Source organism: Lampetra planeri, chromosome 41, assembly GCF_965212315.1.
Source record: "Lampetra planeri chromosome 41, kcLamPlan1.2.h2, whole genome shotgun sequence".
In the NCBI taxonomy this organism is placed as follows: domain Eukaryota; kingdom Metazoa; phylum Chordata; class Hyperoartia; order Petromyzontiformes; family Petromyzontidae; genus Lampetra; species Lampetra planeri.
In genome coordinates, this window is record NC_136147.1 from 2,818,808 (window position 1) to 2,890,207 (window position 71,400).

The 71,400-nt window shown below is 54.4% G+C and overlaps 1 protein-coding gene across 1 annotated transcript; it reads right to left on the reverse strand.

Moving 5' to 3' along the window:
* Window positions 1-42,174: 42,174 nt before the first annotated feature.
* On the reverse strand, window positions 42,175-55,178 carry LOC144732010 (growth/differentiation factor 10-like). The gene is made up of 3 exons (XM_078613191.1): window positions 55,091-55,178; window positions 50,376-51,478; window positions 42,175-42,394 (listed from the first exon to the last, which is right to left on the reverse strand). The coding sequence occupies exons 1-3, from the start codon at window positions 55,176-55,178 to the stop codon at window positions 42,203-42,205; spliced, it is 1,383 nt and encodes a 460-aa protein (XP_078469317.1). The 3' UTR covers window positions 42,175-42,202.
* Window positions 55,179-71,400: the final 16,222 nt, after the last annotated feature.

Genomic DNA, 71,400 nt, shown 5'->3' on the forward strand with positions numbered 1-71,400 from the left:
GGGTGTAGTTATGGTGTAGTTAGAATGTATCTAACTCACCGTGACACGTCCTCTGGTCGGGCAGCAGTGAGAACCCGGCTGGACACGTGCACTGGAAGGATCCGGGGAGGTTCTCACATCCCAGGGTGCAGCCGTGGTTCCACAGGGCGCACTCATTCACGTCTGTGGGGGGGGGGGGGGGGTACAGAACATTGGGGGGCCCGCATTGGTCCAATTTCGACTTGCACGCCATCATCGTCATCATCGTCGTCATCTTCGGCAGTATCGCTTTCTGCAGCGGTAACGTCATCATCGCTGTTATCCATACTCTTTGGTTCTTTCGGTAAGGTCACGTGGTTAGAAATTAAATAAAAACGAATCGCGACGTTTCGATCGCAACACAAGCGGCCGTCATCAGGCAAAGGAGTCAGCCTCTAAAGGTGAACTGTTCGTAAAGGTTTGGGGATGGGCGTAGCCCCCCAAGTGTATCAGCAGCACCAGGAGCATGGGCGGTGCACGAGTGCCAATGCAGCAGCAATGCCAATGCAGCAGCAATGCCAATGCAGCAACACTGTTATCATCACTGTTATCATCATTGTCATCATCATCATCATCCTCAACAGTGGCAGCAGCATTGCTGTAATGATCATCATCATCATCAGCAGCATCGTCACCATGGGTAGTAGCAGCATTTTGTTTCCAATTGTTTATCCAGGAATGCCTCGCTGAGTCTCAAGACTCTTAGTCAGGAGGGTCCTGCCAAGTCTGCGGCTGCTTCGCGTGATTCCAATCGAGTAATTCGCGGGAACATTTTCGGCATCGTGTGTGTTGGTGTGCGAGTGTGTTTTGTTAGATGTGGGAGGACGCGGAGGAGAAAGCAAGCAGAGGCATGGGGAGAACGTACATGGTGAGTACGTGCATGGTGAGTACGTACATGGTGAGTACGTACATGGGGAGAACGTACATGGAAGATCGTACATGGGGACTACAATCTCCACGCAGAGAGGAAACCCGAGGATGGCGTCCAACCCAGAGGCTTGCTGACCTCAGGCACGAGTGTTACCACCGGCTCCACCCGCCTGTCTGTGACCACGCTGTGTGACCTTCGGCTCGAGGCATTTGAGAACGAGGTTTAATCAGAGTTCAGTCTACGTGAGTCAATGGGTCTCTGTGTGAGTTTATGTGAGTCTATGGGTCTCTATGTGAGTCTATGAGTGTATATGAGAGTACATGGGTCTCTGTGTGACGAGTCTATGGGTCTCTATGTGAGTCTAAAGGTCTCTGTGTAATGAGTCTGTATGTCGCTGTGATGAGTTTATTGGTCATTGTGTGAGTCTATATGTCACTGTGTTTGTCTATGGGTTTCTATGTGATGAGTCTATGGATCTATGTATGATTAGTCAATGGGTCTCTATGTGTTGAGTCTATGGGGCTCTGTGTGATGAAACTATGAGTTTTCATGTGAGTCTATGGGTCTCTATGTGAGTCCATGGCTCTCTATGTGAATCTGTGGGTCTCTGTGTGATTACTCTGTGGGTCTCTGTGTGATGAGTCTATGGGTCTCTGTGTGACGAGTCTATGGCTCTCTATGTGAGTCTATGGGTCTATGTGTGAGTATATGGCTCTCTTTGTGAGTCTATGTGCCTCTCTGTTAGTAAATGGGTCATTTTGTGAGTCTATGGGTCTCTGTGTGATTCTATGGGTCTCTGTGTAACGAGTGTATGGCTCTCTATGTGAGTCTATGGGTCTCTGTGTGAGTCTATGGCTCTCTATGTGAGTCTATGGGTCTCTATGTGAGTCTATGGATCTTCATGTGAGTCTGTGGGTCTCTATGTGAGTTTATGGGTCTCTATATGAGTCTATGGGTCTCTGTGTGACGAGTCCATGGCTCTCTATGCGAGTCTATGGGTCTCTGTGTGACGAGTCTGTGGGTCTCTATGTGAGTCTATGGGTCTCTGTGTGACGAGTCTATGGATCTTCATGTGAGTCTGTGGGTCTCTATGTGAGTTTATGGGTCTCTATGTGAGTCTATGGGTCTCTGTGTGACGAGTCCATGGCTCTCTATGCGAGTCTATGGGTCTCTGTGTGACGAGTCTATGGCTCTCTATATGAGTCTATGGGTCTCTGTGTGACGAGTCTATGGATCTTCATGTGAGTCTATGGGTCTCTATGTGAGTCTATGGGTCTCTGTGTGTCGAGGCTACGGTGACCGGGCTGATACTATCAACTCGCTGCACGTGAGATCCCGGATGAAGCTCAGGCTGTGTCTGAAACCCGGGCTGGAACCCAGCCTCCTCCCCAGCGGTGCCCGCTCAAGTGCTCTGACATCCTCTGCCAGGGTTAGTGCTTAGCGCTGGGTTACAATTAACGTTTAGGGGTTAATGGTTCGAGCGGAGTAAACGGTTAGGGCCGGGTTAGGGTTATTGGTTAGGGTGGAGTTAACGGTTAGGGTTAACGGTTAGGGTTAACGGTTAGGGTTAATGGTTAGGGTTAATGGTAAGGGTGGGGTTTACGGTTAGGGTTAATAGTTAGAGCGAAGTACAGTAAATGGTTAGGGCCAGGTAAGGGTTATTGGTTAGGGCTGGATTAGTGTTAATGGTAAGGGCGGGATTTACGGTTAGGGTTAACGGTTAGGGTTAACGGTTAGGGTTAACGGCTACGTCTCTGTGTCTCTGGGCCTACCGAGCGCTATGTCTGTGGAGCGGCGATAGCGCCCCGCCGGCTGTCCGCGCTGACCTGACCTCGCCTGACCTCGCCCGACCTCGCCCTACCTCGCCTGACCTCGCCTGACCTCGCCCGACCTCGCCTGACCTCGCCTGACCTCGCCTGACCTCGCCCGACCTCGCCTGACCTCGCCTGACCTCACCTTACCTCGCCTTACCTTGGCACCGCGTCCCCCCGGACTCGGCCTCGAACCCCTGCGGGCAGGGGGAGCAGGAGGGGTCCTCCTCGCCGCAAGCGGAGCGCCCTTCGCGCCACGCCACCCGCACCACGCGGCACACCGCAAGAGACACACAGACAAAGATACCCCCCATCCCCCGGATAGCCTTTCACAGACTGTTGGGGCAAGTGCCGGCGGCGAGTAGCAGCACCTAAGAAGGCCGGCACGGCGCACGAGGGGGTGGGTTGCCAGCGAGACACCCACGGCCGCCTTTGTCTCTCCAGTGCTGATGTGTTTTTACAGCACACGAGGTACTCGTTAGAGGCCGAATTGACCCCATTGGGGAGGCCCAGGACCGGTTCAGATAGTCGTCACTGTTATTCGTCGTGAACGGGAATCGAACTCGGGTAGCGCAGAGCGCTAACCACTGCACTGCCGCTCCATATTCAACGCTTTTGCATTGTCCTGTGTACACGCACGGCAGCGGTATACACGCACATGGACCCTCACACACACACACACGTGTGAGAGTACGTCTCGTTATAAGGAGAGAGATGCGCGGAGCTGCATGATGATGGTGGTGATTGTGTTGAGATGATCTCGTAATGATGATGATGATTGTGTTGAGATGATTTGATGATGATGATGATTGTGTTGAGATGATTTCAAGATGATGATGATGATGAGATTGCGTTGAGATGATCTCACCATGATGATGATGATTGTGTTGAGATAATTTCAAGATGACGATGATGGTGATTGTGTTGAGATGATTTGATGATGATGATGGTGATTGTGTTGAGATGATCTCACCATGATGATGATGATTGTGTTGAGATGATTTTATGATGATGATGGTGATTGTGTTGAGATGATTTGATGAGATTGTGTTGAGATGATCTCGTGATGATGATGATTGTGTTGAGATGATTTGATGATGATGATGATGATTGTGTTCCGATGATTTCAAGATGATGATGATGAGATTGTGTTGAGATGATCTCGTGATGATGATGATGATTGTGTTGAGATGATTTGATGATGATGATTGTGTTCAGATGATTTCAAGATGATGATGATGAGATTGTGTTGAGATGATCTCGTGATGATGATGATTGTGTTGAGATGATTTGATGATGATGATGGTGATTGTGTTAAGATCATCTCATGATGATGATGATGACGATCATGTTGATCGTGTTTAGCTGCTGCTGCTGTTTTGCTCCACGTCCATACAAACCGCAATGTTCATGACTTAGCAGCGCGCTGGACTTACGATCCAGATACCGACGGTTCGATTCGATGTGGTCGAGTTTTATGTTTAAACCTCTCCACCATCTCTCCATTCAGCAATGTCATTATGATCATTATCATTTTCTTGGCTCTTTCGGTAAAGTCACGTAGAAGGGAAATCATAAAATAATAAAAATAAACATAATAAAATAATTCTCACGACGTTTCGGCCACAATGCAAGCAGCCGTCCTCAGGTGAAGAACAGGGCTGTTGGAAAGACAGCGTCTGAATGAACACCACCAGGCTTGGCAGCGTATATTTAAGCTGGGTTGGAGGGGGAAGAGCGCCTTGACAAAGGAATTTACATATCAAGAGGAATTTAGAGATAAATAAATAACACGCTCAGGATCGACTTTTTTGGGAATGTAACCGCGATTCGACTTTTGACGACAGACCTGTTCTTCACCTGAGGACGGCTGCTTGCGTTGTGGCCGAAACGTCGTGAGAATTATTTTATTATGTTTCATTTTCATTATTTTATGATTTCCCTTCTACGTGACTTTACCGAAAGAACCAAGAAGATGAATCCGTGCAGTCACGAAAGCTTTAAATCGAAAAATAAAATCATCATTGTTGTTGTATATACGGGTAAGAGTAAGACACTCGCTTTTCTACGTGCACGAATCGTACAAGGCGTCAGCGTGCTTCGCATTAAGCTCAAGTTAGGCACTGTCATGCTGAACTTTTGTCGCACCGTACGCAGCCAACCGAGCCTGTCTTAAAAAAACTAAGAGCAGGTGAGTCTTAAGACGCGATTTAAAACAAGAAGAATAAGTGTAACAGACTCGCATTCCCGAACGGACCGAGGCGAGAATGTGGAGCTCCACAGTCGAGGAGCCTGCCTGCAAACACAAACCCACAACCCACAGCTCCGTCCTCCCAGAGAACACTCCGCTCGCTTGGAGGGCCTGACGCCAACAGTAGCTTGGGCAAGGGCATTGCAGGGTTGCGCCTTAACCTCTCCCCGTGTCTGTCTGCACGCCGAGATGAATCGCCCGCTGTGACTCCCCTCCACACACACACCCCCTCGCGCTTGGCTTAAATCATTCAGGCTGCGCGCTCCGAGTCTCTGTAGCTTATCACCCTACACTCTGTCTTACTTTTATATAACAATAATCATTAACATCATCGACAACATTGTCAGCAGCAGCAGCGGCAGCGGCGGCGGCGGTGGCATCATCAGCCGCGCACAATCCGCGTGGTGGTGGTGGTGATGGTGGCTGTCCACGTGGGCTGCCGTGACCCAGCGCTGTCGAGGGAGCAAGGGTTGGTGGATCACCACACGGATGTTTTGAAACGCTCATCCCGTGGGTGTCGAGCAGGAGGAGGAGCCGTAACCCGTGGCTCGACAGCAGAAGGCTCTGTCTGTACGGGATAGAGTGTTTCCCCCTCGCACGCGTGGCGTTAGTCCGGGTGCTCCGGTGTTTGCCCCCCGGGCCCCGGCACGCAAACACTCTCCAAATTCGCTGATAACACCTTGATATATAGAGAACCGCAGAGCCGATAACCCCTTGATATATAGAGGACCGCAGATCCGATAACATCTTGATATATAGAGGACCGCAGATCCGATAACATCTTGATATATAGAGGACCGCAGAGCCGATAACATCTTGATATATAGAGGACCGCAGAGCTGATAACACCTTGATATATAGAGGATCGCAGAGCTGATAACCCCTTGATATATAGAGGATCGCAGAGCTGATAACCCCTTGATATATAGAGTACCGCAGAGCTGATAACCCCTTGATATATAGAGGATCGCAGAGATTGGGGAAATAGTTGGCGCCGGCTCAACACGCGCGTCCTCCTTCCGCGCGTGTCTGATCTCTCTACGAACGAATGCTGCGCGGCGCGTTTCAATTTGACATGACGTTACTTGATTCTTTATACACCGCTGGATGAAGGCCTCTCTTCAAGTAGTAGCAGCAGCAGCAGCAACAGGAGCCAACGCTACCACCTCTCACCATCCCGGCGATCAGAATCGGATTATTTAATTGTCCTGGGGGAATCCGATTGAGCTATGAAGCCCATTTTTCACGGATTGTAGCAAGCGATCCACCCCAGGACACACTCTGCCCACGCACGAGAAGCTGATTCCGTCGCTCCGTCTCCTCGGTGGTGACCCAGGTCACTCTCGAGAACGAGGCTCTATGCCGGGTCATCTGAAGCTCACGCCCCGTTCAACAACATCAACTCGGACGCGATCCATCCCCCTGGCTGCCACTCCGTGCTTAGACTCGACCATAGACCGTCGACTCTTCTGACCCTGACGCCTTTCTGCCCAAGTCCCCCACTCGCTCACATTAGCACAGTCGTCTGCGTGCGGTGCGAAAGAAGTTCAATGTGGACTTGGACGATGCCTTTGAACCTTTCGTGTGATCTCGACTCCACGTGCTCCCCCCTCTCTCTCTGTCTCGCGGTGTTCATCGCAACATTGATTACACTGGTCAACAAAAACAAACACAAAAATTTGGCCTGGACTTTTGTAGCTGTTCTAGACTAATTTCAGGGTGCTGATTCTAAATCTGATCTCAGATTTGCTCTATCACATCTCATTTTTATGCTATCGGCATACCCCATTTTCATTGATTTTACCCGAAATTAACTCTGTCACTTATGATTGCAAGTTGTTGCGAGTCAGTGACTGCTTTATTGTTAAAATATGGTGCTGTATTTTTAGGATAGTGTGTTTATAATATCATTTTATGCAGATATCCACATTTATTTAATATGTTTCTTCTGCAGTTTTTATTGAACTTGCAATATTTGATATCTCAAAAACCTGATGTGATAGACAACAACTGATTCCAGATTTGGAATCAGCAACCCAAAATTACATTCAAACCGTTGGAATACCTTATGCCAGAACAAGTGTGTTGACCAGTGTTATCGACGCTTCTGTGTGTACTTTCCAGTCTTCTGTTGGGTATGTTTCCGTTCATGACCCCACGTCTGATGCACGTGTCACATGCAAGTCGGGCACGCGCCGATTGAACCATTACTTTAGGCCACCGCGTGGACTTAAAATAAAAACAGATATAATAGGCGACGTTTCGGGCAATTGCCCTTCTTCATAGCAAATATAAAAAAGCAAGTGACTCTACCTCTCTGGCCTCTCTATATGCCCTGAATAAGGACCATTGCCTGAAACGTCGGCAATTAACGTCGCCTATTATTTTACCAGGCAAGGCCCACTTAGCTGTGTAATTCATCTTGAGTAGCCAACCTGGCCACAAATGATAGCTCAACGAAGTGGCTTATCACGTGGAAATGTATAGCAGCCAAACGCGTGATGTGGATTCTAAACGTGGAGGGGAAAACCGGAGGACCCGGAGAAGAAATCCACGCGACCACGGGGAGAGATACACCGCAAAACTTCAAATATACAGCAGCAGGCGTCAGAGTTGGGATCGAACGCACGACATCCTGTATACCAGGCGATGTAGTCAACATCCCGCCACCGTGATGATGAGAGGGAGACACGCAAACTCAAAATATACAGCAGCAGGCGTCAGGGTTGAGATTGAACGCACGACCTCCTGTATACCAGGCGATGTAGTCAACATCCCGCCACCGTGGCACGCCACGGTTATCCATTGGCACAGCCTATAGCGAGTGTACAGGCGGTGCAACTGCGCCGAAATCCCACGGGCTGGAGGGGCCCAGAAGCTGGGCTAGGGGACGGGAATTTTAACGTCCACTTGTGATCGGCCCTTTTCCACTGTGCAACTCCAAAGCTTTGGAACGGTTTGCCGTTGAGTGGGTGAGTGAATGGGTGAGAGGGTGAATGAGTGGGTGAGTGGGTTAGTAAGTGAGTGAGTGTGTAAGTGGGTGAGTGGGTGAGTGAGTAAGTGGGTGAGTGTGTAAGTGAGTGAGTGATCGGGCCTTTGTCACTGTGCAACTCCCAGGCTTTGGAACGGTTTGCCGTTGAGTGGGTGAGTGGGTGGGTGAGTGGGTGAGTGAGTGAGTGAGTGGGTGAGTGAGTGGGTCAGTGGGTGAGTGAGTGGGTGAGTGGGTGAGTAAGTGGGTGAGTGAGTGAGTGAGTGGGTGAATGGGTGAGTGAGTGAGTGGGTGAAAGGGTGAGTGAGTGAGTGAGTGGGTGAGTGGGTGAGTTGATGAGTGAGTGAGTGAGTGGGTGAGTGAATGGGTGAGTGAATGGGTGAGTGGGTGAGTGAGTGGGTGAGTGAGTGGGTGAGTGAGTGGGTGAGTGAGTGAGTGAGTGGTTGAGTGAGTTGGTGAGTAAGTGAGCGAGTGAGTGAGTGGGTGAGTGAGTGAGTGGCTGAGTGGCTGAGTGAGTGGGTGAGTGAGTGAGTGAGTGGTTGAGTGAGTTGGTGAGTAAGTGAGCGAGTGAGTGAGTGGGTGAGTGAGTGAGTGGCTGAGTGGCTGAGTGAGTGGGTGAGTGAGTGAGTGAGTGGTTGAGTGAGTTGGTGAGTAAGTGAGCGAGTGAGTGAGTGGGTGAGTGAGTGAGTGGCTGAGTGGCTGAGTGAGTGGGTGAGTGAGTGAGTGAGTGGTTGAGTGAGTTGGTGAGTAAGTGAGCGAGTGAGTGAGTGGGTGAGTGAGTGAGTGGCTGAGTGGCTGAGTGAGTGGGTGAGTGAGTGAGTGGTTGAGTGGCTGAGTGAGTGGGTGAGTGATCAGGGCTGTTGCCCCAGTGCAGCTCCAGACTGTGGAACAACGCTCTTCATTTGCTAATAAGACAATCGGAGTCGTTAGAGCCGTTATTTAAGTCTGTCTTGAAAACTCACCTCTCTAAACTGGCCTATACCCCTCCGCCTAGCTCTGGCTATTGTACCCCTGCAGGTTCTGATTATTTCCCGGATTTCCACACGTGGTGGTGGCGCGTGGTGGGATCTGCTGATGAAATGCGCCACTTTACAAATGTAAATTATCATGATTCTTGTGAGTGAAGGAGACGGAACGTAGTAGTATTTTCATGGATTTTTTTTGGTTTTGCACTCAACAGTAATGACGAGGACGGCCTCCTAGATTCGAACCGTGAACCTCTGCAACGTGCTATCGCTAGGCCGCGTTACCTCCCTGATCACCGCCCAAGTGTATTACAATAAAGATAACAATAATATAATAATATTAATAACAATAGAGCAACCCTGGGTATATCTTGGGCGTTCAGTGGCCCTCAGTGTGTCTCGCGCTCGCCCGCACGTGGTTGCGATTAGAGGCCGCGTGGTAGAGAGACGCGGAGAGACGCGAAATGAAGACGTCGTGATTGATGTCTCAAGTGAAAGGGGTCGCCAGGGGTTTAAGGCGAGGTGGGGAGGGGTGGACGGGAGGGGTGGGTGGGTGGGGGGGGTCTGTGGGTGCAATGGGCTTCACCCCCACCCACCCACCCCACCACCATCCCCCCCCCACCCACCAACGTCTCTCACTCACTCACTGCACCACTGTCTCTCTCTCACCGTCTCGTCTCACGCTATCACCAGAGGTGTGAGAACTCGTGGGCAGATGCGCGTGCTGGCTGACCAAAGAAAATGGAACATCGTCGCACGGGTGACGTTTGTGGTTTGGTGGTGCTGCTGCTGGTGGTGGTGGTGGTGATGGTGGTGGTGATGGTGGTGGTGATGGTGGTGGTGATGGTGGTGGTGGTGGTGGTGGTGGTGGTGATGGTGGTGGTGATGGTGGTGGTGATGGTGGTGGTGGTGATGGTGGTGGTGATGGTGGTGATGGTGGTGATGGTGATGGTGGTGGTGGTGGTGGTGATGGTGGTGGTGGTGATGATGGTGATGGTGGTGATGGTGGTGGTGATGGTGGTGATGGTGGTGGTGGTGGTGATGGTGGTGGTGGTGGTGGTGATGGTGGTGGTGGTGATGATGGTGATGGTGGTGATGGTGGTGGTGATGGTGGTGATGGTGGTGGTGGTGGTGATGGTGGTGGTGGTGGTGATGGTGGTGGTGGTGATGGTGGTGGTGGTGGTGGTGGTGATGGTGGTGGTGGTGATGATGGTGATGGTGGTGATGGTGGTGGTGATGGTGGTGATGGTGGTGGTGGTGGTGATGGTGGTGGTGATGGTGATGGTGGTGGTGGTGGTGGTGATGGTGGTGGTGGTGATGATGGTGATGGTGGTGATGGTGGTGGTGATGGTGGTGATGGTGGTGGTGGTGGTGATGGTGGTGGTGGTGGTGATGGTGGTGGTGGTGATGGTGGTGGTGGTGGTGGTGATGGTGGTGGTGGTGATGATGGTGATGGTGGTGATGGTGGTGGTGATGGTGGTGATGGTGGTGGTGGTGGTGATGGTGGTGGTGGTGATGGTGGTGGTGGTGGTGGTGATGGTGGTGGTGATGGTGGTGGTGGTGGTGGTGGTGATGGTGGTGGTGGTGATGATGGTGATGGTGGTGATGGTGGTGGTGATGGTGGTGATGGTGGTGGTGCTGCTGCTGCTGCTGGTGGTGATGGTGGTGGTGGTGGTGATGGTGGTGGTGGTGATGATGGTGATGGTGGTGATGGTGGTGGTGATGGTGGTGATGGTGGTGGTGGTGGTGATGGTGGTGATGGTGGTGGTGGTGATGGTGGTGGTGATGGTGGTGATGGTGGTGGTGGTGGTGATGGTGGTGGTGGTGATGATGGTGATGGTGGTGATGGTGGTGGTGATGGTGGTGATGGTGGTGGTGGTGGTGGTGGTGGTGCTCATGGTGGTGATGGTGGTGGTGGTGCTTGTGGTGGTGATGGTGGTGATGGTGGTGGTGGTGGTGGTGGTGGTGATGGTGGTGGTGGTGGTGGTGGTGATGGTGGTGGTGCTCATGGTGGTGATGGTGGTGATGGTAGTGGTGATGGTGGTGGTGGTGATGGTGGTGATGGTGGTGGTGATGGTGGTGGTGGTGATGGTGGTGATGGTGATGGTGGTGATGGTGGTGGTGGTGATGGTGATGGTGGTGATGGTGGTGATGGTGGTGGTGGTGGTGGTGCTCGTGGTGGTGATGGTGGTGGTGGTGCTTGTGGTGGTGATGGTGGTGATGGTGGTGGTGGTGGTGGTGGTGATGGTGGTGGTGGTGGTGATGGTGGTGGTGGTGGTGGTGGTGGTGGTGATGGTGGTGGTGGTGGTGGTGATGGTGGTGGTGGTGGTGATGGTGGTGATGGTGGTGGTGATGGTGGTGGTGATGGTGGTGGTGGTGATGGTGGTGGTGGTGGTGATGGTGGTGGTGGTGATGGTGATGGTGGTGGTGGTGCTTGTGGTGGTGATGGTGGTGGTGATGGTGGTGATGGTGGTGGTGATGGTGGTGATGGTGGTGGTGGTGGTGATGGTGGTGGTGGTGCTCGTGGTGGTGGTGGTGATGGTGATGGTGGTGGTGGTGGTGGTGTTGATGGTGGTGGTGGTGGTGGTGATGGTGGTGGTGGTGGTGTTGATGGTGGTGGTGGTGGTGGTGATGGTGGTGGTGGTGGTGGTGATGGTGGTGGTGATGGTGGTGGTGGTGATGGTGGTGGTGGTGATGGTGGTGGTGCTCATGGTGATGATGGTGGTGGTGGTGGTGGTGGTGATGGTGGTGGTGATGGTGGTGGTGATGGTGGTGGTGGTGGTGATGGTGGTGGTGGTGGTGGTGGTGGTGATGGTGGTGGTGGTGGTGATGGTGGTGGTGATGGTGGTGATGGTGGTGGTGATGGTGGTGATGGTGGTGGTGGTGGTGCTCATGGTGATGATGGTGGTGGTGGTGATGGTGGTGGTGATGGTGGTGGTGATGGTGGTGGTGGTGGTGATGGTGGTGGTGATGGTGGTGATGGTGGTGGTGGTGATGGTGGTGGTGATGGTGGTGGTGGTGATGGTGGTGGTGCTCATGGTGATGATGGTGGTGGTGGTGATGGTGGTGGTGATGGTGGTGGTGATGGTGGTGGTGATGGTGGTGGTGATGGTGGTGATGGTGGTGGTGGTGATGGTGGTGGTGCTCGTGGTGGTGATGGTGGTGGTGGTGGTGATGGTGGTGGTGGTGATGGTGGTGGTGGTGGTGGTGGTGATGGTGGTGGTGGTGGTGGTGATGGTGGTGGTGGTGATGGTGGTGGTGGTGGTGGTGATGGTGGTGGTGGTGGTGATGGTGGTGGTGATGGTGGTGATGGTGGTGGTGATGGTGGTGATGGTGGTGGTGGTGATGGTGGTGGTGGTGCTCGTGGTGGTGATGGTGGTGGTGATGGTGGTGATGGTGGTGGTGATGGTGGTGATGGTGGTGGTGGTGGTGTTGATGGTGGTGGTGGTGGTGGTGATGGTGGTGGTGGTGGTGGTGATGGTGGTGGTGATGGTGGTGGTGGTGATGGTGGTGGTGGTGATGGTGGTGGTGCTCATGGTGATGATGGTGGTGGTGGTGATGGTGGTGGTGATGGTGGTGGTGATGGTGGTGGTGGTGGTGATGGTGGTGGTGATGGTGGTGGTGCTCGTGGTGGTGATGGTGGTGGTGGTGGTGATGGTGGTGGTGGTGATGGTGGTGGTGGTGATGGTGGTGATGGTGGTGGTGGTGATGGCGTGGGGAACGGTTGGTGTAGTGCTTGGCACGCCCCGGCAAGACGAGTTCGATTCCCGTTCACGGCCACCAACACCACCAGTGACGATTATCTGAACCGGTCATGGCCCTCCCCTAGGTCGACTCTGCCTCAAATGAGCACCTGGTTCGGTGTGCTAACATCGCCGCTAGGGAGACAAAGGCGGCCAATATTAAAATGGGACACACACGTTCGCCAAAATTAGATACGCATGCAAAACTTCAAATATGGAACGAATAACGCGGAATGGGAGGGAAACAACGTTAACGCTCGTTCAGCCTGTGCTTGCTTCACGAACGACGGTGTCGTACCCCCCCCCCCGCTCGTCCGCCTTTGTATCTCCAGTGTTGACGCTTACAATTCAACAGCTTTTGTTACAGACACGGTGGGGGCAAGTGTATTGTTCGCGAGTAGAACCTACGAATGCCGCTAATGGGCACGAGGGGGCTGGCTGGTCAACGCCACTCCCGGCCGCCTTTGTCTCTCCATTGGCCAACGACTCCACACCGCTACCCGGGCGCTCGCGTGAGGTTGAGTCGACCGAGGTGGAGGTTGCAGGATCGTCCTTGTGGACGTAATTCGCCACTTGTCGATCGGGTCCAGAGATCACCAGCCACTGGGAATCGAGCCGTGGGTCCGAGTTCACAGCGCAACGCCCTATAACGACGCTGCCACAGAGGTGTTCATCATGATACTGTACATTTACGCACAATGTAAAGATCCCCCGTATAGCCCGCCTCGACTGTTGGGGCAAGTGCTGTTAGCGAGGTCCTATGAAGGCCGGCGCGGCACACGAGGGGGTGGGTGGCCAGAACCACGCCCGGCCGCCTTTGTCTCCCATATGTGTCGATATTTACACACCGCACCAGGTACTCATTTGAGGCTTAGTCGATCTAGGGGAGACCCAGGACCGGTTCAGATAATCGTCACTGGTGTTGGCCCTGAGCGGGATATCGAACCTGGGACGCCAGGTTCGTAGCGCAGCGCGCCAACCACTGCACCACCGCTCCCCCGCATTCTCTACACCAAAATCGTCTCAAGACCTCCCGTAAGCCACGTGACACCCGTGTGGCCACTCCCACTCTGAACCCCGCCCACCCTGGAAACAGACGCCGCTCCCCCTCCGTGCAGCAGCAGCAGCGTCGATGCCCTGACGCAGATTCCAATTCTCCTCCCGATCCTCACCCCCTGTGCTCCCACTTCTCCGTTCCGTCTCCTCTCATCTCCCATCCTCTGTCCTGCTCCCCCCACCCCCCATCTCTCTCTCGCTCTTTGTCGCACGAAACGATTCCCTGCTTGACTCGACGGCTGCCACGGGTACAACAGTCGCTGCTGGTATGAAACCAAAACCAAATAAAGCAACAGACTTCAGTCTGCACCCCCCCACTCCCACCACCACCACCCCCCTCCCCAGGTACCCTCCCCCCACCCCACACAGGGCGAACGTCATTCCCAGCTCATTAAGCTGATCGCCGTTAGCCGATACGCGTTGTGCAAGTGCCGGGAGGAAATTGGGTGACGCGGGGAATCGCGCCCGGGGCGAGACGAGGTCTGGAGGAGGAGGGGGAGGAGGGGGGAGGGAGGGAGGGGGGAGGGGGGTGGGGGTAGCGGGGAGGGGGTGAGCGCCTAATCCAGTGCCGGATTATCCTCGTAGCAAAAGTAGCTACATCATATGTAGTATGATGATATGATGTAGCTACTACATCTGTGGTAGCTTCTACACGTGTAGTAGCTACTACTAGTAGCTACTACATATGTAGCTACTACAGATGTAGTAGCTACATATGCTGTAGCTACGGGCCCCGCACTTTCACGGGCCCCGCGCTAAATGCTTTCAAGCGATCAATTCCAGTTCAGTGATTCTGCACTTGCTCTATTACTATAGTGCTATACCGCCTTCAACTTTTATGAACGACCGGGTGTTTAAGGTTAGCGGTTTGTCGTATTATCTGTCTGTAAAGCAGATGAAAAAATGCAAATACTTTACTATGCAAGCTTAAAAAAATGTGTTTTAATATGTACGTGTTTTTTTTTATATTTCGGGCCCCTTTATGACATCATATGCTACAGGCCCCGCATGAGCTTTGTCCGGCACCGGCTGGACCCTCCCCCCCATTCCTCCTGGCGGGTGGTAGACGCGTGGATTGTGGGGATGGGGGGAGGGGCGGTGATTGCGTCTTTGAGTCGGGGTCGCGACACGAGGAGGGGGGTTAATTAGCGCCAGAGTCGAGCGTCATCACGCGCGCCGCATCCGTGAATCGCTTCCCCCAGACAGCCACCACCACCATCACCACCATCATCATCATCGTCGTCGGCGTTGCTGTTGCCGCATTCTCCGCGATGGAAGATGATCCCCGAAAGTTAAACGCACCCCAACGCTTCTATCCGGTCTTCTTGTAAGGCGATTTACTCTGAGTTCTTTCGGTAAAGTCACGTGGGTAAAAAAAATGAAATTAAAATTAATAAAAATAAAATAATAAAATCACGACGTTTCGGGGGCAACACAAGTCTCCGTCATCAGGTGGGACCGTCACAGCCAGATTTGCTGCATCAAGTTCTTGTAATGTGATTTACTCATCTGTTCAAAAACAAAAGTCGATGATCGTCCACCACCCTCTCCGTATCGCCTCGAACAGGCGGTCGGGGTGCCGTGCTGTGAGCGAGCAGCAATGCAGGACGACACGGCGCACGAAGGGAGTGGGTGACCAGCACCACGCCCGGCCGCCTTTGTCTTCCCCAGGACTCGATGTTCTACACATCGCATCAAGTGCCCGCTGAAGGCCGAGTCGACTCAGTTGGTCGCACACAAAGACAAAGATCCCCCGTGTAGCCTTAACAGACTGTAGGGGCAAGTGCTGTTAGCGAGCACCTATGAAGGCCGGCACGGCACACGAGGGGGGTGGGTGGCCAACACCACGCCCGGTCGCCTTTCTTTCCCCAGTGGCGATGTTTACACACCGCACCAGGTACTCGTTTGAGGCTGAGTCGATCTAAGGGAGGTCCAGGACCGGTTCAGATAATCGTCACCGGTGTTGGCTGTGAGCGGGAATCGAACTCGGGTCGCCAGGCTCGTAGCGCAGCGCGCTAACAGTCACACACACACAGACAGACACACAGACAGACACACACACAGACAGACACACACAGACAGAGAAACACAGACAGACAGACACACACAGACACATACATGGCACTATTTGTGAGTCTATTGGTCTCTGTGTGAGTCTATGGGTCACTTTGTGAGTCTATGGGTCTCTGTTTGAGTCTATGGGTCTCTGTGTGAGTCTATGGCTCTCTGTGTGAGTCTATTGGTCTCTGTGGCTCTCTGTGTGAGTCTATGAGTCTCTGTGTGAGTCTATGGCTCTCTGTGTGAGTGTACGGGTCTCTGTGGCTCTCTGCGTGAGTCTATGAGTCTCTGTGTGAATCTATGGCTCTCTGTGCGAGTCTATGGGTCTCTGTGGCTCTCTGCGTGAGTCTATGGCTCTCTGTGTGAGTCTATGGCTCTCTGTGTGAGTCTACGGCTCTCTGTGCGAGTCTATGGTGCCCGGGCTGGGACCATCACCACGCTGCACTCGGGAACCCGGTTGAACCACACACACTGGCGGTGAGACCGAAACCCCGATTGGAGCCCAGGCCCCCAGCGGTACCGCCTCGGAGCCTGTGGCCCCCCCGGGCCGCCCCCCCCCCCCAATCCCTCTAGCTCCCCACGTGGGGGCCGGGGGTGGAGTTCGTGCGTGGCCGGGGGGGGGGCAGTTGACGCAAATCCACGCGCGCGGAACCCACGGGGCGCGCGCACTCGGCGTGACGCGTGACGCTCATCGCATGGCGGATTCCCCCGTCGGTGGTCGATGGTGGTGGTGGTTGTGGTGGTGGTTGTGGTGGTGCTGTTATTGGTGGTACTGATGGTGGTGGTGGTGATGATGATTCTGGTGGTGGTGGTTGTGGTGGTGGTCGTGGTGGTAATGATGGTGGATGTGGTGGTGGTGGTGATGATGATGGTTCTGGTGGTGGTGGTGGTTCTGGTGGTGCTGTTATTGGTGGTAATGATGGTGGTTGTGGTGGTGGTGGTGATGATGATGGTTCTGGTGGTGGTGGTGGTTCTGGTGGTGGTCGTGGTGGTAATGATGGTGAATGTGGTGGTGGTGGTGATGATGATGGTTCTGGTGGTGGTGGTTCTGGTGGTGCTGTTATTGGTGGTACTGATGGTGGTGGTGATGGTTCTGGTGGTGGTGGTGGTGGTGGTTCTGGTGGTGCTGTTATTGGTGGTACTGATGGTGGTGGTGGTGGTGGTGATGATGGTTCTGGTGGTGGTGGTTCTGGTGGTTCTGGTGGTGCTGTTATTGGTGGTAATAATGGTGGTGGTGGTGGTGGTGATGATGGTTCTGGTGGTGGTGGTTGTGGTGGTGGTCGTGGTGGTGATGGGGCCATTGCCGCATTTTGTCCAACATTTTCGGACGAAAAATAAACACTTTACCTTGAAGCACGAACGCAGTTAAATATCCCTAATCTACCCCTACCCCTACCCCAGCTCTACCCCTAACCCAGCTCTACCCCTACCCCTACCCCAGCTCTACCCCTACCCCTAACCCAGCTCTACCCCAACCGGTTGGAATTAAACCCTGACCCATCTCTGACCTGAACCCCACCCCCGTGACCCCACCTCTGACCCTAACCTACCCCATTCACTTCACCGGGTCCCCTTTCCGCTGTTGTTATCACATTTTACGCCCGAACTCCGATCCACTCGTCGCCGTGTGAAGGTACAGACGCAGCCCTGCAATAGCCCACCGCATGCCACTGCTGGCGGAAGGGACCTCCACTAGATGGAGCTATAGAAAGTTCCCTCTCGACCGGCATGCTTTGGACAACACTTAAGACGTAAGATATGGGGCAGTACCCACACTTTAACCCACTGAAGGCGAACGGCCGATCAACTTCATTGCGATGTCGTGAACCCACGTGGTGTGTAGTGAACCCACGTGGTGTGTAGTAGTGAACCCACGTGGTGTGTAGTGAACCCACCTGGTGTGTAGTAGTGAACCCACGTGGTCTAGTAGTTAACTCACGTGGTGTGTAGTAAACCCACGTGGTGTGTAGTGAACCCACGTGGTTTAGTAGTGAACCCACGTGGTGTGTAGTGAACCCACGTGGTGTGTAGTAAACCCACGTGGTATAAAACAAACAACAACAACAACAACAGTAACAACAAACGTCCACATTGCTTAAACTCCCGCGCCGGGAGATCGCATCGAAGCAGTGACCTCTGTACGAGCGAGTCCAGTGCGCTGACCAATGCACCGCGCCCACTGTCCATCATCATCACCAGCTGATGATGATGGAACTCACCCCCAGGCGAGGGGACGTGTTCAAGGCCGATTCGTCAAGACGATGACCCCTAGTATCCCCAGCGATACAGGGGACTGACCTCCACCCCCCCCCCCCCCCCTGATTGAGGGGGGCCCCAGACCCCCTCCCGGTACCTGGGGTGGTCACGGCGCGCCGCTCCCTGGCCCCCGCGCCTCGTAACCCGAGACGAGTCGCCATCACACCTCGTAGCCCGTCGGCAACCTGGAAAACAGGGGCCCATGGACACGCATCTCATACCGCGACCAGCACGCCGACTCCCTCTCCCACCCCTCCCACCCACCTGCCCACACCGTGACAACGCGAAGCCCGCGTGACGCACACCGTCGGCTGGCACGCTCGTGAACGTGGATAGAAAAGGCGCAGCCCCTGCAATTGCCCGCTCACGCCACTGCTGTTGGAAGCGCCCTCCCCGCTCGTGGGAGCTCTCGGTATGGTGGAGAGTAAGCACGGAGTGGCAGAGGTGGGACAAAGTCATTGTTATGCAAGTCCAAGTCGAGTCGCAAGTCATCAAATTCATGACTCGAGTCTGACTCGAGTCCAAGTCACATGACTCGAGTCCACATCTCATAGGTGGGACAAAGTCATTGTTATGCAAGTCCAAGTCGAGTCGCAAGTCATCAAATTCATGACTCGAGTCTGACTCGAGTCCAAGTCACATGACTCGAGTCCACACCTCTGCGGAGTGGCAACCCTGCCTGGACACTCCCCGGATCCCGTGGAACGCGTCCGAGAGGGTGACCACCGAGGGGAGATGGAGCGATGGAATCGCCTCCTCGTGATGTTCGTAGAGCGGGCGCTGGGTGGATCACTGCGTCGCAGGATCGCGAGAGGTGGTGGCGGCGGCTTGGGGAGGCCTTCATCCAGCAGTGGATTGACCACGGCTGATGCTGATGATGATGATGATGATTGCGAGTCGTTGAGTCTCTGTGTGAGTGTCTGGGTCTCTGTGCAAGTGCATGAGTGTCTACGTAAGTCTGTGGGTCTCTGTGAAAGTAGACGAATATCTATGTGAGTTTGTGGGTCTCTGTGCAAGTACACGAGTGTCTACGTGAGTCTTTGGGTCTCTCTGTAAGCGCATGAGTCTCTATGTGCGTCGATGGGTCTCTGTGTGAGTTTATGGGTCTCTGTGCGAGTCTATGGATCTGTATGTGAGTCTATGGGTCTCTCTGTCAGTGCATGCGTCTCTATGTGAGTCTATGGGTCTCTGTGCGAGTCTATGGATCTGCATGTGAGTCTATGGGTTTCTCTGTAAGCGCATGAGTCTCTATGTGAGTCTACGGGTCTCTCTGTAAGTGCATGAGTCTCTGTGTGAGTCTACGGGTCTCTCTGTCAGTGTGTGAGTCTCTATGTGAGTCTATGGGCCTCAATGCAAGTGCATGAGTCTCTGTGTGAGTCTACGTGTCTCTCTGTCAGTGCATGAGTCTCTATGTGAGTCTACGGGTCTCTCTGTCAGTGCATGAGTCTCTATGTGAGTCTACGGGTCTCAATGTAAGTGCATGAGTCTCTATGTGAGTCTACGGGTTTCTCTGTCAGTGCATGAGTCTCTATGTGAGTCTACGGGTCTCAATGTAAGTGCATGGGTGTATGAGTCTATGGGCCTCTCTGTAAGTGCATGAGTCTTTATGTGACTCTACGGGTCTCTATGTAAGTGCATGAGTCTCTATGTGAGTCTACGTGTCTCCCTGTCAGTGCGTGAGTCTCTGTGTGAGTCTACGGGTGTCTCTGTCAGTGCGTGAGTGTGTGAGTGTACGGGCCTCTCTGTCAGTGCGTGAGTCTCTGTGTGAGTCTATGGGTTTCTCTGTCAGTGCGTGAGTGTGTGAGTCTCTATGTGAGTCTACGGGTCTCTCTGTCAGTGCGTGAGTCTCTGTGTGAGTCTACGGGTCTCTCTGTAAGTGCGTGAGTGTGTGAGTCTATGGGTCTCTCTGTAGGTGCGTGAGTCTCTGTGTGAGTCTACGGGTCTCTCTGTCAGTGCGTGAGTCTCTGTGTGAGTCTACGTGTCTCTCTGTCAGTGCGTGAGTCTCTGTGTGAGTCTACGTGTCTCTCTGTCAGTGCGTGAGTCTCTGTGTGAGTCTACGTGTCTCTCTGTCAGTGCATGCGTCTTTATGTGAGTCTACGGGTCTCTCTGTAGGTGCGTGAGTCTCTGTGTGAGTCTACGTGTCTCTCTGTCAGTGCATGCGTCTTTATGTGAGTCTACGGGTCTCTCTGTAGGTGCGTGAGTCTCTGTGTGAGTCTACGTGTCTCTCTGTCAGTGCATGCGTCTTTATGTGAGTCTATGGGTCTCTCTGTAGGTGCGTGAGTCTCTGTGTGAGTCTACGGGTCTCTCTGTCGGTGCGTGAGTCTCTGTGTGAGTCTATGGGTCTCTCTGTAGGTGCGTGAGTCTCTGTGTGAGTCTACGTGTCTCTCTGTCAGTGCGTGAGTCTCTGTGTGAGTCTACGTGTCTCTCTGTCAGTGCGTGAGTCTCTGTGTGAGTCTACGTGTCTCTCTGTCAGTGCGTGAGTTTCTGTGTGAGTCTACGGGTCTCTCTGTAGGTGCGTGAGTCTCTGTGTGAGTCTACGTGTCTCTCTGTCAGTGCGTGAGTCTCTGTGTGAGTCTACGGGTCTCTCTGTCAGTGCGTGAGTCTCTGTGTGAGTCTACGTGTCTCTCTGTAGGTGCGTGAGTCTCTGTGTGAGTCTACGTGTCTCTCTGTCAGTGCGTGAGTCTCTGTGTGAGTCTACGGGTCTCTCTGTCAGTGCGTGAGTGTGTGAGTCTATGGGTCTCTCTGTAGGTGCGTGAGTCTCTGTGTGAGTCTACGGGTCTCTCTGTAGGTGCGTGAGTGTGTGAGTCTATGGGTCTCTCTGTAGGTGCGTGAGTCTCTGTGTGAGTCTACGGGTCTCTCTGTAGGTGCGTGAGTGTGTGAGTCTATGGGTCTCTCTGTAGGTGCGTGAGTCTCTGTGTGAGTCTACGGGTCTCTCTGTCGGTGCGTGAGTCTCTGTGTGAGTCTACGTGTCTCTCTGTCAGTGCGTGAGTCTCTGTGTGGGTCTACGTGTCTCTCTGTCAGTGCGTGAGTCTCTGTGTGAGTCTACGTGTCTCTCTGTCAGTGCGTGAGTCTCTGTGTGAGTCTACGTGTCTTTCTGTCAGTGCATGCGTCTTTATGTGAGTCTACGGGTCTCTCTGTAGGTGCGTGAGTGTGTGAGTCTATGGGTCTCTCTGTCGGTGCGTGAGTCTCTGTGTGAGTCTACGGGTCTCTCTGTAGGTGCGTGAGTGTGTGAGTCTATGGGTCTCTCTGTCGGTGCGTGAGTCTCTGTGTGAGTCTACGGGTCTCTCTGTAGGTGCGTGAGTGTGTGAGTCTATGGGTCTCTCTGTAGGTGCGTGAGTCTCTGTGTGAGTCTACGGGTCTCTCTGTAGGTGCGTGAGTCTCTGTGTGAGTCTACGTGTCTCTCTGTCAGTGCGTGAGTCTCTGTGTGAGTCTACGGGTCTCTCTGTCAGTGCGTGAGTCTCTGTGTGAGTCTACGTGTCTCTCTGTAGGTGCGTGAGTCTCTGTGTGAGTCTACGTGTCTCTCTGTCAGTGCGTGAGTCTCTGTGTGAGTCTACGGGTCTCTCTGTCAGTGCGTGAGTCTCTGTGTGAGTCTACGGGTCTCTCTGTAGGTGCGTGAGTGTGTGAGTCTATGGGTCTCTCTGTAGGTGCGTGAGTCTCTGTGTGAGTCTACGGGTCTCTCTGTAGGTGCGTGAGTGTGTGAGTCTATGGGTCTCTCTGTAGGTGCGTGAGTCTCTGTGTGAGTCTACGGGTCTCTCTGTCGGTGCGTGAGTCTCTGTGTGAGTCTACGTGTCTCTCTGTCAGTGCGTGAGTCTCTGTGTGGGTCTACGTGTCTCTCTGTCAGTGCGTGAGTCTCTGTGTGAGTCTACGTGTCTCTCTGTCAGTGCGTGAGTCTCTGTGTGAGTCTACGTGTCTTTCTGTCAGTGCATGCGTCTTTATGTGAGTCTACGGATCTCTCTGTAGGTGCGTGAGTGTGTGAGTCTATGGGTCTCTCTGTCGGTGCGTGAGTCTCTGTGTGAGTCTACGGGTCTCTCTGTAGGTGCGTGAGTGTGTGAGTCTATGGGTCTCTCTGTAGGTGCGTGAGTCTCTGTGTGAGTCTACGGGTCTCTCTGTAGGTGCGTGAGTGTGTGAGTCTATGGGTCTCTCTGTAGGTGCGTGAGTCTCTGTGTGAGTCTACGGGTCTCTCTGTAGGTGCGTGAGTATGTGAGTCTATGGGTCTCTCTGTAGGTGCGTGAGTCTCTGTGTGAGTCTACGGGTCTCTCTGTCGGTGCGTGAGTCTCTGTGTGAGTCTACGTGTCTCTCTGTCAGTGCGTGAGTCTCTGTGTGGGTCTACGTGTCTCTCTGTCAGTGCGTGAGTCTCTGTGTGAGTCTACGGGTCTCTCTGTCAGTGCGTGAGTCTCTGTGTGAGTCTACGTGTCTCTCTGTCAGTGCGTGAGTCTCTGTGTGAGTCTACGGGTCTCTCTGTCAGTGCGTGAGTCTCTGTGTGAGTCTACGGGTCTCTCTGTAGGTGCGTGAGTGTGTGAGTCTACGTGTCTCTCTGTCAGTGCGTGAGTCTCTGTGTGAGTCTACGTGTCTTTCTGTCAGTGCATGCGTCTTTATGTGAGTCTACGGGTCTCTCTGTAGGTGCGTGAGTGTGTGAGTCTACGGGTCTCTCTGTCGGTGCGTGAGTCTCTGTGTGAGTCTACGAGTTTCTCTGTCAGTGCGTGAGTCTCTGTGTGAGTCTACGGGTCTCTCTGTCAGTGCGTGAGTCTCTGTGTGAGTCTACGGGTCTCTCTGTCGGTGCGTGAGTCTCTGTGTGAGTCTACGTGTCTCTCTGTCAGTGCGTGAGTGTGTGAGTCTACGTGTCTCTCTGTCAGTGCGTGAGTCTCTGTGTGAGTCTACGTGTCTCTCTGTCAGTGCGTGAGTGTGTGAGTCTACGTGTCTCTCTGTCAGTGCGTGAGTCTCTGTGTGAGTCTACGTGTCTCTCTGTCAGTGCGTGAGTGTGTGAGTCTACGTGTCTCTCTGTCAGTGCGTGAGTCTCTGTGTGAGTCTACGGGTCTCTCTGTCGGTGCGTGAGTCTCTGTGTGAGTCTACGTGTCTCTCTGTCAGTGCGTGAGTGTGTGAGTCTACGTGTCTCTCTGTCAGTGCGTGAGTCTCTGTGTGAGTCTACGGGTCTCTCTGTCAGTGCGTGAGTCTCTGTGTGAGTCTACGTGTCTCTCTGTCAGTGCGTGAGTCTCTGTGTGAGTCTACGGGTCTCTCTGTCAGTGCGTGAGTCTCTGTGTGAGTCTACGGGTCTCTCTGTCAGTGCGTGAGTCTCTGTGTGAGTCTACGTGTCTCTCTGTCAGTGCGTGAGTCTCTGTGTGAGTCTATGAGTTTCTCTGTCAGTGCGTGCGTCTTTATGTGAGTCTACGGGTCTCTCTGTAGGTGCGTGAGTCTCTGTGTGAGTCTATGAGTTTCTCTGTCAGTGCGTGAGTGCGTGAGTCTCTGTGTGAGTCTACGGGTCTCTCTGTAGGTGCGTGAGTCTCTGTGTGAGTCTACGGGTCTCTCTGTCAGTGCGTGAGTCTCTGTGTGAGTCTATGGGTCTCTCTGTCGGTGTGTGAGTCTCTGTGTGAGTCTATGGGTCTCTCTGTAGGTGCGTGAGTCTCTGTGTGAGTCTACGGGTCTCTCTGTCAGTGCGTGAGTCTCTGTGTGAGTCTACGGGTCTCTCTGTCAGTGCGTGAGTCTCTGTGTGAGTCTATGGGTCTCTCTGTCAGTGCGTGAGTCTCTGTGTGAGTCTACGTGTCTCTCTGTCAGTGCGTGAGTCTCTGTGTGAGTCTACGGGTCTCTCTGTCAGTGCGTGAGTCTCTGTGTGAGTCTACGTGTCTCTCTGTCAGTGCGTGAGTCTCTGTGTGAGTCTACGTGTCTTTCTGTCAGTGCATGCGTCTTTATGTGAGTCTACGGATCTCTCTGTAGGTGCGTGAGTGTGTGAGTCTATGGGTCTCTCTGTCGGTGCGTGAGTCTCTGTGTGAGTCTACGGGTCTCTCTGTAGGTGCGTGAGTGTGTGAGTCTATGGGTCTCTCTGTAGGTGCGTGAGTCTCTGTGTGAGTCTACGGGTCTCTCTGTAGGTGCGTGAGTGTGTGAGTCTATGGGTCTCTCTGTAGGTGCGTGAGTCTCTGTGTGAGTCTACGGGTCTCTCTGTAGGTGCGTGAGTATGTGAGTCTATGGGTCTCTCTGTAGGTGCGTGAGTCTCTGTGTGAGTCTACGGGTCTCTCTGTCGGTGCGTGAGTCTCTGTGTGAGTCTACGTGTCTCTCTGTCAGTGCGTGAGTCTCTGTGTGGGTCTACGTGTCTCTCTGTCAGTGCGTGAGTCTCTGTGTGAGTCTACGGGTCTCTCTGTCAGTGCGTGAGTCTCTGTGTGAGTCTACGTGTCTCTCTGTCAGTGCGTGAGTCTCTGTGTGAGTCTACGGGTCTCTCTGTCAGTGCGTGAGTCTCTGTGTGAGTCTACGGGTCTCTCTGTAGGTGCGTGAGTGTGTGAGTCTACGTGTCTCTCTGTCAGTGCGTGAGTCTCTGTGTGAGTCTACGTGTCTTTCTGTCAGTGCATGCGTCTTTATGTGAGTCTACGGGTCTCTCTGTAGGTGCGTGAGTGTGTGAGTCTACGGGTCTCTCTGTCGGTGCGTGAGTCTCTGTGTGAGTCTACGAGTTTCTCTGTCAGTGCGTGAGTCTCTGTGTGAGTCTACGGGTCTCTCTGTCAGTGCGTGAGTCTCTGTGTGAGTCTACGGGTCTCTCTGTCGGTGCGTGAGTCTCTGTGTGAGTCTACGTGTCTCTCTGTCAGTGCGTGAGTGTGTGAGTCTACGTGTCTCTCTGTCAGTGCGTGAGTCTCTGTGTGAGTCTACGTGTCTCTCTGTCAGTGCGTGAGTGTGTGAGTCTACGTGTCTCTCTGTCAGTGCGTGAGTCTCTGTGTGAGTCTACGTGTCTCTCTGTCAGTGCGTGAGTGTGTGAGTCTACGTGTCTCTCTGTCAGTGCGTGAGTCTCTGTGTGAGTCTACGGGTCTCTCTGTCGGTGCGTGAGTCTCTGTGTGAGTCTACGTGTCTCTCTGTCAGTGCGTGAGTGTGTGAGTCTACGTGTCTCTCTGTCAGTGCGTGAGTCTCTGTGTGAGTCTACGGGTCTCTCTGTCAGTGCGTGAGTCTCTGTGTGAGTCTACGTGTCTCTCTGTCAGTGCGTGAGTCTCTGTGTGAGTCTACGGGTCTCTCTGTCAGTGCGTGAGTCTCTGTGTGAGTCTACGGGTCTCTCTGTCAGTGCGTGAGTCTCTGTGTGAGTCTACGTGTCTCTCTGTCAGTGCGTGAGTCTCTGTGTGAGTCTATGAGTTTCTCTGTCAGTGCGTGCGTCTTTATGTGAGTCTACGGGTCTCTCTGTAGGTGCGTGAGTCTCTGTGTGAGTCTATGAGTTTCTCTGTCAGTGCGTGAGTGCGTGAGTCTCTGTGTGAGTCTACGGGTCTCTCTGTAGGTGCGTGAGTCTCTGTGTGAGTCTACGGGTCTCTCTGTCAGTGCGTGAGTCTCTGTGTGAGTCTATGGGTCTCTCTGTCGGTGTGTGAGTCTCTGTGTGAGTCTATGGGTCTCTCTGTAGGTGCGTGAGTCTCTGTGTGAGTCTACGGGTCTCTCTGTCAGTGCGTGAGTCTCTGTGTGAGTCTACGGGTCTCTCTGTCAGTGCGTGAGTCTCTGTGTGAGTCTATGGGTCTCTCTGTCAGTGCGTGAGTCTCTGTGTGAGTCTACGTGTCTCTCTGTCAGTGCGTGAGTCTCTGTGTGAGTCTACGGGTCTCTCTGTCAGTGCGTGAGTCTCTGTGTGAGTCTACGGGTCTCTCTGTCGGTGCGTGAGTCTCTGTGTGAGTCTACGTGTCTCTCTGTCAGTGCGTGAGTCTCTGTGTGAGTCTACGTGTCTCTCTGTCAGTGCGTGAGTCTCTGTGTGAGTCTACGGGTCTCTCTGTCAGTGCGTGAGTCTCTGTGTGAGTCTACGGGTCTCTCTGTCAGTGCGTGAGTCTCTGTGTGAGTCTACGGGTCTCTCTGTCAGTGCGTGAGTCTCTGTGTGAGTCTACGGGTCTCTCTGTCAGTGCGTGAGTCTCTGTGTGAGTCTACGGGTCTCTCTGTCGGTGCGTGAGTCTCTGTGTGAGTCTACGTGTCTCTCTGTCAGTGCGTGAGTCTCTGTGTGAGTCTACGGGTCTCTCTGTCAGTGCGTGAGTCTCTGTGTGAGTCTACGTGTCTCTCTGTCAGTGCGTGATTCTCTGTTTGAGTCTACGGGTCTCTCTGTCAGTGCGTGAGTCTCTGTGTGAGTCTACGTGTCTCTCTGTCAGTGCGTGAGTCTCTGTGTGAGTCTACGTGTCTCTCTGTCAGTGCGTGAGTCTCTGTGTGAGTCTACGTGTCTCTCTGTCAGTGCGTGAGTCTCTGTGTGAGTCTACGGGTCTCTCTGTCAGTGCTTGAGTCTCTGCGTGAGTCTACGGGTCTCTCTGTCAGTGCGTGAGTCTCTGTGTGAGTCTACGGGTCTCTCTGTAGGTGCGTGAGTGTGTGAGTCTACGTGTCTCTCTGTCAGTGCGTGAGTCTCTGTGTGAGTCTACGTGTCTTTCTGTCAGTGCATGCGTCTTTATGTGAGTCTACGGGTCTCTCTGTAGGTGCGTGAGTGTGTGAGTCTACGGGTCTCTCTGTCGGTGCGTGAGTCTCTGTGTGAGTCTACGAGTTTCTCTGTCAGTGCGTGAGTCTCTGTGTGAGTCTACGTGTCTCTCTGTCAGTGCGTGAGTCTCTGTGTGAGTCTACGGGTCTCTCTGTCAGTGCGTGAGTCTCTGTGTGAGTCTACGGGTCTCTCTGTCAGTGCGTGAGTCTCTGTGTGAGTCTACGAGTTTCTCTGTCAGTGCGTGAGTCTCTGTGTGAGTCTATGGGTCTCTCTGTCAGTGCGTGAGTGTGTGAGTCTATGGGTCTCTCTGTCAGTGCGTGAGTCTCTGTGTGAGTCTACGGGTCTCTCTGTAGGTGCGTGAGTGTGTGAGTCTACGGGTCTCTCTGTCGGTGCGTGAGTCTCTGTGTGAGTCTACGAGTTTCTCTGTCAGTGCGTGAGTCTCTGTGTGAGTCTACGGGTCTCTCTGTCAGTGCGTGAGTCTCTGTGTGAGTCTACGTGTCTCTCTGTCAGTGCGTGAGTCTCTGTGTGAGTCTACGAGTTTCTCTGTCAGTGCGTGAGTCTCTGTGTGAGTCTATGGGTCTCTCTGTCAGTGCGTGAGTGTGTGAGTCTATGGGTCTCTCTGTCAGTGCGTGAGTCTCTGTGTGAGTCTACGGGTCTCTCTGTCAGTGCGTGAGTCTCTGTGTGAGTCTACGTGTCTCTCTGTCAGTGCGTGAGTCTCTGTGTGAGTCTACGGGTCTCTCTGTCGGTGCGTGAGTCTCTGTGTGAGTCTACGAGTTTCTCTGTCAGTGCGTGAGTCTCTGTGTGAGTCTACGGGTCTCTCTGTCAGTGCGTGAGTCTCTGTGTGAGTCTACGGGTCTCTCTGTAGGTGCGTGAGTCTCTGTGTGAGTCTACGGGTCTCTCTGTAGGTGCGTGAGTGTGTGAGTCTACGGGTCTCTCTGTCGGTGCGTGAGTCTCTGTGTGAGTCTACGGGTCTCTCTGTCAGTGCGTGAGTCTCTGTGTGAGTCTACGTGTCTCTCTGTCAGTGCGTGAGTCTCTGTGTGAGTCTATGAGTTTCTCTGTCAGTGCGTGAGTGCGTGAGTCTCTGTGTGAGTCTACGTGTCTCTCTGTCAGTGCGTGAGTCTCTGTGTGAGTCTACGGCGGTCTGTGTGCGAGTACACGAGCATCGACGTGAGACTCGTGTTCCTCCGTGAGTGTGAGCGGTGCCGGCAACCGCCTCTCCGTCTCCGTGACCCCAGGGACACCCCGCGCCGCCTCGAGGTCTGACGCCGCCTAACGAATGACTTCCACGTCCCCCTCTCATCTCGCCGCCGGCCTGACCCTCGGGGTCAACTCGAAGCGGCACGGAGCCGCGGTTACAGCGGAGCTCTCGTCTCACTCGTCAGTAGCACCTGGGGTGGCACTACCACCCTCATCAGCATCATCGTCAGCAGCAGCAGCAGCAGCGGTGACAGCAGCAGAAGTAGCAGCAGCAGAAGCAGCTTTGGGCTATCAACTGCTGCATGAAGCCCTTTCGCGAGCAGCAGTCGTTATCTCTCCACGTGCTTGCGTTGCAATTAATCATCTTGCAATTAATCACGTTGCAGCCACGGAGTTGAACGATGGTCGGAGAGATGCCCCCCCCGACCCCTCGCCCGCCCCCGGAGTCGATGAGACGGTGAGATGTGTGTGCGATGAACTTCTTTCGCGCCGTACGTAGCCGTGCGCGCCGATCGGAGATGTGTGCGCAGGCTGCAGGGTGAGTCGTCGCAAGAGGTGGAGACGGCTCCGGGAATGAGTTCCACGTCCAGCAGAGGATTGATTGTGGCTAATGATGGTGGTGGTGGTGATGATGGTGATGAATCTATCTCGCCGATGTACTCGCTCGCTCACGAGCCGTCAGTCGCCTCCTTATCACTCTTCTATCGCGACCGCTATATCATTGTTAATCTGTCCCGTGAACTTCACTCTTTGATTTCTCCACCCGTGTTGACGAATGGGTAAAATTAGACACTCGCTCTGTCACTCACCACACTGCAGATGACAACCACACACTCACCCAGTCACTCACCTCACACTCACTCACCCAGCCACTCACCACACTGCAAATCACAACCACACACTCAGTCACTCACCACACACTCACTCACCCAGCCACTCACCACACTGCAAATCACAACCACACACTCACCCAGTCACTCACCACACTGCAGATCACAACCATCACTCACTCAGTCACTCACCACACACTCACTCACCCAGCCACTCACCACACTGCAGATCAGAACCACTCACTCACTCACCCAGCCACTCACCACACACTCACTCACCCAGCCACTCACCACACACTCACTCACCCAGTCACTCACCACAATACAGATCACAACATCACTTCTCTCTCGCTCTGCTCGTGTTTCTCGCGGTCATTACACGGTTGGTTACGTACGGTGCGAAATAAGTTCAACATACACACGTACACACACACACACGTACAAACATACACACATACACACGTATACACGGACACACATACACACGTACACAAACACGTACACACACACACGCACACACGTACACACGCACACACACGTACACACACAAATACACACGTACACACACACGCACACATACACACGTACATACACACGTACACACACACGTACACACACAAGTACACACGTACACGTACACACACGTACACACGCACACACATACACGTACACACACACACGCACACACACACACGTACACACGCACACACATACACACGTACACACACACACACGCACACACACACACGTACACACACACACACACGTACACACACACACACGTACACACACACACACACGTACACACACACACGCACACACACACGCACACACACACACACGCACACACGTCCTCAACGTACGTCTGGAGCTGGGCTGGCGCGTGCCGTCTGCGATGAAGACCCCTGCGAGGGATCCAGGGGGTCCCCTCCTTCCCTCCAGGGCCCCCGCTCCTCGCCTCTCCCCGGTCCCCCTGCACGCAGTCACGTGATCAATTATGACCCCCCCCCCCGACCTAAGAGTTCCATGACCCCAGTGACCCCTGCAGGGCCCACACAGAGGCCACCACGCGCCCAGTGGGGGTCACCCTTACCGGGAAACCCCGAAATTTGAAGCACCCCCCTCCCCCCAACTCCTTCTTCATGAGCCCCATCGACCCCAGCACCCGGAATGAAGGGTCAAGGTTCGAGTCGGATCAGGGTTAGGACTCGGGTCAGAGATTTGTACTGGGGTCAGAGTCATGGTTCGAGTTTGGTGCTCGGGTCAGGCTCAGAGGTTTGAACTTGAGTCAGGGTCATAAGTTAGGCTGGAGTCAGGGTTAGGGGTTAGGAGTGGAGTCAGGGTCAGGGGTTAAGGGTTAGGGCTAGAGTCAGGGTCAGGGGTTAGCACTGGAGTCAGGGTCAGGGGTTAGGGCTGGAGTCAGGGTCAGGGGTTAGGGCTGTAGTCAGGGTCAGGGTTAGGGGTTATGACTGGAGTCAGGGTGAGAGTCAGGGTCGTTTAAAAGATGTCAAATCAGTATCGGTTCCTATCGCGAACGCCACTGACTGGGCGGGGTTTACTCTGCAGCGGTAGAACCAGGGCCTCGCAGTCGGAAGGTCGCGAGTTCAACTCCAGGATGGGGGGTTGACTCAGCCCATCGTCTCTCTGGGGTCGATACAATAAATACCACTTTGTGGGGAAGTCAACAACGGTTGTCCTATGGGTAGACTCGCTCCTGCCATAGCAATGTGGAATTTCCACCGCTGGCTCTGCAGGGGTGTAATCAGGAGATGAGCACCGATCCCTCGATGCTCTTTTGAGCTGAAGAGCCCTCTGACTAAACGTCGTGTTCTTTTAATATGTTTTCTATCTACGTGACTTTGCCGAAGGAACCAGAGAGCAAGCACTCTGACTTTGAACAATGCCGAAGCTCCAACAAATTCTCATCACGATGAATGATCATCCTCGTTGTGGTGCAATTATGATCATCATCATCATCCTCGCAATCATCAACATATCATATTCACCATCATTACCATCAGCATCTTTGTAATCACAAGATCATCATAATCGTCGGCATATCTTCAGCCATCTCCTAAACCTGTCCATAGGATTACAGGAGTATAGGTCTGCCTTGTAACTCTCGTGGTACATTGCATTCGGCTAATTGTATCCGTCACAGATTTTAAAATGTTGTGTAGGTGTCGCTACGTATTGCCTTTGTATGGCCGTGCAAGCGTACGTGTGTGTAGCGGTTAGCGCGCTGCGCTACGAACCCGGTGACACGGGTTCGATTCCCGCTCACGGCCAATACCAGTGACGATTATCTGAACCGGTCCCGGGCCTCCCCTAGGTCGACTCAGCCTCAAATGAGTCACCTGGTGCGATGTGCAAACATCGCGACTAGGGAGACAAAGGCGGTCGGACGTGGTGCTGGCAACACACCCCCTCGTGTACCGTTCCGGCCTTCATAGGTGCTCGCTAACAGCACTTGCCCCTACAGTCTGTTAAGGCTATACGGGGGATCCTTGTCTTTGTAGTGTACCTAGCATGGCACAAAGCGCCGTGGTGACGTCACGGCGGTGCAGTGGTTAGCGCAGTGCCCTACGAACCCAGCGGGGTCGCAAGTTCGATCCCCCCTCGCGGCCAACTCCGCAGACAAAACACACTCGAACCGGTCGTGAGCCTCCGCCTAGGTCGACTCAGCCTTAAATGATACAGCGTGTAAACATCGCCACGCGGTGTTGGTGTACGGTGCCTTTGCTGCAATATTTTGCTGTCTTTTCTTGGATGTTCTGTTTGCACATAGTCACTTTAAGATGTTTTCTTGTTTATGTTTTTGTTTTTTTGTTTGTTGCGGTTGCACCCGATTCAAGAGCCGAATGGCTCACAGGGCTATACCTAATAAATGAAACTTGAAACTTGACAAAGGCGGCCCTGGCTCGGTGCTAGCCGCGCCGTCTCTTCGGTTTGCTCGCTAAAAACGACTTTCCCCAACAATCCGTTGAGGCTACAGAGCGGACCCTTTGTATATCCGTCGTGTGTGGGTGAGTGTGTGCGCATGTCTGCTTGTATTTGGGGAGCGGCAGTGTAGGGGATAACGCGCTGCGTCACGAACCCGGCGACCCGAGTTCGATTCCCGCTCACGGCCACCGCCAACAGCAGAAACGGTCGTGGGCCTCCGCTAGGTTGACTCAGCCTCGAATGAATACGGTCCCTGGTGCGATATGCACTCAGCCCAAAGCTCTGCTCAGGCTACACGGGGGACCTCTGTGTGCATGTAGAGTGCACGTGCGCGCTACGCAAATGCCATCTGCAGCGTGAACATCAAGGCCACAACACTGCAGGTGACACATCTAATGCGCTATCTTCTTGGTTCTTTCGGTAAAGTCACGTAGAAGGGAAGTAATAAAATAATAAAAATAAAACATAATAAAATAATTCACTATTCATTTTTTTTATTTAATTATTACTATTTTTATTATTCTATTTATTTTTATTATTTCATTACTTCCCTTCTACGTGACTCTACCGAAAGAACCAAGAAGATGAATCCCTGCAGTCACGAAATCGAATGCGTCGTTCAATAAAGCCCCTAGCTGCTCACCTGTGCGGTTTCCTCCTCCTCCACCTCCTCCTCCACCTCCACCTGGCGCGCTCATCCCAGCTCCCAGGTGAGATGCCCCGCGGGGTTCCGCGTCGCTCCACGACGCCGCCAGCGCGACCAGAAGCAGCAGCGGCAGCAGCAGCGGCGGCGGCGCCAGGGGTCCTTGAAGGGTCCCCATGGCTCCCGTTAATCCCCTCGGTCCGGGTCGAGACCCGGTCTCTCGAGCTCCGTCTCCCGCGCCACCATGGCCGGCGGCTCGCGGCGAGGGGATCGGCGGTCGCTTGGGGTCCCCGAGAGGGGGGAGGTGGTGGGGTTAGGTGAAGGGGATACGAGGGAAGGGGGGGGGGTGTCAGAAGAGAGGCGGGGGGGGGGGGGCGGTGTGGTCGTGAATCGCAGGGGATTAGGAGAAAGGTACAAAAGGGGGTTCGGAAAAAAGGGGGGGAGGGTGGATGGGGGGGGGGTATATGTCTGGGTCCCCTCGCCCTCGAGTCAGAAGAGGGACACAGCAGGGGGGGCTCTGGGTCACAGAAAGGGGAGACACGGAGCAAGGGACTTGACGAGACGACACCCACCGCCGCCGTCACCGCGCCGAGTATTTGGAGACAAATTCAGAAATGCCTGCAGCCCAGCCGATGAATGTAGCACCCGGGCGCTCCGGCCAATGGGACCCCCGTGCCCCTTGTCCCTACCCCCACCGCACCCCTCCTCCCTCGTTGCCCCCCAACCCCTATCCCCCCCACGTCTCCCACGTCTCTCACTCCCGGCTCGCTCTCACCCCCCGTCTCCAACTCCGTCGATTCTCTCTCCACGTCTCCCACCCCCCACGTCTCCCCCCCCCCACGTCTCCCACCCCCTCCCCCACGTCTCCTTCCCCCACGTCTCCCTCCCCACGTCTCCCACCCCCACGTCTCCCCCCCCACGTCTCCCCCCATGTCTCTCCCCCACGTTTCCCCCCCCCCCCACGCATCCCACCCCCCGTCTCCCACCCCCACGCCTCCCTCCCCACGTCTCCCTCCCCACGTCTCCCTCCCCCACGTCTCCCACCCCCCACGTCTCCCACCCCCCCCCCACGTCTCCCACCCCCACGTCTCCCACCCCACGTCTCCCTCCCCCACGTCTCCCTCCCCACGTCTCCCACCCCCCCCCCCACGTCTCCCACCCCCCCCCCACGTCTCCCCCTCCCCACGCCTCCTTCCCCCACGTCTCCCTCCCCACGTCTCCCACCCCCACGTCTCCCCCCCCACGTCTCCCCCCCACGTCTCCCCCCCACGTCTCCCACCCACGTATCCCACCCCACGTCTCCCTCCCCACGTCTCCCTCCCCCACGTCTCCCACCCCCCCCCCCCCCACGTCTCCCACCCCATGTCTCCCACCCCCACGTATCCCACCCCCACCCCACGTCTCCCTCCCCCACGTCTCCCTCCCCACGTCTCCCCCTCCCCCACGTCTTCCCCCCACGTCTCCCGCCCCACGTCTCCCACCCCACGTCTCCCCCCCACGTCTCCCCCCCCACGTCTCCCTCCCCACGTCTCCCCCCCCCCCACGTCTCCCCCCCCACGTCTCCCGCCCCACGTCTCCCACCCCACGTCTCCCCCCCACGTCTCCCCCCCCACGTATCCACCCCCCACGTCTCCCACTCCACGTCTCCCCCCCACGTCTCCCCCCCCACGTCTCCCCCCCACGTCTCCCACCCCACGTCTCCACCCCCCACGTCTCCCACCCCACGTCTCCACCCCCCACGTCTCCCACCCCACGTCTCCCCCCCACGTCTCCCCCCCCCACGTCTCCCCCCCCACGTCTCCACCCCCACGTCTCCACCCCCCACGTCTCCCACCCCACGTCTCCCCCCCACGTCTCCCCCCCCACGTCTCCACCCCACGTCTCCCACCCCACGTCTCCCCCCCACGTCTCCCCCCCCACGTCTCCCACCCCACGTCTCCCCCCCACGTCTCCCCCCCCACGTCTCCCCCCCACATCTCCCACCCCACGTCTCCACCCCCACGTCTCCACCCCCCACGTCTCCCACCCCACGTCTCCCCCCCACGTCTCCCCCCCCACGTCTCCCCCCCACATCTCCCACCCCACTTCTCCACCCCCACGTCTCCACCCCCCACGTCTCCCCCCCCCCCACGTCTCCCCCCCCCATGTCTCCCACCCCACGTCTCCTATCCCACGTCTCCCCCCCCCCCACATCTACCCCCCACGTCTCCCTCCCCACGTCTCCCCCCCCCCGCCCCGCGATGCCTGGTTCAGTTCGGCACCTGTGCAGCTGCACGGAATGATTATGAGGTGATGACGATGATGTTGATGATCATTCCGACCGCAGGTATTGTGGTCAATGCAAACATGACTCCTTGTAAAAAAAGGTGTCAGTTTTGTTGCCAGATAAAAGGGTAAAAAACAATTATCATATTTTGCTACTGGCAAAGGAGGTTCCAATGGAACGTCATCACCGTCATCATAATTTTCACACCCAAATCGCCCCAGTGTCACCGAGCCATGTGGCTCGGGTTACGAGTTCCATTGCAAGGTTATGTGGGGGTTGACCCAGCCCGTGCATCATCTTCTCCCACTGGGGGTCGCTAAAATGAGAACCGCTTCGTGGAATGTCCACCCACTGCCTATGCAGATCATCCGTGTAACAATTAAACACCAGCTATTTTATTTAAAGCGTTCGTGACTGCAGGGATTCATATCCTTAGTTCTTTTGGTAAAGTCACGTAGGAGGGAAATAATAAAAATATAAAACAATTAAAAGTATCACGACGTTTCTCCTTGGGGTTGCGTAACCTCAACCCCTCCCCCGCTCCCCCCCGCCCCTCCATCCCCCGCTCCCCCCCGCCCCTCCTTCCCCCGCTCCCCCCGCCCCTCGCTTCCCACACAGCCCCAGGTAGACACATCCGGACACACGTTGATTGACAGATTAACTCTGGGCGCCTGCCGCGTAGTTGAATGCGTCATTAAGTTGAGTGATGACATCGTCACATTGGTCAAAGCGAGGCTCCAGCAGAGCGCGTGGATTTAGCATTATCGAGATATGCAATTAATTAGTTAACGGACCTAATCATGCATATGAGATTGTGTCTCGATTTAAAGCTTTCGTGACTGCAGGGATTCATCTTCTTGGTTCTTTCGGTAAAGTCACGTAGAATGGAAATAATAAAATGATAAAAATACAACATAATAAAATAATTATCACAATTATTTTATTATGTTTTATTTGTATTATTTTATTCTTTTATAATTCTCACAATGATTTTATTATGTTTTATTTGTATTATTTTATTATTTCCATTCTACGTGACTTTACCGAAAGAACCAAGAAGAGATTGTGTCTGTATCTGTGCGCGCGTGTCGGTGTGGGGAGCGGTAGCGCAGTGGTTAGCGCACTGAGCCGCGAACCCTGCGGAATCGAGTTCCATTCCGGTTCACGGCTCAATGTCACTGTGCGAGTACCTGGTGCGGTGTGTAGTAGACATCGCCACTGGGGAGACAAAGGCGGCCGGGCGTGGTGCTGGCCATTCTGGCCTTCATTAGAGGCTCGCTAACAGCACTTGCCCCAACAGCTGTAACGTTTATACGTGGGGTCTTTATCTTGTGTGTGTGTAATGGATACGGTATTATATATCCATGCATGTATCTATATACAGTATATAAAAGGGAAATTTGTGAATATGTGTGTCTGTTCAAAATGTTTAGCGTACTTCCCGACATGCAACAAACTTTGCAATTTGCCATGTGGGTACTTTCCAGACTGTACACCATGCAAAAATTCGGAAAAATAGACTTTTGTATTTTTTTTGGCGCAGTAATGGATATATTTTGCACGGCAAGTGAGCTGTGACGTCACATCTGTCATGTGACCCGTATGCGGAAGCGTCACGGAGTGTGCCTGCTGATGTCACGCACCCACCCCCAACCCTCTGCGGGTTTAAGTGAAATACAAATGTGTTGCAGGTCTAAGGCGTTCATAGCGCAGCATTGCTGCTTTATTATTGCAGTCGTTTACTGCCGTACGCACCCTGAAAGTTGTGTGTGTCTGCAGCAAGCGCATGTTTGTGTACCTATGGAGGCGCGTGTGTGTGTGTGGGGGGAGCGGTGGTGTAGTGGTTAGCGCGCTGCGCTATAGCGACTCGAGTCCGATTCTCGCTCACGGCCACCACCAATGACGATTATTCGAACCGGTCCTGGGCCTCCCCTAGGTCGACTCAGCCTCAAACGAGTAACTGGTGTGTTGTGTGAACATCGCCACTGGGGGGACAAAGGCGGCCGGGCGTGGTGAATCCAAGTCCCGGGCGAAGCCGAGTAGTAAAGCTAGTATATGAAATATATGGAATAATATAAATCGACTGTATATATGTTTATGCTTAGGTATGCATAGCACTGAGTAGGCTATGAGGCATTCATCCAAGCTCATTCATCCAAGCTCTCGCAAGCCAAGTCCTTAATTTAAAATAAATATTTAAAATCATTACACAAAAAATACTTACCAAAAAATAACAGCCACAACACTGAGCTCACGTTATGACAGTGCCAGGGTGCGTGTAAACAGGGAAGGGAGGGGAGGGGGGTGATGTATACATTAGTTTCCTTTGGGTTCGATCGTGTAGGGGGTATAAAATATCAATTAATACTATTTTTTTTGCATACGCCTCTCACCACCCGCGGGGCAAGTAAAAAGAAATTGATTTTTAACTTTCAGCAACTCCAGACGCAACTCCAGAAAAGGAGAAAGAGATGGAATGTTCAAGATTTCAGCTCTCACACGTGGAGACATGCTGATGTTGGATGTCATCTCCAGCGAAACGTCGGTGGGGGGGAGGGGGGGTGGAGGAGGGAGTCAAACCAGGCCCCACGCTTTCTCCAAAACGTATTCACAGCCACGCGAAATGATATTTTTCCGAAAATTGTATTTGACACGGGCGTCAGCGACGGACAAAGGCATAAATATCTCACGCGAGATCCCATCGTGAAGACGTCTCGGATTCGCTGACCGCGCGCGCATCGTCAGATCGCGTTGCAAGCAGACGAGCGACTCGATCGCGCTGATGAGCGCCAATGACGGCTGAACCTCGTGCACCAGAGCACGGCCGCTGCTCTCCGCTGCCCGCCATTCGCCGATCGTCTCATCAGCCTCAATGGTGACTCGTTGGTTCTTTCGGTAAAATCACGTGGGTAGAAAAATTAATCGATCACTACGGTTCGATCGCATCAGGTGAGACAAAGACAGCGAGAGAACCGCTGAGGTTTGTCTCCTCACCTGATGACGTTTGCTTGTGTTGCGATCGAAACGTCGTGATCTATTTAATTTTCTACCCACGTGACTTTACCGAAAGAACCAAAGAGCATGGCTTCCTGGCAGTCACGAGAGCGTCAAACCAAGCTCGACGTTTCTATGACGGGGACCTCAGACAGAACGAGTGGGTCCAGAGCGCAGTTCTCCAGATTCGATGCCGATGGGTTTCGGGTCGGTCTGTGCGCGGAGACTGCGTGTGAGTGTGCGTGGTGCGTGACGCGCGCGTCCGACACGCGGGGAGCGGCGGTGTCGCGGTTCGCGCACCGCACCATCAACCTGGCGGCCCGGGGTTCGATTCCCGCTCACGGACAACACCCAGTGACGATTATCTCCACCGGTCCTGGGCCTCCAGTAGGTAGACTCAAGTCTCAAACGAGTACCTGGCGCGGTGCGTAAAGATCGCCACTAGGGAGACAAAGGCGGCCGGGCGTGGTTGCTGGCCACCCACCGCCCCTCGCGTACCGTGCCGGCCTTCATAGGTGCTCGTTAACAGCACTTGCCCCAACAGTCTGTGTAGGCTATAAGGGGGATCTTTGTCTTTGTAGTCCCACGCGCATCGCTTGTTGAGTATGAGACGCGGCCATCGCTGTGACGTCAAAAGGCAATGGAACGGCAGGCGACACGCAGAGCCGTGAACTCGGGTTACGGCGAATCGGGGAGACTGCCCCGGACCCCGCGCTTTGGGGGGTGGTCCTGGGGGGGTGGTGACGGGTGGTCCCGGGAAGGGGAGGGGGGGGGTCCCACGCTTGGGCGTCACGGAGTCAGATGTTAAATATTCCCCCTTTAGTTTGAAGGCGTTTGGGAGGCCCCCACGGCTTGTGAGTTGCCCTGGGCTCCTGCACCCCCCCCCCCCCACTTACTATGGACGGGCCTGGCAATACGAAGGTCACGTGACAACGAGTTCGCTTTAGGGATCTTGGAAACATCGGTGAGCAAGAGCGTGGCGACGAGAGACAGGACTGGGAGACTCAGTGGAATATTTGCAACAAGGAGACAGAGCAATGTGTACAGATATGTGCGTGTGTATGTGTACATAAGGGGAGCGGTGGTGTAGCGGTTAGCGCGCCGTGCAACGAACCCGGCCACCCGAGTTCGATTCCCGCTCACGGCCAACGCCGGTGACGATCATTTGAACCGCTCGTGGGCCTCTCTCCCCTCGGTCGACTCAGCCTCAAACGAGTACCTGGTGCTATGTGTGAATGTCGCCACTGGGGAGACAAAGGTGTCCGGGAGTGGTGCTAGCCACCCACCCCTTCGTGTGCCGTTCCAGCCTTCATAGGTGCTACTCGCTAATAGCACTTGCTCATATAGTCCATTAGGGCTATACGGGGGATCTTTGTCTTGTATATATATGCGTGTACTGTATGTACTGCGTGTATTCTGTCCGTAAGACACACACTCTGAGACTAGCCTGCTATGTTATCCTATCCGATTATAATTATTAGTTGACGCTCTATGTGATTTAACCGTCCTAACCCCGCGGTCACGATATAAAAAATAGCCTTGGCCAAAAATATAATCGATTCACGGATCGATTATCGGGCGCGACGCGTGACAATTAATCTAACCGTTAGCGGGCGAATCGATATCACGCCAGAAAATGACACACGACGTCGCTTTACAAATGCTAAGCAATAACAATAATACAACGTAGCCCATTAACGATATCATAACAGAGATAACGGCGTTAATAACAAACAAAATATAATAGTAACAACAATATTCATAATCATTATTATTTTCTATTATTAATCATTACCGTCGACGCCGCGTGCGTGCACGTGACGAAGCACGCGGTTTGTTGTCGACGTCACAGACCCCCTCCCCCCCCTCCTATCGCAGGGACGAATCAGCGCGCGCCGCGTGACGTCACCCTCCAGCTGGCGTGACGTGGTCCTTTAATGATCCGTCCTTAATTATCTGAGCGGAGGATGCAGTTACGCGTGACGCTGCTGCTACTACTGATGCTGATGATAATGCTGCTGATGAGACTGTAAGAACAGACAGTGAAGGTCCCGTCTGGTGTCGACTGTTCGACGACTGTAGAGACCTGGCAGAAGGAAGGAAGCGATGGCGAGGTGCGTTGATGGTGGTAGATAGATCCACGCGACCCTTACTGAATACTTCACCCACGTGGAAGGTTGGGGGGATGAAGGGGGAGAGGGTGAAGGGGGAGAGGGTGTGCTCGCATCCTCCTGCCCTCTCCACCAACTCTCCATCACCGAGTCCATCACCCGTCAACCTCCCATCATCGCACGTCGGCTAAAGCGAGCGGGGAGTACTCTTTAGTGTCACGCACGTTCACGTGGTGGCGTTATTGGTCCGTGAGCTTGAGCGGCCGCGATCCATCGGCGCCCGTGCTGCTGATGATGCTGATGCTGCTGATGATGCTGCTGATGCTGCTGCTGCTGAGTCATCCATCATCATCATCATCACCACGAGTCGTTAATGAGGGTGACGACCACACAGCGTGGAGCGATCCTCATCAAGACGTCCTCGAGAGAATCATCATCATCATCATCATCAGTTGTAAGAGCCCCCCCCCCCCAGCCCCGCCCCCACCCCCCGGGTGGGTGATGAGTAAGCGACTTAATTCGCTGCACGTGTTTGTCCCTTGCGGGGGGTCCTGGCGTCTGCCGCTACCCAAAGCCCCCACCCTTGTGGTGGTGGTGGGGGGGGGGCTCGGGTCCCAATGAGCGGATCTTGGAGGCGCGGTCTGAGCGGAAGATCTCCCCTTGACTCTCCCATTGCCTCTCCCATTGCCTCTCTCTCCTCTCCCATTGCCTCTCACATTGCCTCTCCCATTGCCTCTCCCATTGCCTCTCTCTCCTCTCCCATTGCCTCTCACATTGCCTCTCCCATTGCCTCTCCCATTGCCTCTCTCTCCTCTCCCATTGCCTCTCACATTGCCTCTCCCATTGCCTCTCACATTGCCTCTCTCTCCTCTCCCATTGCCTCTCCCATTGCCTCTCCCATTGCCTCTCCCATTGCCTCTCCCATTGCCTCTCCCATTGCCTCTCCCATTGCCTCTCCCATTGCCTCTCCCATTGCCTCTCCCATTGCCTCTCTCTCCTCTCCCATTGCCTCTCCCATTGCCTCTCCCATTGCCTCTCCCATTGCCTCTCCCATTGCCTCTCCCATTGCCTCTCCCATTGCCTCTCCCATTGCCTCTCTCTCCTCTCCAATTGCCTCTCCCATTGCCTCTCCCATTTCCTCTCTCTCCTCTCCCATTGCCTTTCCCATTGCCTCTCTCTCCTCTCCCATTGCCTCTACCATTGCCTCTCCAATTGCTTCTCCCATTGCCTCTCTCTCCTCTCCCATTGCCTCTCCCATTGCCTCTCTCTCCTCTCCCATTGCCTCTCCCATTGCCTCTCCCATTGCCTCTCTCTCCTCTCCCATTGCCTCTACCATTGCCTCTCCAATTGCTTCTCCCATTGCCTCTCTCTCCTCTCCCATTGCCTCTCACATTGCCTCTCTCTCCTCTCCCATTGCCTCTCCCATTGCCTCTCCCATTTCCTCTCCCATTGCCTCTCCCATTGCCTCTCTCTCCTCTCCCATTGCCTCTCCCATTGCCTCTCTCTCCTCTCCCATTGCCTCTCCCATTGCCTCTCTCTCCTCTCCCATTGCCTCTCCCATTGCCTCTCTCTCCTCTCCCATTGCCTCTCCCATTGCCTCTCTCTCCTCTCCCATTGCCTCTCCCATTGCCTCTCCCATTGCCTCTCTCTCCTCTCCCATTGCCTCTCCCATTGCTTCTCCCATTGCCTCTCTCTCCTTTCCCATTGCCTCTCACATTGCCTCTCTCTCCTCTCCCATTGCCTCTCACATTGCCTCTCTCTCCTCTCCCATTGCCTCTCTCTCCTCTCCCATTGCCTCTCCCATTGCCTCTCTCTCCTCTCCCATTGCCTCTCCCATTGCCTCTCCCATTTCCTCTCCCATTGCCTCTCCCATTGCCTCTCTCTCCTCTCCCATTGCCTCTCTCTCCTCTCCCATTGCCTCTCCCATTGTCTCTCTCTCCTCTCCCCTCTTCTTTACTCACTCTTCTCTACCCACTCCACGCCCTTTCCCTCTTCATCCTCTCCCCTCTCATCTCCACCCATCCCGTCTCTCGTCCTCCCGTCGACTACCCGCCCCGCTTCCTTTCCCTCTCTCCCACCTCCCTCCTGAGTGTCCCTCTCGCCGTATCGTTCCACTGACACGCCTCGCCACTACACAAGCTGATGCTGCTGATGCTGCTGCTGCTGATGATGTTTGTCTCGTGAGTTGGGCCCTATAACACGGGGCCAGCACGAGCATCAGATCCGAAGAAATGCAGCGACGCCTCCGGTGTCCGCGTGGCCTCACCACGTGCCCCCCACCACCACCCACAAGGGCCCCCCTTTACTACCCGTGCCCCCTATTGCTCACCCCCCCCCCCCACCACCTTCACCCACCTGCTGGCCGTCTCGCGTCTCCCCCTGAGAGGTGCCGATGTGAAGCGCTGTCACAGAGAGCGAGAGATGTTTGGGAAAGTCCGGGGGTTTGACCCCCCCCAACACTTCGTATCGTCCCCCTCCCCCCCCCCCCCACCACTCCTCTTCTCTGACCCCCAAGAATATAGACTCCCCCCTTCGCCCCCCCCCCCACCCATCTCCCTCTGTGTTGTCGCCGGGGCGTCGGAGGCCCGGCTATCTGCAGGCACACGACTCGACGGACATGTTGGGGTAGAGTTTGAGGACCACGCTGTCCGCCTGGTCCACGTAGAGGATGCTGAGCGGCGTCATCTTGTCCGGCACGCAGCACGGCCCCGGCAGACCCGGCACCAGCCCCACGGCACGCATCACGCTCTGGATGGTCGCGTGGTTCGTGGGACGCACGCCCTAGAGAGGGGTGGGGGGGGGGTGTGGGGAGCGGTGGCGCAGTGGTTAGGACGCTGAGTGGGGGGTTATCTTGTCCAGCACCAGCCTCACGGCACGAACCACGATCCGGATGGTGGCGTGGTTCGTGGGACGCACGCCCTAGAGAGGGGTGGGGGGGGGGGGGGTGTGGGGAGCGGTGGCGCAGTGGTTAGGACGCTGAGTGTGGGTTATCTTGTCCGGCACGAGACCCACCGCACGCATCACGCTCTGGATGGTCGCGTGGTTCGTGGGACGCACGCCCTAGAGAGGGGGTGGGGGGGTGTGGGGAGCGGTGGCGCAGTGGTTAGGACGCTGAGTGGGGGTTATCTTGTCCGGCACCAGCCCCACGGCACGAACCACGAGCCGGATGTTCGCGTGGTTGGTGGGACGCACGGTACGTGGAGAGGTGGGGTGGGTGAGTGGGGGGAGCGGTGGCGCAGTGGTTGACGCACCGCGCTACCGTAACCAACCGGGCGACCCGAGTTCGATTCGCGCTCACGGCCACACGAGACACGCGTCCACATTATTTGGATTATTTTTTTTTGCCGCTGTGGATTTCCACATTGACGATAAGACACTCCCCGTTGAGCTATCATCTGTGGCCAGGTCGCTTCTGAAAAAGAAGCTAATGGCTAAGTGGATCTTACCTAGTAAGATATAAAAAAATAGATTCGTTTTACTTGTGTATATTTTTTAAGTGATTTGTTTATCTTACCTGTAATTTGTACTCATATATTGTTTTTGTGTTACATTCTGACAGCGTGCCCCTTCTGGACAGCTGTAAAAAAAAACTGCTTCATTGCTCATCGGATTCCTCCGATATATATATAAATATTTAGATTAACTAACACCAGTGACGATTTATCCGAACCTGTCCTGCTGGGTCTTCCCCCTAGGTCGACTCAGACTCAAATGACTACCTGGTGCAATGCGTAAACAGTGGCACGGGGGGAGACAAAGGCGGCCAGGCGTGGTGTTGGCCACTCACACCCTTTAATTTTGAACGTCCAGTCGATGATTGACCATTGCCGATGGCGACGATGATGATGATGATCATCATCATTTTAGACTGACGCGTGCTTGAGAATCGATGCGAGTTTTAATTCCGATTCCATCTCATGGAATATTCCCAAGGGTGGCACAGTCGGGTTTTTTACAATCGGGTTTAATTGTCTTTTTATATGAAACCCGATCATCTGAGATTGGGAGAAATCCGGTTTAATTGGTTCTAATTGCAGAAGCGCACTTCGCCAACTTCTCAACGATGGGCTTCATCCATTCCAAGCGAAGGAACTCACTGGCGCCCACGATTGTGGAGGAGAAGCTCCTCGTGTTCATCAAGACCAACCTGCCCGCCGCATTCTACGACTACCCCGTGCCCGACGGCCCCCCGAGTACGATAGCAGCACCGACGAGGAAGCAGCCTAAGCCTTGGATCAGAGTTTCGTATTCATTAAACCAGGTTTTAATTCCCCGAAATCGGGTTTAATTGTATTAAAGAAAAAACCCGATGCCTGCCGCTGGAATAATCGGGTTTTTTTCCACCCATGATTATTCCCGTCACCTCTACAGCCACTAGAGGCGCTACCATCACAGCCCGATGTACAGGGGCGTGCTTCAAAACAATGTTAACACTCACGAGAATTTGCAACAATACCACAAGAAATGTGCCTCCTCCGGGCTCTGGAGACCACCTGGAGAAGATTCCAGGCACGTGTTGACAATGATGGCGAACGAGTGGAGACTCTTTGAAGCTATTAACGTACATTTGTTATCATGCTGCAGTGTATTCTCCGTTGTTTTAACCATTAAAAACGAGAGTCCCGTGTGAGTGTTAACATTTTATTGAAGCAACATGTATTAAAACAGATTTTTGATTTAAAGCTTTCGTGACTGCAGGGATTCATATTCTTGGTTCTTTCGGTAAAGTCACGTAGAAGGGAAATAGTAAAATAATACAGATATTGAAAAATATTATTTTATTATTTCCCTTCTACGTGACTTTACCGAAAGAACCAAGAAGATGAAACAACATTGTTGGTGACACGTGCGATCAGGCGGTGTTCAGCAGTGCTGATGTGTACTGCCTGGCACCAGGTACTCATTTCAGGCTGAGTCGACCTAGGTGAGTCCCGGCACTGGTTAAGAAATGTGTTACGTCTAAATATAGGCGAAGGTTCCCCGTATAGCCTAAAGAGACGGTCACGGGCAAGTGCTGTTAGCGAGCACCTATGAAGGCCGTGACGGCCAGCACCACGCGCGACCGCTAACATACACACATACACACATAAACATACACACATACACACATAAAGATACACACATATACACATAAACATACACACATATACACATAAACATACACACATAAACATATACACATACACACATAAACATACACACATACACACATAAAGATACACACATATACACATAAACATACACACATAAACATACACACATATACACATAAACATACACACATACACACATAAAGATACACACATATACACATAAACATACACACATATACACATAAACATACACACATATAAACATACACACATAAACATATACACATACACACATAAACATACACACATACACACATAAAGATACACACATACACATACACACACATAAACATACACAACAACAACCGCCATTCGCCACTAAGTCTCGGTGACGTCACCACGACGCTTGTGCCAGGCCATGTGCACGTTGAGGCCACGTTAAGTGTCGAACGCCCGCTGGCAGGAGGTCACGGGGCAGACCCAGGTGCCACTGGTCGACTGACCGAGATGACTGGCTGATGCACCACTTGTGCCCCCTACTGTGCCAACTTGCTGTACTTTAGCCACCCGGCGCTCCGCTCGTTGTTGTGAGCGTCGCTCCTCTGCCCTCTGTTGTTGTTGGAGGGCGACTGCCTCCAACTGGCCAGTAGCGTCCTTCACGAGCCTCCTCCACAGAGGCCGATCTTGACACCGCTGGTACCAGTCATCGGCAAGTCCACTCAGCTCCACTTCCTCCTGTACCACATCACTCCATCTCTCTCTAGCACGAGCCGCGCCCGTTTAGCCCCCTCTATTCGGCCGAACAAAAGCTGTTTAGGCATGCGGTGGCTGGGTATGCAGGCTACATGACCCAGCCAACGCAGCCTTGCCTGCCGGAGGAACTCACCGATGGGACTTTGTCCACATCTTTCAAGGATTTGTGAGCTTCTCACACAATCCAGCCTGGTTAAACCCAGGATGGATCGTTGGCAGGCCAGCCTAAATGTTTCTAACCGGCGAAGATGTTCCATTAGGGGTGTCCACGTTTCGCAAGCGTAGAGAAGGGAGGGAATGACCGTGGCCGAGAAGACCTGAAGCTTCGTGCAGAGCGACAGACCAGGTAGCTTCCACACAGCGTTACGCAACCGATGAAAAGATAATGCCGCTCGACTGATTCGGAGTGAGACCTCTGCTGTCAAACCGGTGCCGGTCATGAGCACACTGCCCATGTATGGGAAACTCTACACTCTCTCCACAACTGCCCCATGACCAATTGGGAGTTGTGGGGGTGGAGTGTCCGATGGTACAAAATACCCAGGCAGGTGCTTAGTTTTGGTGGGGCTGATGGTAAGGCCCCACCTCTTAGTGGCAAGCTCCAGGTTCAGCAGCAGCGCCTCCAACTCCTTCTCTGAGTGAGCAGCAATTACCAGATCGTCGGCATACATAACATGGTTGAGCAATAGCAAGCCATCCCTTGACCGCATCCGGGCATCGATCAGCCTCCCATTGTATATATACCAGATGAAATTTACCAGATGTAAATTAGAGCCATCGAAGGCATCACATACACACATACACACATTTACATACGCGCATAAAATACACACATAAACATACATACACACATAAACATAATACACACTTAAACATACACACAGAAACATACACACAATACATACGCATAATACATACACAATACATACACGCACACACACATGATACATACATACACACAAAAGCATCCGCACATAATACAGGCACACATAATACATACACACAAAATACATACACAATACGCACATAATACATACACACATAATACATACACAATACACACACAACACACACACATAATACATACACACAATACAGGCACAATGCTACAGCGACAGGCAAACGGTGACACAAAAAGCAATTCAGCCGCCGTTCGCCACTAAGCCATGGTGACGTTACCACAGCGCGCGTGCCAGGCTAGGTGCACTTTGATGCCATCACGTGAATTATGGAAGGCCCTCTCTGCTGGCAGGTTACAACACACAGACCCAGGTGCCATGGGTTGACTTGCTGAGATGACTGGCAGATGCGCTACCTATTCTCCGCACTATTCCAACTTGCTGCGTTTTAAACGCCCAGCGTTCCGCTCGTTGTTGTGAGCGTCGCTCTTCCATCCACCCTCTGTTGTTGCCGAAGGCGACTGCCTCCAACTGCCCAGTAGCGTCCTTGACGAGTCTCCTCCGCAGAGGCCGATCTTGACATCGCTGGTCAAGTCATCGGCAAGTCCACTCAGCTCCACATCCTCCCGTACCGCATCAGCTCCATCTCTTCTCCAGCCCGTGCCGCGACCGCTCTATGCGGCCAAACAGAAGCTGCGTGGGCATGCGGTGGCTGGGCATGCGGGCTACGTGACCCAGCCAATGCGGCCTCGTCTGCCGGAGGAGCTCACCGATGGAACTGTGTTCAGATCTTTCAAGGATTTGTGAGCTGCTCACACAATGCAGTGGTGTTAAACCCTAGTGGTGATGTTTACACACCACACCAGGTACTCATTTGAGACTGAGTCGACCTAGGGGAGTCCCGGACCGGTTCAGATAATCGTCACTGGGTGTTGGCCGTGAGCGGGAATCAACCCCGGGTCGCCAGGCTCGTAGCGCAGCGCGCTAACCGCTACACCACCGCTCCCCACGACATATCCACACAATGACGCACACACTGACAGACACGTGTGTTACTGTCCCAATGAACCTCACTCGCTGATTCCTCCACCCGTGTTGAGGACTTGGTCCGCTCGACATTCACCGTTTCGTCTCATCCACACTCTGTTCAACCACCAGCGCACTGGAGGTGACGACAACTCACTCAGCCACTCACTCACTCACTCAGCCACTTACTCACTCACTCAACCACTCACTCAGCCACTTACTCACTCACTCAACCACTCAGCCACTCACTCAGCCACTCACTCAGCCACTCACTCAACCACTCACTCAGCCACTCACTCAGCCACTCACTCACCCGCTCACTCAGCCGCTCACTTAACCGCTCACTCAACCGCTAACTCAGCCACTCACATAACCATTCACTCAGTCACTCACTCAGCCACTTACTCACTCACTCAACCACTCACTCAGCCACTTACTCACTCACTCAACCACTCAGCCACTCACTCAGCCACTCACTCAGCCACTCACTCAACCACTCACTCAGCCACTCACTCAGCAACTCACTCACCCGCTCACTCAGCCGCTCACTTAACCGCTCACTCAACCGCTAACTCAGCCACTCACATAACCATTCACTCAGCCACTCACTCAGCCACTCACTCAGCCATTCACTCAGCCACTCACTCACCCGCTCACTCACCCGCTCACTCAACCGCTCACTCAGCCGCTCACTCAGCCGCTCACTGAGCCGCTCACTCAACCACTCACTCAGCCACTCACTCATTCACTCAGCCACTCACTCAGCCACTCACTCAGCCACTCACTCAGCCACTCACTCAACCACTCACTCAGCCACTCACTCACTAAGCTGCAGGTCACTTCACTTCTCTCTCTCTGCTTTTTCCCGTCACATTGCCGCACATTGGAACTCCCTCTTCCATCACCACCGCCTCTTGTTCCCAATCTCTTAAAATAACAACAACAATGATAACCTCGCTCAATTCAAGAGACGCGTTACAGTGCTGTTTGTGGCTGGCCCCCTTGGCGTTTTGGGCTTCTTGGTCTGCACTCAGTAACCGTGTCGTGTTTTGAATTAACTCCCAAGACCACCACGATACGATGTCTGAATTTGAATGATGATGGTGATGATGATTTTATGACGATGTTAAGATGATGCTCTGGATTACGATGATGGTTTTTAGATGATGATTGTTTATTTTATGATGGACTGTTAAAATCAAAACGACGATCTATAAATCAGGATGATTTTTATTCTTGGTTCTTTCGGTAAAGTCACATAGAAGGGAAGTAATAAAATAATAAAAATAAAACTATTAAATTCTCACGACGTCTCGATTGCAACACAAGCAATCATCATCAGGTGTGAAAACCACACCCATAATTTTTTTGGAAAAAGTTGCGGTTATTTTTTTATTGCTGTGGATTTCACACCTGATGATGATTGCTTGTGTTGCAATCGAAACGTCGTGAGAATTTAATTGTTTTATTTTTATTATTTTATTATTTCCCTTCTACGTGACTTTACCGATAGAACCAAGAATTCTGAATCCCTGCAATCACGAAAACTTTAAATAGAAATTCAGGATGATTCTGTCTGTACGATGATGATCTTGAAATAAGGACGATGACATATTATTGTTAACGAAGGACTTAGGCCGATGGACCATTGATTATGATGATGACGATGGATTATTATCGATTATTTCGTGACGATGATGCTACTGCAACGGCAGTGATGCACAAGCACAGTTAACAGAAACAAAACTCAACTTATCCAGGAATTACACTGTGTGTGGTCCTTTATATGTCACGATGTTATCGGGCCAATTGATTCAATGCTCTACGCGTGAGAGGCACACGGAGAATATCGACGGGGTCCAGACGGGATAGGTTGGAGTCGGCAATTGATGCTTTGCTGTACCGCCGTCTCCTGGCGAGTCGGGGTACGGCTCCATCTCGACGCCAAATCCACGTGTTAAATTGTGACCGCTGCTACACATTTCTCCCGTGATAAGCCACTTCGTGGAGCTCTCGTTTGCGGTGGGCAGGTCGCTTCTGGAAAATAATTCTATAGCTCAGTTGGCCTTTCCTGGTTAAAAAAAAATAATAATTGGGGAAATAATAAAATAATAAAAATAAAACATAATAAAATTATTATTGTGAGAATTATTTTAATTTTTATTATTTTCTTTGTGAGAATTCTTTTATTATGTTTTATTTGTATTACTTTATTATTTCCCTTCTACGTGACTTTACCGAAAGAACCAAGAAGATGAATCCCTGCAGTCACGAAAGCTTCAAATCGAAAAATAATAGGTGAATTTAGTTTAGTTTAGGTGAGTTCTGCATGGGGCCGTCCATGGGGGGGGTGGCGGGGGGTGCTGGGGGGCCCAGGACAATTCACAGACCATGTGGAGCCTCCGATGCCTTCAAACGTGCACGGGGCCGTCACACCCTCTCCGCCGTAGCCTGGCTCCGCAACATCAGGGCGGTGGTCCACCAACCCCTCCCCCTCCCCCTCGCTGCTACCTCCGCAGCGTTTGGATCCCGCGCGGTTGGCCACGTCACGTGCAGAGTCGCTGCGGCCACGTGCTGCGCAAGTCAACGCGTCTGCTGCGGCGTTCGCTTTAATTGTGCATTATTTTTTATTTCTCCAGGTAATTAGCCTACTGAGCTATGTATATACATAGTTCTTTTTCAGAAGCGACCTGGCCACAAATGATAAAGTGGATTATCACGTGGAAATGGAGGACCCGGAGATAAACTCCAAATATACAGCAGCAGGCGTCAGGGTCGGGATCGAACCCACGACTCCCTGCATGCCAGGCGAGGTAGTTAACATCTCCTAGCCACCGTGATGATGATGATGAGAGAGAGACACCGCAACCTCCAATTGCACAGCAGCAGGCGTCAGGGTCGGGATCGAACCCACGACCCCCTGCACACCAGGCGAGGTAATTAACATCTCCTGGCCACCGCTGCCTCGATGCCTCCTCCCGCGCCCCGTACCTTGGACATGGGGAAGTCGCAGGTGCCGGCGCAGTAGTGCGCGAGGTACGCCTTGGGGGAGATGATCCACTTGTCCCAGCCGATGTCGGCAAAATCCACCGTGAGGTGGCGTCGTGCGCACGCCGTGAGGGGGGGAGGCCCCCCCCCCACCGCGGGACCCCCGCCCGGGGGACGCCGCTTGTCCGCCCTGCGCCTCCGTTCCGCCTCGGTCTTCCCACGACCCCGACCGCCGCCGCCGCCGTGGCTGCTGCTGTTACTTCGACTGCTGCTGTTGGCTCCTCCGTGATCCCTCTGCCTCTGCGCGTCTCTGGGTCGAGATCTGCGCTGGGATGACGATGCTGCTGCTGATGAAGATGGTGAATATGATGCTGATGCTGATGATGCTGATGATGATGATCTTCTTTCCTGTGCCATCTCTTCATCGTCATCACCATCACTGCCATCGTCCTCGTCATCACCATGACCATCATCACCGTCCTCGAAGGAAGGGGGGGGAGCCAGGAGACGCGACCCGGGCAGTTCATTTGTCCGCAACGACGCGTCGCGCCTCTGCCGCACCGCTCCTCCAACGTCCCCCTCGGACTCAACCGCGACCCCGGCTGCCCTGTCCGACCCGCCCTGCTCATCGTCCCCATCGGCGAGGGGGTCCAGTCCCCGCGACCCGGCAGACCCCCCGCGCGCCTGGTGCAGAGCCCGCAGCTGCAGGACGCTCGCGACGCCGCCGTCCCCCGCCAGGGCCGAGTCGAATGCGAAGACGAGGAGGTAAGGCACCTCGTCGGCACGCCTGGGACCCGAGCGGATGTCCGCGTGGAGCCAGGGCATCCCTCGGGAGCGCGCCTCGCCCAGCGGCGCCGTGACATCGCGCGCGTGCCAGTGCGCGTAGCTCGAGGGGATGAACGAGAACAACGCGCGGCGAGGGGGCCCCGCGCCGGGGTCGCCGCGGGGGTGCGCCGAGCCCCACAGCGACACGGAGACGCGCTGGGGCCCACGTCCCTGACGCCCCGGGGAGCCCGGGGGGAAGTGGAGAGACGCGGCGATGAGAGACTCGGACGCGGGGATGAGGGAGAGGTTGAAGGAGAAATGGGGTCCTGGCGGCGAGTCTCCTGGGGGAGGGGTGAGAGAGGGAGACGCGGGTTACGGGGGGCTGCGGGGGTCATGAGGGGATGAGGTCATAATGGGGGGGGGGGTGAGAGGGAGACGCGAGTTATGGGGTGCCACGGGGGTCATGGGGGGATGAGGTCATAATGGGGGGGGGTGAGAGGGAGACGCGGGTTACGGGGGGATGAGGTCCTATACTCGGATGTTTGGCCAACTCCAAGAATGATACGAGTCTGGGTCAAGCGAGGGGATAGGAGGGGTCTAGACTGTGAAAGGGTTCGCAAATGGGTCGCGCTTGACCTCCCTGTGTCGGGGTGACCATCCACTCCTCCCAGTGCCCCCCTTACGCCGCGCCACGCGATCCCCAAACTGCACGCCAGGGGGCGCCACGGGACCGCGGTGGCAGAAGAGACGGGGCGAGGCGCTTGATTTTGTTTAGAAATCCACGGTTGCTGGGCACGCAGGTAGGTAGGACTCGAATCGCCAAGCGGTCAGCAACAAACGGCACTGTTCAAGTTGTCAATGCGCTCGAGCGAGCGCATTGACAACTTGTTGTTTTAAGAACTTTGGAGAAGAGACGATGGTGGCAGAGCGAAGCAGCAGGATGAGGAGTGACGTGAGGGGGTGGATGGATGGGTGAGTGAGTGGGTGGGTGAGTGGGTGAGTGAGTGGGTGAGTGAGTGAGTGGGTGAGTGAGTGGGTGAGTGAGTGAGTGGGTGGGTGAGTGAGTGGGTGAGTGAGTGGGTGAGTGAGTGGGTGAGTGGGTGAGTGAGTGGGTGAGTGAGTGGGTGATTGTTTTGCGAGTGAGTGGGCGAGTGAACGGGTGAGTGAGTGAGTGGGTGAGTGAGTGGGTGAGTGAGTGAGTGGGTGATTGTTTGGTGAGTGAGTGGGTGAGTGAGTGGGTGAGTGAGTGGGTGGATGAGTGAGTGGGTGAGTGATTGGGTGAGTGAGTGGGTGAGTGGGTGATTGATGGGTGATTGATTGGCGAGTGAGTGGGTGAGTGAATGCAGACGGACTGACGAACCCAATTGCCGGACTGCACTACCCCTTAAAGTCAGCGTACTGCGCACACCGGACATCATCATCTCGATCTCGTAGAGAGTGAGAGAGAGAGGACGACTCAGAGGCGCCAGGAGGAGGAGGAGGAGGAACCACAGAATCAGAATATTAATAAATTCTGGAGGAATCCGATGAGCTATGAAGCAATTTCTTTTCACAGTTGTCCAGACAAGGAGCAGGAAGGCAGTAACCACGCCGTGAGGAGCCGGCGCTACCAACACTTGTCCAATCTCTGCGGTCCTATGCATACGAAGACGTTATCGGCTAACTAATGAGTAATCTTAGTTTTTTCGGTAAAGTCACGTAGGTAAAAAAAAATGAAATAAAAATTTATAAAATTAAAGAATTTTAATTTCATTTTTTTTTTACCTACGTGACTTTACCGAAAAAACTAAGATTATGAATCCTTGCAGTCACGAAAGCTTCAAATCCAGAATTGACTAATGAGCGTCTGTGGGATGAAACCAGCGCGCGCGGAGATGCCCCGCGCGTGCGAGGGGGCAACACTCTATCCCATACCGACGGAGCAGGTGGATTTGCACATTTGTTTGCTGGTGAGCTGTGGAAATCGCTCCACCTCGACGCCCATGGAAAAACAGTTTCGCCAACATACACTATGAGACCTCCTTTACCAGTGGCAAAATATAGTCGTGGGTTTTTACGCTTTAAACTGGTACAAAACTGACACCTTTATACAAGGCATCATGTTTGCAATAACCGCAACACAAGCAGTCAAAATGCAAACAAAAAGAAAGGCTAGGCTCTAAGGAAAGCTGTCTCGGGTGTGGACCAATACACTTCAAAGACAGTGCATATCATTATCAGAGTTGTGTCTTTTTGTTTGCATTTTGACTGCTTGTGTTGTGGTTATTGCAAACATGATGCCTTGTATAAAGGTGTCAGTTTTGTGCCAGTTTAAAGGGTAAAAACCTACTACTATATTTCGCCAACATCTTTGTGCGCTCCACAAACCCCTCGCTGCTGCTGCTGATGCTGCTGCTGCCTCCTGCATCGCTGCATCACAGGCAGCCAGGTGCAGCATCGCCACCACCAGTGCCCGGATGAGATCTTCCCGAATCCACTTGCCGAACTGCACGTGCGCTTCCGTGCAACACACGGAATGGGATCGATCTCAGAGTCGCGCAATCAAACTCCACCGCGCGGCTCGATTGAAGGGGGGGGAGGGGGTGGGGGGCGCTCCTCTCCCCCCCAGGGCCCCCACCCCGCCAGGTGCGCGCTCTACCCAGGTGGAGGAGCCCGCGGGGAGGCGCGCGCCACGCGGAGTCACGCGGGAAGCCCGGGGCGAGAGGGGTCCCAGCGTCCCAACCCGCCCGGGCGACTCGGCTGGGCACGGGCAGTACAGTCTAGAGATGCGCGGTCTATTGCGATACAGTCTAGAGATGTGAGGTCTGTAGCGATGACGTCGAGAGCAATTTCGTCTCGAGAAATCCGGTCCAGCCAACTCTAGCGCTGTCGAGTCCAGAGGATTACAGTGTGGAGAAATGCGTCATTCCCAGTCTCATCGACTAACCCAGCCCTTGCACGACCGGGTCTAGACGAGTCTGGATGACACCGGCCATCCCTATTGGCCAGATGCTTTGCGACTCGGCGAGCCTGTGCGGCTGCGGCGTGGCAGGTGAGTACAGGAAGCGGGATCGTGAACCCGTGTGTACTGCCCGTAGCTATGTGAGTGTGACCCCCCCCCCACACACACACACTCGTGTAAAGCAGTGAGCCGCTGTGGTTTTATGTTAAACTCAAATCAACTCCTACGGCTTCCTCCCACGTGGATCCAGACGCTCATCCATCACTCATGGAGTTATTCACGGGAATTCATTGACTCTATTTGGTTACACGCAAATGCGGGGCACAGGCCGAAACGTCCCAAAAAAAAACGTCAAGCGGCCAGCAACACCCAGCACTATCAGCCAAGTCGCAATAGGCAGGAGTTTAACGCGTTCTTTTTTTTATTGAGCGAGGTTATAACGGAATCGGTCAAACATCTCGAGGGATCAAGACCCTCCTGCACATATGCCTCGAGACTCGGTGAGGATTTATGCGAATCCGTGGCATACGGGGTTAGGGGGGGGGGCGGGGGGACGCTGTACCCCTCCCCTCCTCAAATCCTTCCCACCTTCGGCGCGCGTGTTAGGTGGCGATTGTAGATAATGCCGTTGCTGCTGATGATGATGATGATGTTATTTGTAACTCATGATGATTGATGTGGTCATCATGATCATCATCACCATCACATCCGTGCAGGAGCTACACGCAGGACGGTGGTGATGTGAGGACAGGACAGGGAGGGTACGTCACGTGGTGAGTGAGGGGGTGGGGGTCACGTGGTGAGCGAGGGGGTGAGGGTCACGTCTCGTGGTGAGCGAGGGGGTGGGGGTCACGTGGTGAGCGAGGGGGTGAGGGTCACGTGGTGAGCGAGTGAGTGGGGGTCACGTGGTGAGTGAGTGGGTGTCACGTGGTGAGCGAGAGCATGAGGGTCACGTGGTGAGTGAGTGAGTGGGGGTCACGTGGTGAGCGAGGGGGTGGGGGTCACGTCTCGCCTGGGCTCAGTGCCGCGATGCTCCGCACGCTGTTGCCGCGGATTCGCGCTCCTCCCTCGCGGCGGCACCGCTCGTAGAGGGCGCGCATGCGCGCAGCCAGCTCGCCGCCCTCATGCTGATGGTGGTGCTGATGATGATGATGGTGCTGATGGTGCTGCTGACGCTGATGATGGTGCTGCTGCTGCTGGTGGTCGGTTGCCACCCCAGTGAAGAGCAGCAGCAGCAGCATCAGCCGCGGCCTCCGCTCGCTGCTCATGGTGGCGCAGAGTCCCCTACAGAGTCCCCTACAGGCACCCCGGTGGGAGGGCCCTCCTGTGACGGGGAGACCCCGCGGGGGTCGGCGCGGCCATCCCCCCTCTTCCTGATCCCCCCCTCCCTGATCCCCCCTCTCTGATCCCCTCTCCCTGATCCCCCCTCTTACCTGATCCCCTCTTCCCTGATCCCCCCTCTTACCTGACCCCCTCTTCCCTGATCCCCCCTCTCCCTGATCCCCCCTATTCCCTGATCCCACCTCCCTGATCTTCCCTCTCCCTGATCTCCCCTCCCTGATCCCACCTCCCTGATCCCACTTCCCTGATCCCCTCTCGTCGGCTTGGCTCTATGCCCCCCCCCCCACTCCTTTCCCCCCTCGCTAATCCCCACGTTGTGCTCCTCAATCACATCTCCTCCTCTCTCGCCTCCCCCCCCCCCCTTACTCCTCGCCCCCCAACACTCTCCTCTCTCGCCCTACTCCTTGATCCCGCCGATCCACTCCCTCGCCGCTCCTCACTGCCAACGTTGCCTTTGGGGGCAGAGTCCTGGGTGGAGTATCCCCGGTTCGGAATTCCCGGGTTCGAGTCCCGGGTTCTAAGTGCTGGCTTCTGGGAAAAAAGTCCTCGACGAGAGAGGGAGAGAGAGATTCCCGGCTGGAGGTCCCGGGGTTTGGAGATGCGACTGCGCCTTGCAAACTCCCTCCCGGCGCGCCTCGCACGAACTCCTCGGCTCAGAGACTCGCACGCTCCGCGCCTTCTGTCCCTCTTCCTCGACGCTCCGCGGCGAACCCGTCGAGGGGGATCGAACCGGGGTCCCTGTGACAACGAGAGCCCTCGTGAGCGGTGACCTCTTCAGTCACTCGGGTGTCAATCGAGCGGAGCGTTTAACCGGCGACTCCACGTGTCTTCCTCGCGACTCCACGTGTCTTCCTCGCGACTCCACGTGTCTTCCTCGCGACCCCACGTGTCTCCTTGTCTCTCCGGTCGTCTCCGGCGTCTTCTCGTATCTCCTCGTGGCTTGTTTGGCGATCTCCACAGTTGTCCTCGCGTCCCCGTACTCCTCCCGAATGTCTCCAGGTGCCTCCGGTGTCTTCACGATGCCTCCTTGCGCCTTCGCGGTCGCCTTTGTCTCCGTGTCCCCGGTGTCTCCCCGGTGTCCCCCCGGTGTCTCCCCGTGTCTCCCCGACGTCGCCTCGTGTTGTCCCTGTGTGTCTCCGCGTCTCCTGTCCGCACTCCGCTCCACTTTGCGCGCTCGACTCTGCAGTGGGGCGGTTATAAGGTGGAGGGGGGTGGAGGGGGTGGAGGAGGGGGGGGGGGTTAGGGGAGGTTACACACACAATGACAAAGATCCCCCCTGTAGGCTTGACAGACACGTGGGGCAAGTGCTGTTAGCGAGCACCCTTGAAGGCTCGCACGGTGCGCAAGGTGGCCAGCACTACGCCCGGCCGCCTTTGTCTCCCCAGTGGCGATGTTAACACACCACACCAGGTACTCATAAGAGGCTGAGTCGACCTAGGGGAGGTACAGGAGCGGTGCAGATAATGGTCACTGGGTGTTGGCCGTGGGCAGTAATCGACCTCGAGTCGCCGGGTTCGTAGCACGGCGCGCTAACCGCTGCACCACCGCTCCCCAGCACCGCAAACACACACGCACACAAACATCTCCCCATGTACACATACAGACGCTTCAGTCACGTGCTGTTTCAACAGGCAAACAATTAAGGCCGGAACGACCACGCGATGGGCCGTGTGGTCAGCTACCACGCCCGGCCGCCTTTGTCTCCCCACTCTTCATCTCCCCCCCCCCCCTCCACCTTTCACTTACGCACCGTTACCACGCATTCGTTTGATGCCGATTCACTCTCGGGGAGAGTCCCGCTAATGCACAGGCGACCGCGTAAATCTCGCGAGATTCAATGATGCACCGCGAGTCGGTGTGATCAGAGAGACGACAGCCACCTACCAACGACGACGCCTCGGGCGTGAGCGGTTAAGCGGCGAGGTCGGATATGCGACGTCGTTCCGCGGGGAGGGGGGGGGTGACGGGGTGCAGGTGGAGGCGTCACGTGGCTCGCGGACTCGGACTCGCACCTGAGCGGTTGGGGCGAGGGGGGAGGGGCGCAGGGAGCGAGGGGGGGGGGGACGCGAGTGGAGCCACCTGAACGCCGACCCAGCGGCGATGTCCTGGTGGAGGGAGAGTGGGTCGGAGTGATTGAGTGAAAGTGAGTGAGTGTGTGAGTGTGTGTGAGTGTGTGTAAGTGTGTGAGTGTGTGTGAGTGAGTGTGTGTGAGTGTGTGAGTGTGTGTGAGTCTGTGAGTGTGTGAGTGTGTGTGAGTGTGTGTGTGTGTGAGTGAGTGTGTGAGTGTGTGTGTGAGTGTGTGTGAGTGTGTGTGAGTGTGTAAGTGTGTGTGAGTCTGTGAGTGTGTGAGTGTGTGTGAGTGTGTGAGTGTGTGTGTGTCTGTGAGTGTGTGTGTGAGTGTGTGAGTGTGTGTGAGTGTGTGTGTGAGTGTGTGAGTGTGTGTGAGTGAGTGTGTGTGAGTGTGTGAGTGTGTGTGTGTCTGTGAGTGTGTGTGTGAGTGTGTGTGAGTGTGTGTGTGTGAGAGTGTGTGAGTGTTTGTGAGTGTGTAAGTGTGTGTGAGTCTGTGAGTGTGTGAGTGTGTGTGCGGGTGTGTGAGTATATGTGAGTGAGAGTGTGTGTATGTTAGAGTGTGTGAGTGTGTGTGAGTGTGTGTGTGAGTGAGTGTGTGTGTGAGTGTGTGTGAGTGAGTGTGTGTGTCTGTGAGTGTGTGAGTGTGTGTGAGTGTGTGAGTGTGTGTGTGTGAGTGTGTGAGTGTGTGTGAGTGTGTGTGTGAGTGAGTGTGAGTGTGTGTGTGAATGTGTGTGTGAGTATGTGTGTGAGTGTGTCCTTGACACCAGGACCTACCGTGGAGCTGATCTGCCCTCTGACCATCGACTAGTCATCTGTAAGATGCGCCTGCCATTCTTCCACTCCGGTGGTGGGTGTACACCCAGGATCCCATTCCAACCAAAAGTGGCCTGGTCTAAGTTAGCTGATGAAAGTTGCAAGCGAGAATTTCATCATCGCTTGCAGCTGGGGTTGGCATCGTCCCCCACTCCACCTGATGTCGAGGGTAAATGGGCGAGGTTTAAGACTGTGACTCATGCAGCTGCAATGGCTGCTTTGGGTACGCGGTCCAGACCTCCCCGGGAACCCTGGCTGACGGAGGAGGTGTTCAGGTTAATTGAGAAAAAGCGACAGGCCCACTCTCATCGCCTACAGCATCCCACGTCAGAGAATGAGGAGGTTTACCGCAGTCTTCGCTCGGAGGTTCGGAGAGCCGTGAGGCGCTGTAAGGATGGGTGGTGGTCGCGGGTTGCTGAGGAGATGGAGTCTGCCTCAGTAGCCCGCGATCACAAATCACTATTTAACTCCATCAAAAAAGTAACCTGCAGCGCCACACCTATTACCATCATTAGAGGAAAAAACGGTGATCCAATCTCCGACCCCCAGGAACAGGTTTGCAGATTTGCTGAGCATTTCTGTGAGGTCCTGGGGGAGGGAAAATCTCTCAGCCAGGAAAACATCATGGCACAAAGTGGGGATAACCCTGCTGAGGCTGCGGTGCCTCAAATATTGGAAGAGGTCACCCCCTGTGAGTGGCTGGCTGAGGTACCGGCTGTTGAGGAAGTACTGAGGGCGATCCGGAGTCTGAGACCAGGGAAGGCACCGGGCAGAGATGATCTCCCAGGCGAAATGCTGAGGGAGGGTGGCGTTTGTGCACAGACTGCCCTATATGACATCATAACAACAGTCTGGACCACTGGACGGGTTCCGCAGGACTGGAAGGATGCCCTGGTGGTCCCCCTCTTTAAGAAGGGGGACCGTACCGACTGTAACAACTACAGGGGCATCTCACTCCTCAGTGTGCCGGGTAAGGTCCTGGCAAGGATTATTCAACATCGCCTTGCTAGGCATGCTGAGGAGAGGCTTGCGGAGCCCCAATGTGGTTTCAGGAAAGGGCGGTCCTGCACAGATGCCATATTTTCTGTCCGTCTGCTACAGCAGAGGTGTAGGGAATTCCAAAAAGACCTACATCTCTGCTTTATTGACCTGGTCAAGGCCTATGATACCATCAGTAGGACTGGGCTCTGGGTTGTTCTTCGTGCTTTCGGAGTCCCTGACCCTCTGCTCACGATCATTAAGGACCTTCATGATGGTGAGCGGGCCCGGGTAAAACTACGTGGCCGGGAGTCGGAGCCTTTCCCTGTACACCTTGGGGTGCGACAGGGATGTCCTCTGGCTCCCACATTATTTAACATCTATTTCGACTGCGTAGTTCGTGAAGCCTTCAATAGCTGTACCGGGGGAATTACCATTTGGTACAGATACAATGGGAGGCTGATCGACGCCCGGGTGCGATCAAGGGATGGCTCCCTATTGGTCAACCACGTTATGTATGCCGATGATTTGGTAATAGCTGCTCATTCAGAAGAGGAGTTGGAGACGCTGCTGCTGAGACTGGAGCGTGCCACTAAGAGGTGGGGCCTTACCATCAGCCCCACCAAAACTAAGCACCTGCCTGGGTATTTTGTACCATCGGGCACTCCACCCCCACAACTCCCAATCGGTGATGGGGCAGTTGTGGAGAGAGTAGAGAGTTTCCCATACCTGGGCAGTGTGCTCATGACCGGCTCCAGTTTATCAGCAGAGGTCTCACTCCGAATCAGTCGAGCGGCAATATCTTTTCATCGGTTGCGTAACGCTGTGTGGAAGCTACCTGGTCTGTCGCTCCGCACGAAGCTTCAGGTCTTCTCGGCCACGGTCATTCCCTCCCTTCTCTATGCTTGCGAAACGTGGACCCCCCTAGTGGAGCATCTTCGCCGGTTGGAAACATTTAGGCTGGCCTGCCTACGATCCATCCTGGGTTTAACCAGGCTGGATTGTGTGAGGAGCTCACAAGTCCTTGAAAGATCTGGGCAAAGTCCCATCAGTGAGCTCCTCCGGCAGGCAAGGCTGCGTTGGCTGGGTCATGTAGCCCGCATGCCCAGCCACCGCAGGCCTAAACAGCTTTTGTTCGGCCGGATCGAGGGGGCTAAACGGGCGCGGCACGGGCTAGAGAAGAGATGGAGTGATGTGGTACAGGAGGACGTGGAGCTGAGTGGACTTGCCGATGACTGGTACCAGCGGTGTCAAGATCGGCCTCAGTGGAGGAGGCTCGTGAAGGACGCTACTGGGCAGTTGGAGGCAGTCGCCCTCCAACAACAACGGAGGGCGGAGGAGCGACGCTCACAACAACGAGCGGAGCGCCGGGTGGCTAAAGCACAGCAAGTTGGCACAGTAGGGGGCACAGGTGGTGCATCAGCCAGTCATCTCGGTCATCTCGGTCAGTCGACCCGTGGCACCTGCTGGGTCTGCCCCGTGACCTCCTGCCAGCGGGCGTTCGACACTTCACGTGGCCTCAAGGTGCACATGGCCTGGCACAAGCGTCGTGGTGACGTCACCGCCACTTAGTGGCGAATGGCGGTTGTTGAGTGTGTGTGAGTGTGTGTGAGTGTGTGTGTGTGAGTGACTGTATGGGATTGAGTGTGTGTGAGTGATTGTGTGTGAGTGACTGTATGTGATTTAGTGTGTGTGAGTGAGTGTGTGTGAGTGTGTGTGAGTGACTGTATGTGATTGAGTGTGTGTGATTGAGTGTGTGTGAGTGTGTGTGAGTGTGTGTGTGGGGAGCGGTAGTGTAGCGGTTAGCGCGCTGCGCTACGAACCCAGGTGACCCAAGTTCGATTCCCACTCACGGTCAACACCAGTGACGGTTAATTGAACCGATCCTGGGCCTCCCCTAGGTCGACTCAGCCTCAACATCAGTACATGGTGTGGTGTGTAAACATCGTCACTCGGGAGACAAAGGCGGCCGGGCGTGGTGTTGGCCACCCACCCCCTCGTGTGCCGTGCCGGCCTTCAAAGGTGCTACTCACTAACAGCACTTGCTCCTACAATCTCTTACGGCTATACCGGGAACCTTTGCCTGTGCTTGCGTAGAGGTCTGTGTGAGTGAGCTGTCAACTCTCCGTGCGCGGGCCTCTATCCACAGTTGACGTTGGCACAACAGTGACCGCGTGTGCGACCTCTGGAAGATAAACAACATCGCGAGGTGGGGAATATTGGGGGAGCGGGGGGGTGTGGAAGTGGGGGCTGGAGGGGAGGTGGGGAGCGACTCCGCTGCTCAGGAAGCCGAGACCGCATCCTCGTCCCCGGCAAAACACGACCCGGGCCTGATGCCCGCTCGGGACCGTTCCATGATGGCCTGTTTTTTGTTTTTACAAATCACCCCTCTGCGCAAACACGCGACTCCAGCTTCCCTCCACACGGGGTTCTGATATTTTTTCACGCGGCTCCCGCCACGGGACGACGCGCCGAGCTGCGGTACAGCTGGCGAGTGCGCAGGCGGTTGAACTGCACTGCCCCCCCCCCCTCTCACCGCCGCCCGCCGCATTTAATTCCTTGCACCAGAGCCCCATGCCAACTTCGCTCGTGCCACCACCGGCACCCCCAACATCGCCCCTCCCCCCTCCACCTTGCCAGGCAGCGCAAAGAGATTTGCGGGGCTCCAATGGGGGTTGACACCAGGTCTGTCCTCCACAGATGTCATATGCTCTGTCCGTCTGCTACAGCAACGGCGTAGGGAATTCCAACAGGACCTCACACCAGGTCTGTCCTCCACAGATGTCATATGCTCTGTCCGTCTGCTACAGCAACGGCGTAGGGAATTCCAACAGGGCCTCACACCAGGTCTGTCCTCCACAGATGTCATCTTCTCTGTCCGTCTGCTACAGCAACGGCGTAGGGAATTCCAACAGGGCCTCACACCAGGTCTGTCCTCCACAGATGTCATCTTCTCTGTCCGTCTGCTACAGCAACGGCGTAGGGAATTCCAACAGGACCTCACACCAGGTCTGTCCTCCACAGATGTCATATGCTCTGTCCGTCTGCTACAGCAACGGCGTAGGGAATTCCAACAGGACCTCACACCAGGTCTGTCCTCCACAGATGTCATCTTCTCTGTCCGTCTGCTACAGCAACGGCGTAGGGAATTCCAACAGGACCTCACACCAGGTCTGTCCTCCACAGATGTCATCTTCTCTGTCCGTCTGCTACAGCAACGCGTAGGGAATTCCAACAGGACCTCACACCAGGTCTGTCCTCCACAGATGTCATCTTCTCTGTCCGTCTGCTACAGCAACGGCGTAGGGAATTCCAACAGGACCTCACACCAGGTCTGTCCTCCACAGATGTCATATGCTCTGTCCGCCTGCTACAGCAACGGCGTAGGGAATTCCAACAGGGCCTCACACCAGGTCTGTCCTCCACAGATGTCATCTTCTCTGTCCGTCTGCTACAGCAACGGCGTAGGGAATTCCAACAGGGCCTCACACCAGGTCTGTCCTCCACAGATGTCATCTTCTCTGTCCGTCTGCTACAGCAACGGCGTAGGGAATTCCAACAGGACCTCACACCAGGTCTGTCCTCCACAGATGTCATAGTCTCTGTCCGTCTGCTACAGCAACGGCGTAGGGAATTCCAACAGGGCCTCACACCAGGTCTGTCCTCCACAGATGTCATCTTCTCTGTCCGTCTGCTACAGCAACGGCGTAGGGAATTCCAACAGGGCCTCACACCAGGTCTGTCCTCCACAGATGTCATCTTCTCTGTCCGTCTGCTACAGCAACGGCGTAGGGAATTCCAACAGGACCTCACACCAGGTCTGTCCTCCACAGATGTCATCTTCTCTGTCCGTCTGCTACAGCAACGGCGTAGGGAATTCCAACAGGACCTCACACCAGGTCTGTCCTCCACAGATGTCATAGTCTCTGTCCGTCTGCTACAGCAACGGCGTAGGGAATTCCAACAGGACCTCACACCAGGTCTGTCCTCCACAGATGTCATCTTCTCTGTCCGTCTGCTACAGCAACGGCGTAGGGAATTCCAACAGGACCTCACACCATGTCTGTCCTCCACAGATGTCATAGTCTCTGTCCGTCTGCTACAGCAACGGCGTAGGGAATTCCAACAGGGCCTCACACCAGGTCTGTCCTCCACAGATGTCATCTTCTCTGTCCGTCTGCTACAGCAACGGCGTAGGGAATTCCAACAGGACCTCACACCAGGTCTGTCCTCCACAGATGTCATATGCTCTGTCCGTCTGCTACAGCAACGGCGTAGGGAATTCCAACAGGACCTCACACCATGTCTGTCCTCCACAGATGTCATATTCTCTGTCTGTCTGCTACAGCAACGGCGTAGGGAATTCCAACAGGACCTACAGCTCTGCTTTATTGACTTGGTCATGGGCGATGATACCACCAATGGGCCAGGGCTCTTGGTTATTTTTCGGGCTTTCGGGGTCCCTGACCCTCTTTCTCATGATCATTAAGGGCCTTCGTGATGGTGGGCATGCTCCGGTAAAGCTGTAGGGCCGGGAGTCAGAGCCAGTCCCTGTTCACCTTGGGGTGCAACATGGATCTCCTCTGGCCACTAGATTATTGAATATATTTTTTGAGTGCTTTGTTCCAAATACTTTCCATTCATGTACCCGTGGAATTTCCATCTGGTACAGATACAATGGGAGGCTGATCGATGCTCGGGGGCGGTCAAGAGATAGCCAATAAGTAGAGCTCTTTATTGGCCAACCATGCTACGTATGCAGATGATTTGGTAATTGCTGCCCACTGAGACTATGCTACTGCTGAACTTCGAGTGTGCCACAAAGAGATGGGGCCTTACCATCAGCCCCACGAAAACAAAGTACCTGCCTGGGTATTTTATGTGATCGAATGCTCCCCTCGATCCACTCCTCATGAGTGATGGGGCCGGTTGTGGAGAGAGTGGAGAAGTTTCCGTACCTTGGCAGTGTGCTTATGACCAGCTCTGGTTTCGCAGCAGAGGTCTCACTCTGAATCAGTCGAGCGGCATTATATTTTCATCGGCTGCGTAACGCTGTGTGGAAGCTAGCTGACCTATCGCTCCATTCGAAGCTATGGGTCTTCTTGGCGACAATAATGCCCTCTCTTCTCTATGCTCGTGAAACGTGGAGCCCTCTAAAGGAGCATCTGCGCCAGTTTGAAACATTCAGGCTGGCTTGCCTGCCATCTGCCCTGGGTTTCACCAGACTTGATTGTGTGAGGAGCTCACAGATCCTTGGAAAATCCGGACACAGTTCCCATCAGTGAGCTCCTCCTGGAGGCGAGGCTGCGGTGATTGGGTCATGCAGCACGCATTTCCACCCCCTCGTGTGCCGTTCCGGCCTTCATAGGTGCTCGCTAACAGCACTTGCCCCAACAGTCTGTTAAGGCTACAGGGGAATATTTTCCCTTGCTTTGTGTGTGTATATATGTATGAGTATGTGTATGTGTGCGTGTGTGTGTGTATGCACGTGTGTTATTTGTGCAAACGCGTCCGGCCGTAACCAGAGAAGAGAGGAGAGGGAGGGGCGGGGTGGGGTGGGGTGGGGGGGTGGGGGGACCGAGGGGAGGGGTGGAATCCTCCTCGCTCCGCTGCCCGCACCTGGGCCTTTCACAGAAGCCGCCACGGGGTGCGCAGGTGGAGGGAGGAGAGGGCCTCGGGGGGGGCGGGGGGTTAGGGGAGGGGCCGCTCAGGAAGGTGGGGGGGGGGCACAGATGTCAGGTCCGATGCGTGGGGTCCCAAGTCAAACCTCGGAAGCTTACAAATGGTGAGGTGAGTAATCCTCACCACCCTGGTGAGTGTGAGTGAGTTATCAAGGTGAGTAATCCTCACCACCCTGGTGAGTGTGTGTGTACTATGCTGGTGAGGGTTACCTTATACACTCACTCACCTGCGTGGTAAGGGTTGCTCACCTTGATAACTCACACTCACCTGCGTGGTGAGGGTTACTCACCTTGATGACTCACTCACACTCACCTGGGTGGTGAGGGTCACTCACCTTGATAACTCAATCACACTCACCTGGGTGGTGAGGGTTGCTCACCTTGATAACTCACACTCACCTGCGTGGTGAGGGTTACTCACCTTGATGACTCACTCACACTCACCTGGGTGGTGAGGGTCACTCACCTTGATAACTCAATCACACTCACCTGCGTGGTGAGGGTTACTCACCTTGATAACTCAATCACACTCACCTGGGTGGTGAGGGTCACTCACCTTGATAACTCAATCACACTCACCTGGGTGGTGAGGGTTACTCACCTTGATGACTCACTCACACTCACCTGGGTGGTGAGGGTTACTCACCTTAATAACTCACTCACACTCACCTGGGTGGTGAGGGTCACTCACCTTGATGACTCACTCACACTCACCTGGGTGGTGAGGGTCACTCACCTTGATGACTCACTCACACTCACCTGGGTGGTGAGGGTCACTCACCTTGATAACTCACTCACGCTCACCTGAGTGGTGAGGGTTACTCACCTTGATGACTCACTCACGCTCACCTGCGTGGTGAGGATTACTCACCTTGATAACTCAATCACACTCACCTGGGTGGTGAGGGTTACTCACCTTGATAACTCACTCACACTCACCTGCGTGGTGAGGATTACTCACCTTGATAACTCACTCACACTCACCTGGGTGGTGAGGATTACTCACCTTTATGACTCACTCACACTCACCTGGGTGGTGAGGATTACTCACCTTGATAACTCACTCACACTCACCTGGGTGGTGAGGATTACTCACCTTGATGACTCACTCACACTCACCTGGGTGGTGAGGATTACTCACCTTGATGACTCACTCACACTCACCTGGGTGGTGAGGATTACTCACCTTGATGACTCACTCACACTCACCTGAGTGGTGAGGGTTACTCACCTTGATAACTCACTCACGCTCACCTGGGTGGTGAGGATTACTCACCTTGATAACTCACTCACACTCACCTGGGTGGTGAGGATTACTCACCTTGATAACTCACTCACACTCACCTGGGTGGTGAGGATTACTCACCTTGATGACTCACTCACGCTCACCTGGGTGGTGAGGATTACTCACCTTGATAACTCACTCACGCTCACCTGAGTGGTGAGGATTACTCACCTTGATAACTCACTCACACTCACCTGGGTGGTGAGGATTACTCACCTTGATGACTCACTCACGCTCACCTGGGTGGTGAGGATTACTCACCTTGATAACTCACTCACGCTCACCTGGGTGGTGAGGATTACTCACCTTGATAACTCACTCACACTCACCTGAGTGGTGAGGGTTACTCACCTTGATAACTCACTCACACTCACCTGGGTGGTGAGGATTACTCACCTTGATGACTCACTCACGCTCACCTGGGTGGTGAGGGTCACTCACCTTGATGACTCACTCACACTCACCTGGGTGGTGAGGGTCACTCACCTTGATAACTCACTCACACTCACCTGGGTGGTGAGGGTCACTCACCTTGATGACTCACTCACACTCACCTGGGTGGTGAGGGTCACTCACCTTGATGACTCACTCACATTCACCTGAGTGGTGAGGGTTACTCACCTTAATAACTCACTCACACTCACCTGCGTGATCCTGTGCACGTGAGTGACTCGAGGGCTGGCAAGGGGGGGCGTTTAGGGGGATTCGGTGGGGGGGGGCGAGGGGTGTGCACGGAGCCGGATGAACGCGCTACGAGCCATTCATTCCCCGACTCGCAGCCCCCAGTGAAGTTCGCTTCTTTTTTAATAAAATCTCGGCCCCCCACCCCCCCACCGACCCCCATCACCCGAGACCTCGAGACGCGGCGGCAGCAGCGCGCGCGGTGCAATGCGACCCGGGCGGGGTAGGAGGATGAGGAGGGAGGAGGAGGAGGGAGGAGGGAGGAGATGTCTCGGCTCGCGTTTCCGCGCGGGTTCAGTCGCCTTTGATTTGGAGGGGATTTTTATTAAAGTAATGGGGGGGTGGGGGTAGCGTTTGTAGGTCAAATCCTCGCATAAAAGCAGCCCGCGCACGTGCCTCAAAGGGTGGGTGTCGGTGTGTCTGTCTGTGGGGGGGGGGAGGAGCGGTGGCGCAGTGGTTAGCGCGCTGCGCTACGAATCCGGCGGCGAAGCCGAGTTCGATTCCCGCTCGCGGCCAACACCGGTGACGATTATCTGAAGCGGTCCTGGGCCTCCCCTAGGTTGACTCAGCCTCAAATGAGCCGGGCGTGGTGCTGGCCACCCACCCCCTCGTGTGCCGTGCCGGCCTTCATAGGTGCTGCTCGCTAACAGCACTTGCCCCTACAGTCTGTTGCAGGCTGTAGGGGGGGGGTGTTGATTTGGGTGGAGAGGGGTGCAGGTAATTAGCCCTCTGCGCTACGAACCCGGCGACTCGAGTCCGATTCCGCTCACGGCCACCACCAACAACACCGATGAACGGTTATCTGAACCGGTTCTGGGCCTCCGCTAGGTAGACTCAGCCTTAAATTAGTAACTGATGTCGTGTGTGTGTGTAGAAATCGCCACTAGAGAGACAAAGGCGGCCGGCCGTGGTGTTAGGCACAGCACTCCCTCTTGTGCCGTGCCGGCCTTCATAGGTGCTCGCTAACAACTCTTTCCTTAAAAGTATGTTAAGGCTATTCGGGGGATCTTTGTCTTTGATGTGTCTGTGTGTGTGTATGTGCACACGTGCAGTCTCGCATATAAACACGCACACGTGGTTCACACACACACGAGCGCACATATACACACACAAGCGCACATATATAAACAAAATATATACAAAAGTATTCACACGCTCATACACACACACATAGATACACACACACATAGATACACACACGTACATAGTAACAAAGAAAAGCCAAAGATCCCCCATATAGCCTGAACAGACTGTTGGGGCAAGTGCTGTTAGCGAGCAGCACCTATGAAGGCCGGAACGGCACACGGAGGGGGTGAGTTGCCAGCACCACGCACGGCCGCCTTTGTCTTCCTCGTGGCAATGTTTTTACACACTGCACCAGGTACGCATGTGAGACTGAGTCGACCTAGGGAAGGCCCAGGATCGGTTCAGATAATCGTCACCGGTGTAGATCGTGAGCAGTCATCGAAATCTGGCCGCCGGGTTTCGTAGCGCAGCGCGCAAACCGCTACGCTCCCGCTCCCCTGGGCGACACACACACACAACAACACTCACACTAACTCGAAATCAATCACGATAAAAGTTTTTGGGTTAGTAAAAAATGTGTCACGCTTAAATAAGACAAATAAATTTTGATTTAAGGCTTTCGTGACTTCAGGGATTCGTATTCTTGGTTCTTTGTATTATTTTATTATTTCCCTTCTACGTGACTTTACCGATAGAACCAACAATATAAAAGACAAATAGTTCACTACTTTAGCCCACCGGTGTGTTGAAGAATGATTTAACATCATTTACAATTTTTGAGTACGATGTTTCGCTGGTAATTACATCCAGCATCATCGGGCAATTTACTGTTTGGCCGTGTCGGGTGGTGGAGGGTTACGACACTTTTATAAATAACGCGATCTAACCCAAAAACGTCTATTATGAATAATATTGGTCGCGAAAGCGACCAATATTATTCATAATAGACTGGCACACACCTCCCGCATCTTCCACATCTCACGCCTCGCTCTGCTGGGTGCCCCAACTTCTGGTGCCACGTGTTCTCTATGCCCCCACGTGACCCCAGAGGTCGCAAACGGGTTTTGATTCCTTACCCGTACCCGGCCGCACCAGGTTCGCAAACGGCTACCCGTACCCGGCCAGGTATCGGGTAGGGTACGGGTATCGGGTACCCGGTTGCGACCTCTGCGGCAGACCCGTGAACTCGTGACGTCTCTGTGTCCATCCAGACCTCCTCATTTGGCATACCGAGTGAGTGTGCTGGTGGTGCAACTGCACTTGTGCCTAAGGACCCAGACGGGAGGGGAGTGGGGTAGGTGAGTAGGTACCGGGCGACGCGGAGAAGGGAAGGACTGGACAGAGGGGGAAGCGGAATGGGGAGGCGGGGGTGGCTTTTCGTCTCTGCACCACAGGGCCCAAAGTTAGACGTCTCCACCACACACAATTCTGCAGTCCAACCTCGTGATCCGCTACCTATCATACCTCGTGAGACGACTGCCCCCCCCACCTCATCTCCCCCCCCCCCCCGCCTCGCCCCCCCCCCCCTCGCCTCAATCCCACTTTGTTTCCAAATCCGCTTTCGGTTGAGTCAACTCCTCAAATGGAACTCGAATTGACAAAGGAACATTAGTCGACTCAACACATCTCGCCGAGTCGATTTTCTCTCGGTTGCTCGCGACGCCTGGCTCCGCTGATGTCCTGCCCCCATCTCCTCATCCTCACTCCTCGTCCCCCCCCTCCCCTTCACCTCCCCGTTGCACTCCCTTTTTCTTTGCTCCGCGCCGAGTCCGTTGATGGATGCCGACTCGGCCCGCGTGCAATCTCCCATCGCGACTCCGCGTGTCAATAGCAGCAGCAGCAGCCGCCTTCGATGCAGTCTTGACGACTCACTGCGCGCGCAGAGATCTGCGGCTCCAAGCGAGAATATAAATATATCTTCCCAGTTACACGTGTCAACGTCTAGTCAACGACGGGTTAACGTGATTTTTTATTCCTCCGTGCCGACGTTAGGGTCAACTTTGTGTACATCCCAAAGTGTGGGCCAACGTTGGGTTCACGTATTCATTACAACGTCGCGACAACGTTGGGTCAACGCTGTATACATTCCGACGTTGGGCCAACGATTCCAAGCACATGCGAACGTTGGTCCAACGTTGCCATGTGGGTGGAACCGTTAGACCAACGTTGGTCCAACCTTCCATATTCACTGGTTTGGGACACTTGCCCCGTTCCTTGGGGGAGGTTGGAGGAAACGGGGGAAGTGGCGAGGGCAAATGGCGACCCCACTATTTTCGTTACAATTTTTTGAGATATTCTCCAAATTGTTATCGTATCCCCATTGTTCCATCGGCGTCGCGAGACGAAAAATCCGTTCGGAAATCTCGCCGTTGGCCAGCGCAGCAAGCCATTCGCGTTCGAGAACGCCGCACGGAAGTGGATACCGCAGAACTACCTCTGAGATGCCTCCCAAGTGACTTCTGGTCCGCACGGTGGAGGGCAGCACTTCTCACTCGCCCTGCACACGAGCGTAATAATGTTCGTATCGCGATGTTCAAATCGACCTTTTTAATTCGTGGGGCCGAAATTTCGCCAAATTAAGTGCGGAACAAATCTAAAAGGAATAATTCGAGTTTGACCCGATTTAAGTTCGGTGGCAGGGATCGAATAGTACGGAACTCTGGTGGCATCTAGTTGACCTTTATTAAAGTTACTGCGCATGTTTTATGATCGACCTCGTGTTGACTGAGAAATATGTCCGCGTTTTGTCTACAGTCTGGAGACGGTTGGTAATTATCGCAGCCATTGGTGACCGGGCTGAGACCATTAACTCGCTGTACTTGAGAACCCAGTTTAAATCGCAGGCGATAGCTGCCTGGATTCGAACCCAGGTTGTCTGGAAAGCCTGCTCAGTGAGTGCGATCTCCACGCCACCGGCTGCCTAATTCCCCTCAACTCTTTATTGCGTTGCCTGAAAGAAGCCTTTGTAGCCAGGCCGCCCCCCCTCACGCCACCGTTGGCAGTCGCCATGGTGACGCGCGCGTGTCCATGGAGACGGCGCGGGGGCAGTTTAAAAAATGAAACGGCAGCGGTCGCCGTGGCGACGCGCAGGTGTCCGTGGAAACGGCTCGGCGGCCGTTTAAAACAAAACAATGGCAGCGATAGCCATGGCAACGCTGGGGCCATTTTAAAAAATGGCAGCGGTCGCCATGGCAACACGCGCGTGTCCATGGAGACGGCGCGGCGGTCGCTTAAAAAAAAAAATGGCAGCGATCGCCATGGCGACGCGAGGCCGTTAAAGAGTGAAATGTAAACGCCATCTTCATTAACACTTGCTTTGTGCACGCGGCCCTCCTGCCAGGCCAGGCTTCAGCCGCGTTGCTTGCACAGCTGTGAGGCCTTAGTGGACGATTATTCACACAGCGGCACAGACAGGGGCCATTGGCAGCCTCGGGATCACGGTGAGGG

Bases quoted from the DNA above. Each gene is read 5' to 3' on its own strand.
- LOC144732010 (XM_078613191.1), bottom strand. From the start codon at position 55,178: ATGCGCGCCCTCTACGAGCGGTGCCGCCGCGAGGGAGGAGCGCGAATC. The intron at 51,479-55,090 runs GCGAGACGTGAC...CCCCTCCCCCAG, and splicing joins CATCGCGGCACTGAGCCCAG to GAGACTCGCCGCCAGGACCC. The intron at 42,395-50,375 runs GTACGGGGCGCG...ACCCCTCTCTAG, and splicing joins GCGACTTCCCCATGTCCAAG to GGCGTGCGTCCCACGAACCA.